Raw genomic sequence first — 65,565 nt, 5'->3', positions numbered from 1 at the left:
GAGTTCTCCGAGGCCAGAGAGGACATGGCCGCCCTGGAGAAGGATTACGAGGAGGTGGGAACCGACAGCATCGAAGGAGAGGGTGAAGAAGAGGGCGAAGAATATTAAATTTCGACCTGTTCTTTGGTGTAATTGGCCTATAAATATTCAGCTGTTTTGGTTCTCAAAAAAAGTGCTTCTGCAACACAACGTTTAATGTATGTTCAATTTTAATAAAGACCGCTAGATACATATTTTGTCTGTTTTTAATGATCTCATATGTGCGAAGTTTCTTACTGAAGTCTTACAATTTGAGCTGACATCAGGGTTAATTCACGGCGGCCATTTTGACAGGCCACATCAAGTAAAGCACAGGTGTTGGCACTTAAATAAATGATGCCCGGGCTTCTTCAGTTTCAGGGCGTGCGCCGATCTCCATGTCGCGCGCCGTCCTCGGTTTACGCGAACGGAACAGATGCCATTGTTCATGCGATCGCCGACAGCTGCGGCTCCTGCTGTTAAAACATCGTTTCTTATTTAGATTCATTCGTACGCCGTAAAATTTGATCTCTGCTGTGGAGAGGGCTGAGCGATGGTGGTCTCATTGAAAACTAAGCTGAAAAGCCTGGAGCAGCAGTCGGGTCACTGTGATGATAAAAGGTGTATCGGTTAAAGGCGCAAAGATTTGTCTTTTTTTGTGTATCATTTTCTTCACAAACCGATAATAAATCCTATTTAAAGGCGCCATATGTAAGAATGTGGCCAAAAACGGTTACTGCATTCAAATTCAAAACACCGAGGTCTTTTAGGTTTCGTTTTCTGACGTAACTGGCAACCCGTGGTCGCTCGGCAGCGGAGACTCTACTGACTGCGATGATTGGTAGACGGCGGTAGGTGGCGCCACATGCAAAAAAAAACATGATTTCAAAACATAAACATGATTTGCAGTCTGCAAAAGATTTTTTTTATGCAAATATTTGAGTTCAGTTTGTTATATGAACATTATTCCTGAGTCTCTGTGACATATTAGGAGGATTTTATGGCCAGTTGCTTTAGATTTATTACAATAATGCACCTTTAACTTTATGATCAATGGTATTTATGTTATTCTCAAATCTCTCCATGATTAAAAAAGTGTGGATTTGGGACTTTTAATTTGAAAACTGTACAGTAAATATGTCTGATTTAGAGTATGCTAGTGTTCAGAGATGTCCTGAACACAGCTTTTTCATTTTTATACAGAACTTTTAAAGAACTCTCTTTATATAGTTACTAGTATTCCAGTTATTAGGTCTCCCAATAAAAACTAAAATAAAAAATTGTTACATATTGTACTTTTTCTATTCAAAAATATTGTGTATATAACCTACAAAGGATTTTCATCAATATGAAATGCAAAAAGTGTTATGTACTGAGTTAATTTTAACATTTTTTACAAAACATTATGGAATTTTTTATTTCTATTTTACATCACAATAATAGTCAGTATGAACAGTACTTTACTGGAAATGTTATGTAACCAACATCATTTTATTTATATAAAAAAAAACTAATACAAAGTAAATATTCTCATCATGTCTCTTTATTAGTTAATGAATGAGTTAATTTATACATTTATTTATTTTTACAAATATACAAAACAGAACAGTTTGTGTATCTTTAAGGACCTTCCTCTCGCTCAGCGGTGTTTGCTAGTACCGTATTTACGCGACTACAGGCGCAGTATTAATCGAAACCGCGGCTCACTTGGCGAACAACAGCGGCTCACTTTTACCGTAGTGGAAGAAAAAAAAATCCTACGTGAGCCGACGTCGTAACCGAGGAGACGTTTTGTTTACTTCCGGGTTGTGTGAGTCGAAAACAAGACGAGGGGCAGCAGCGAGCAGCAGCAGTAGTAGCACGCCCACGACAGCGGCGAGCAAAGCGGATTAAAGTCCCGCGGCGATGGCAGGAGACACCGAGGACGAGATACCAGGTCATTAACGACATTAATGTCGTTATTTACGACTCGTTTTAAACGAATTAAACACCGTCAGTCAGCCATTTAATGTCGACGCTTCTGGGATTATAGCGTGGTGTTTGTTAGCTTCTGCTTTAGCATGTTTCCCCACATGATTTTAACTATACTTGTGCTGTTTTTGCTATTTATAATTAACTTTTATGCTCACTTGTGGGCTAAAAAACATTAGCAGGTGATTTAAGAAAATGTTACTACTAGAAATAAGCTAATTTTCAACTGTAAATATTAAATACCAACTTATTTTGAGGTTTTGATCAGATTAAAAGAATGACAATGTCATCCTGGACTCTGAGAAGCTATTTTCTCATGTTTTATGGACAATAATTGTGGATTAATAGTACTTTATTATGTGGATTAGTGCACTTTTCTGTCTCCTGTTCCTTTACAGAATCGGGAGCTGTTTTTACGTTTGGGAAGAGTAAGTTTGCCGACAACGTCCCCAGTAAATTCTGGCTTAAAAACGACGTGCCGTGTAAAATAGCCTGCGGAGACGAACACACGGCCTTAATAACAGGTAAGAGAGACGAGAGCTGGAGTGTAAAGAGTGTTCCAGGTTTTCACCGAGCATTCGGTCTGATCGTTGTCGCCCTTTCGCTCCCACAGAAAACGGCAAACTCTTCATGTTTGGCAGCAACAACTGGGGTCAACTGGGTCTGGGCTCCAAACTGACGGTGACCAAGCCGACGTGTGTCAAAGGTCAGGCTTTTAAATACAGTCGCTCCCTGTGTTCGTTATTGTCGTGTGTTGTGTGTCGTGTGTCGGAGTCGAGTGTTGCCACCAACAGATGCCCCTGAGAGAAGAGACGAGGCGAGGGGGAGTTCCTCAGAGGACGAGGCGCCTTCAGCCAGGACACTTTTTAACCACTGGTGAAAACCAGTTGATCTGAAATAGAAAGCTGGGCTTCATAATCTGTATTAATCTGACAAGAAATTCATGTCCTACAATATTATCTGAATGTTGATAACCAGAAGAGTTAAAACAAATAAATAAAATAAAAATTAGCTCTGGGTATGAATGGGATTATCTGAAGGAATAGTAATCTAATATGGAATATAGTAAAATCTACAATAAATAATTTTAGTTAATTAATATAATAGGATTTTTGTGTGAAGACATTTGTTGTATTGAAGATTATTTACTTATTTATTTATATTTATGACTGATTGAATGCAACCTGAGATAATACAAATCTATGATACAAGTCTTCCAGCCATAATCTGCTCTAATCTATAGATGCCGAGAGACAGAAGCAATAAGTAAAGTAAATGTATGATTATTCTTACGTTATTTACATAACGGATGTTAAACTCTACTCCCTACGTGTTTTATTTTTGTAAATCTCAAATCTCATTTGTATAATTTCAGCTCTGAAGTCGGAGAAAGTTCAACTGGTGGCCTGCGGCAGGAACCACACTCTCATCTGCACAGGTCAGTGTCCGACGTTTACTTCAGAAGAGTTTGAATAAAACCTTGCTGTCTATGCCTGTCTATGTTTTAATATGTAATAGCTAGACTGGATATGTATTACAGATATCTGTAATTCAATTCTTCCTCGTCAAAGAGAACATTTCAGATATCCACGATTACATTCTGGATATCTGGAATATAATTCTTACTAGGAGAAACTCCCATTTCAGATATCCTCAATCCAAGTGTTACTAGTCATAATAACATTTACGGTAATTGTAATGAAACCGCACTGAAGTAACGTCATTTGACATAATTTTGAATTACCTTGTGCATCGGAAGATTGGAATTGTGGATAGGGAGAATGTCATTGTGGATAGGGAGAATGTCATTGTGGATATCTGAAATTGAAAGCCCAATACACATGAATAGCAAAAGTAACGTCATTTTTCCTAGGAAGAATGACCTTGTGGATAGGAAGAATGACCTTGTGGATAGGAAGAATGTCATTGTGGATAGGAAGAATGTCATTGTGGATAGGAAGAATGACCTTGTGGATAGGAAGAATGACCTTGTGGATAGGAAGTATGTCATTGTGGATAGGAAGAATGACCTTGTGGATAGGAAGAATGACATTGTGGATAGGAAGAATGTCATTGTGGATAGGAAGAATGTCATTGTGGATCGGAAGAATGTCATTGTGGATAGGAAGAATGTCATTGTGGATAGGAAGAATGACCTTGTGGATAGGAAGAATGACCTTGTGGATAGGAAGAATGTCATTGTGGATAGGAAGAATGACCTTGTGGATAGGAAGTATGTCATTGTTGATAGGAAGTATGTCATTGTGGATAGGAAGTATGTCATTGTGGATAGGAAGAATGTCATTGTGGATCGGAAGAATGACCTTGTGGATAGGAAGAATGTCATTGTGGATAGGAAGTATGTCATTGTGGATAGGAAGAATGTCATTGTGGATAGGAAGAATGTAATTGTGGATCGGAAGAATGTCATTGTGGATCGGAAGAATGTCATTGTGGATATCTTAAATTGAAAACCCAATACACATGAATGGCAAAAGTGACATAATTTGTCCTAGGAAGAATGACATTGTGGATAGGAAGAATGTCATTGTGGATAGGAAGAATGTCATTGTGGATAGGAAGAATCGAATTACAGATATCTGTGATACATATTCAGTCCATCTATTAAATGTTAAAAACGGCTTGCCATAGCTGTCTCGTTGTTCACTCTTTTGTGTTTCCAGCTCAGGGAAAAGTCTTCTCGTCAGGCGGGAACAGCGAGGGTCAGCTGGGCCTCGGTCACTGCGACGAGAGGACGGCGTTCCATCGAGTCGACGCCCTCGATTCGCACGGGCCGATCAAAATGCTCGCCGCCGGTTCAAACACGTCTGCTGCTCTCACGGGTTTGTTGCGAATGACAGATTATTATCTTTTAAATATATTTCTTGTTGGTGATGGATCGTTTTCATGGACTGATCGACAGAGGCTGGTAAACTGTTCATGTGGGGCGACAACACCGAGGGCCAGATCGGTCTGGGCAAAGAGAGCCACGCGTCAGTGCCTCAGGAAATCATCGTGGGTCAGCCGGTCATCTGCGTGTCCTGTGGGTACTACCACTCTGCCTTAGTGACGGGTGAGTGACGGCCGTGACACACTCCAGATGATCTTTCAGCAACAGATTAACATGGATTATTTAAAAATAAACCAGAAATGATGCTGTTGGGAATCTTCAGAGTTGAGCTATGCAGTAAATAAAATAGTCTAATAGTCCTAGTTCTAGTCCTTGTATTTAGAAAAAAAAAGGCCTTTTATAAAGTGGCAATTTTGATCGATTTTGAGTTTAATCTTAAAATATACACACAAAAATTAAAAGGTTGATTACAAGTTCTATAAGGATGTAAAGAAGAGTTGCTTAAGAACCCGCTAGAGCCATAAAAAAGGTGACCTTTTCCAGGAAATACGAGGAAAATAACAATGCAACTAAGCCAACCCTTTACACAAATATACATATTTGTGGATTATTATATTTAAAACAATTTAAGTAATTTCTTTGTAAAGTTCTAAAACACACATAACTTATAATGTGCAATACGAGTTTTTCTCCAAGAAGATGAAGGAGAATTGTTTAAAAACCATCCAGAGCGTTGAAAAATGTCTTTCTCCAGGAAGAATATTACAAATTAAAGCAATGGTCAAAATGACTCAGTATTTAGCAACACTGACTTAACTTAATGTTAATGTTAATTTTCAAGTTATACATAAACATGTGTACATTAAAAATTAAGTTGCACGTCAAGGTGCATCATGTGGTTATTACGGTAATTTCACTTGTGTTGTTGTAGGAAGCCAGCGAATCAGAATCTTTGTCACCAGAGAGGGAAAAGTACAGTTTCCAGTTTTTAGACATTCAATGGCATTTTAAACATGTTTTGTATTGTTCAAATTTAAAATTTAAAATGCAAAATCTGGTGTTTGTGTACAACTATCATGTTTTTTTTGCTTTAAATGCAGTTAATACATTTTTTAGCATGAAGTAAATAAGATAAGACAGTTATTCTATACTCGCAGGACATTTTATGGCAATTTTAGGGTTAAAATAAGCAAAAAACATTTTGAGATTTAGGTATTTTGTATTTTGTGTTTGTTCTGAAACTATTTTTTCCTCTGTGTCACAGTCGACGGAGCTCTGTACACGTTTGGTGAGCGCGACAGCGGTAAACTGGGCCTGGGCACCGACCAGCTTCCCAAACACAGGGTCCCTCAGCTGGTGAAGAGCATCAAGGAGCCAGTGACACAGGTGGCCTGTGGTGGTGGGCACACAGTGGCACTTACAGGTAAACACGTCCATGATAATCTGTGGACCGTGGAATCTACGTTTAACTGTGTGTGTGTATATTCATGCGTTTTCCTCTCCCAGAGGACGGCGTGTACACGTTCGGCCTCGGTCAGTTCGGACAGCTCGGACACGGCACGTTTATCTTCGAGTCGCGGCTGCCGCGTCTGGCCGAACACTTCAGGAAGGGGCGGGTCTGTCATGTGACCTGTGGAGAGAATCACACCGCTGTCGTCACGGGTAAACGCTACACATGAAACCACCCCCCAGTCTTCAAGTTAAGATATGATAAGTTAAGTTGAGATAAGATAAAACAAGATATGATATATGATATGATATGATATGATGATATGATGATATGATATATGATATGATATATGATATGATATGATATGATGATATGATGATATGATATATGATATGATATATGATATGATATGATATGATATGATATGATATGATATGATATGATATGATATATGATATGATATGATATGATATGATATGATATGATATGATATATGATATGATATGATATGATATGATATGATATGATATGATATGATATGATATGATAAGTTAAGATAAGATAAGTTCAGGATAAAATAAGTCAAGTTCAGGATAAGATAAGTTAAGTTCAGGAGGATAAGATAAGTTCAGGATAAGATAAGTTCAGGATAAGATAAGTTAAGTTCAGAATAAGATAAGTTAAGTTCAGGATAAGATAAGTTAAGTTGACATTAGTTAAGATAAGGATAGGATAAGTTAAGATAAGATTAGTTAAGATAAGTTAAGTTCAGGATAAGATAAGTTAAGAAAAGTTTAGTTCAGGAGGATAAGTTAAGATTAAATTAGTTCAGGATATGATAAGTTTAGTTCAGGATAAGATAAGTTAAGTTCAGGATAAGTTAAGAGGATAAGTTAAATTAATTTGAGGATAAGATAAGTTAAGTTAAGGATAAGATAAGTTAAGATATGATAAGATAAGTTCAGTATAAGATAAGTTAAGTTCAGGATAAGTTAAGAAGATAAGATAAGTTAATTTAAGTTGAGGATAAGATAAGATACAATAAGTTAAGGATAAGATAAGTTAAGATACGATAAGATAAAATAAGATAAGATAAGTTCAGGATAAGATAAGTTAAGGTAAGTTAAGATAAGATCATCCTTTATTATTCCCACAATGGGGAAATTAACATTGTAGCAACATGATAAAAATAGAGCAGAATACACAGCTCACAAATGAAGTAACCAAAGCCTGAGTTTGACATTTACAGTGTAAACACAGCACATAAAAGGGTTCTGCTGTTTCTATGTGTTTCTTTACAGACGCAGGTTTGCTGTACACGTTTGGAGACGGCAGACACGGTAAACTGGGGCTGGGAGAAGAGAACTTTGCCAACCAGTTCAAACCAACTCTGTGTCCACGCTTCCTCAAGTACATCGTCCAGGAAGTAGGTGTTTTTCACTTTGAAATAGTTTGATGTAGGGGAAACAAAGGGTTTAAGTTCTTGTGCGTGTGTGTGTGTGTGTGCAGGCCGTGTGCGGCGGCTGTCACATGGTGGTGTTGGCTCGGCCCAGAGACCAGAGCTGTGCTGCTGTGAATCTGGAGGAGGACGACGCCACGGAGGATTTCCTGGAGAAGCCGTACGTGGAGCTGCTGGGAGACACGGGCGACTCGTCCACCCTGCAGAGGAGCCTCTCTGCACGGGTTCGCAGGAGGGAGAGGGTGAGGGCGCGGATGATTTATTCATAATTAAGAGGTTTAGTTTATCTGAGAAGTGAGTTGCCGATTCATTTATTGATTAATGAATAATCGATGAATTGTTGCAGCCTTAATATCCACTGAAAAAGACTGATAAATTAAACATTTATTTGGACTCATATTTGGTCAAAGACATAGTTCACTGCAAAATATTCCCACAAAAAATGCCTATAATAAAACCAAGAAGATATAACCACTATGAGGGGAAAATGACTTGTTTCAAGCAAAATTAAAATCAAGAAAATGGCACTTATAAAATAAACATATTGAAACAAGTCAAATGATCTTAAAGTATCTTCAGTCTTAACAATACGTCCAAAAATATGATGCAATTCGATAAATACACTGAATTCTTTGCAGAAATCAAACAGCACAGACAATAAATACCATTATATATTCAAAAAAAAGCATTAAAAACGTCAATATAAGTGCTCCTAGCTCCTCTCATTAATATGCGGATGACATAATTAACAACAGAACTGCATAAAATAATAAGACGAGTAAAAAACATATAATAATATCAATATAAACATAAATAACGTTCAGTTTTACTTGCTCAGTCGTGGAATGGCTGCTGGAATAAAAGCTTTATTAATGTATTTATTTATTTATTTAATTCATTAATCCATAAGCTAATGAATGAATTCGTGAATGAATGAATGAAATAATTAAATAAATACATGAATAAATAAATAAAATAATTAAATAAATACACTAATAAATAAATAGATACGTTAATTACTAAATAAATAAAATAAATAATAACAATAAAAAATAAATAAATACAATGCTGTTTTCCCTCAGGAGCGATCTCCAGATCAGTTCGGTGCCAAGTTCAACACGCTGCCCGCCATGACGCCCGGCTGCCTCCTCCCGCCGCTGCCCGTCTCGGGCCACACCACCGTGCCTCCCAGGCTTCTTCTGCCTGAGCCCGCTCACAGAAAGCTGCTCAACGGCTCACGCCGCCAGGGTAACTACGTCTACTCCGCAATATCGCCGTCAAACCGCGGACGGCGAGGTGCTGAACACGTTGTGCTTTTATTTTCTTCCGTCTCGTCAGCGCAGGCAGACGCCGACACGGACAGCGTCGCCGAGAGTGTGACCGACGCCGACAGCGTTAAAGGCTTTGGAGAAACCACGGATTTCCTCAACATGGTGAGGATGAGGATGAGGAGGAGGAGGAGGATGAGGATGAGGACGCTGTTCTAAATCTGATGATTGACAGAACTTTCTGTCCAGATGGAAAGAATCTCACTGTGTTTTTCCTCTTCACAGACACATGTGATGAAGATGGACCCCGGCGATAAAACACTAACTCTGTCTCCAGTTCAGAAGGTAACTTATACTACATTATTCCCTAGTAAAGCTGTCTCTTGTTATTATTTTTCATGAATTTGTATATATATATATATTTTTTTTTTAGATAAATATTATTTAGTACATTGGCCTCAAACTCAAAATGCCCAGGGGGCCAGTGAACTTCTAGTCTGGTCAGGAGGGGGCGTATGATTTTAAAAAAAAAAGTTAAATCTCAAAATGTAATTTTTTTTCTCAAAATTTTTATTTTTTCTCTCAAAATTCTATTTTTTCTAAAAAATGTTTCTCTCAAATGTGTTATTTTTTTCAAAAAAAATTCTCTCAAAATTGTATTTTTTTCAAAAAAAATTCTCTCAAAATTGTATTTTTTTCCAAAAAAATTCTCTCAAAATTGTATTTTTTTCAAAAAAAATTCTCTCAAAATTGTATTTTTTTCTGAATTATTTTTCCCTCAAAAAAAATGTTCTCAAATTTTTTTTCTCCAACATTTTTTTTCTCAAATTTGTTTTCCCTCAAAATGTTTTTCTCAAAAAAAGTTTCCTCAATTTTTTTTTTTCTCAAAATTTTTTTTTTCTAATTTTTTTTCTCACATTTTTTTTCTCAATATTTTTTTCCTCAAAATGTTTTTTTCTCAAACTTTTTTTTTTCCTTCAAAATGTTATTTTTTTTCTCAAAATGTTTCCTTCTTTCTCAAAATGTGTTATATTAATAGAAAAAAATTGCTTTTCCTTCACAAATAAGGAAATTCCTAAGTGACCCCAAACTTTTCAACAGTAATATATGTTTTCTCATCTCAGACTGCTCCGATTCTGCCTTTTTTCCTTCTATGTTATCTCATAGAAGTCTGATATGATGTCTCCTAAGTTGTCTGCATGTCTTTTCCCTCCTCTTCTAATGCATGCCTCTTCTTTCATCCTACCTTTTGCTGTCTTGTGCCGCGGCGTAGAGGAAGGGTAAGCACAATAAAACCACTGTAGGCCGCAGGGACGAGCAAATAAAGCGGAGAAGCCGCTCAAAGGAGAGCAGTTTCTCTTCTGCGGCGACGCCGTCTCCTCGCCGCGGTGCGTCACAGAGACAAAAGACAACAAAGCAGAACAAAGAGAATCTGCTGGTGAAGCATGAAAGGAGAGCAACTCAGATCAAACCTCAGAGCGCAGGCGAAATCGGGAAGGCGGCGTCGAAGCAGCGTTCCAGCCCAGTTCAGGCTAAAAACTCCAAACAGAGCCATGTAACTAAAAAGACATCGTCAGGTGTGTCTGCGGGGGTGACGCTGAAGAAAGTTCAGGCTCAGCCTCTTAAAAACAAACCTGTGGTCATGCAGAGTCAGCACAGCGGCTTTCATCTCAGTGACGCCTTGGATGAAGAAAGCACGGGAAGTTCTCGACAGGGTTCAAAGGTCAAGAGCGCTTCTCAATCTGAGAAGGACACTGGTTTGTTAAAGAAGTCTAAAAATGAGAAGAATAAGTCAAAAAAGGAGTCTAAGGTCGTAGAGAAAGAGCCGTTCGATGCGAGTGTGCTCGCTGGAGCGGCCTCGCTCGCCGCCGCCGCCGCCGCCGGGTCGGTGCTGGTGCACGAGGTCGCGTCCAGAGGTCGCGTGGACTCGACCTTGTCTTCTTCTGAGGACACGAGAGACGGCGAGAGGAAAACGAAGAGCGACGAGTCGGGATCCTTCGCCGCTGGCGTGAGCAACCGATCGGCGGTCAGCATCAACATCACGCCGGCCCGAGAGAGTGAGGAGGAGGACGAGGAGGAGGACGAGGAGGAGGACGAGGAGGAGGACGAGGAGGAGGACGAGGAGGAGGCGGACTCTGCAACTCTCAAACAGGAGGATGAAGACGAGGAAGAACAGAGAACGAGTGCAGACGTAAGCGAGGAGGAGGAAGAGGAAGAGGAGGAGGAGGCGAACTCTGCGGCTCTCAAACAGGAGGATGAAGACGTGGAAGAGCAGAGTGCAGACGTAAGCGAAGAGGAGGAGGAAGAAGACGAGGAGGCGAACTCCGCGGCTCTCAAACGGAGGGATGAAGACGAGGAAGAGCAGAGAACGAGTGCAGACGTAAGCGAAGAGGAGGAGGAGGAGGAGGAAGAGGAGGAGAGCCAGAATGAAAAGGCCGAAACGAGTGGAGACGACGAGGGAAGCGAGGACGAGGAGGACGAGGACGAAGAGGAGGAGAGCGCTGCTGCGGAGGAGGAGGAGGAGGAAGGAAGTGAGGCAACAACAGGAAGTGGAAGTGAATATGAGACGGACGAGAAAGAGAGCAAAGGGGGGGATGTAGAAGAGGAAGAGGAAGAGGAGGAGGAGGAAGAGAAGGAGGACCGGTCAAGTCATGAGACAGACAGCAAGGAAGGAGAGACAGATAATGAGGAGGAGGAGGAGGAGGAGGATGAAGGTGAGGATGATTTGGAAAGTGAGGAAGAGGAGGATGAATCCGTAAAGTCCTCAGAGGACAAAGAGGAGAGCGAGAGTGACACGGAGGACAGTGCTGAGGAGGAGGAGGAGGAGAAGAGTGAAGAGGAGGAGGAGGAAAGTGAGGACGAGAATGAAAGTGAGGGCGAAGATGAAGAGGAAGAAGAAGAGGAGGAGGAACAAAGCAGCGAGGAAGAAGACGAGAAAGAAGATGAGGAGGAAGATGAAGATGATGATGATGAGGAGGAAGATAATGATGAGGAGGAAGAAGAAGAACAGGAGGAGGAAGAAGACAAGGATGAAGAGGAGGAAGAAGAAGAAGAGGAGGAGGAAGAGGTGACAAAAGTCAAGAGTGCTAAACCAAGGTCAGGGGTCAAAGGTCAAGCTGCAGGAGAGTCAGAGGAGTTTTGGGGCGATGTTTTACCTCAGTACCTCAACCTGAAATAATCACAACGCCTCCTCCTCATTATTCTAAAATGTTAATTAACTCATGGAGTTCCCAGAATGCAATGTTTCTACATGGTTCTTAAAAAGGTTCAATTTGCAAGGAAAAGGAAAGAAGTTTTACAATCAGTTTATTTAAGGACAATATATAAAGAAATATCTTAAGGCCTTTATTGTAGTTTTGTTAGTGTGTGTGTGCGTGCGTGCGTCACGGTTACAGCTGATTGGTCCACAAAATTCTTTAAATACAGCGGAAAAGTCTAAACAATTATTGATCATATTTATTTTTACCTTTTTAGTTTTAGTTTTTGTTATATAATATTTAGAAACCTGCTTCACGTCGTTTTCTCGGCTGCTTTTCTGTGTCTTTGTTTTTAAATTTGTTTGGATGCATTTTTGTCTTTGTTTTACATTTTTTTTGTCACTTTCTTTGCCCGTTTTCTTTCTTTGTCTTGTGTCTTTTTTGTAATAAATATCTCCAGTTTATTTCCTTTTGTGTGTGTGGATTTTGTCGTTTCCCATGATTCATAGCGGGGGAACAAACAGAAATGGATGAAACATAATATACTTTAATCATTTTCTGACATCATTCATTGTGTGTTTTCTTTTCTTTGCTCTTCAACAGCTGAATCAGAACAAATCAGGATTTCTATTTAGAACAATGCACCTGAAAAAGTCAAGTTTTGTCAATTTACAAACAAAAACTATTGGAATTGTGAGCGCTAATCAGGTTTTGAGTTTTTAAAATAGTATTATTGTCTTTTAAACTCATCTCTAACCATGTATTTGTGATACTTTGATGATAATTATGATATATAATTTTCAGTTCAGCGTCTTCTTGCCTGTTTAGGTTAAAGCAGGTGGGTTTTTGTTGTTGACTTTTCCCAGTCATGTGATCGTGTCTGTTCATAATCCCATCTGTAATCCCTCCCCCCCAACATTCCCTGCTGTAATCCAGAGTAGAACAGCGCTGCGTGTCGTCCAAGTTTATCCTCGAATAATCCAAGCCATTTAAAATGTTCTTTATTTTTCCCCTCTTTCCTTGTGTCTCCTTTCCTCCCTTCATAGTTATTCTAACGTGATACATAGCAAACAATCCAGCCTGTATAGATTATATTAGATTAAATCTAGTCGAAGTACATCTGAACATCACTAAATTCTACTTTTTATCATTCACCTCGCTACGATGCATCCATCTTGTCCCGTATCCTCTGTTTCTTAGGATTTGACAAAGTGGAGTAAACCTGTGGAGGAAGAGGAGGAGGAGGATGAAGAAGACGATGTTGATGACGAGGAAGAGGAGGAGGAAGAAGAAGAGGAGAACGAGACGCAGGAAGAACCGTCCTCGCAAAGTTTGGAGGATTTGACAGCGACACCGGCTGAGGAGACTGAGCAGCAGCAGCATCAGCAGCAGCAGCAGCAGCATCAGCATCATCATCCTGTGAGTTTACAGACATCACATACTGAGTCTTTATTTTTAACCGCTGAATCTAACGTGTTTGTTTTTTCCAGAAGCCTGAAGAACTCAAAGATGAATCGGTGCCTGATGGAGAGCAAAAAGGTGAGTATAGGGAGTTTTTGGAAACCAAAGAGGATACAGAGACAACCAAAAAAAAAAAAAAACAAGGTTTAAAGGTGAAGTAAGTAGTTTATAGTGCCATCTAGAGGAGAGGCTAAAAAATTTACAACAAAGAACTGCTCCTCTGCTCACCCCCCTCCATTCCCTGAGCGCTACGGTGTCCTCAGTCGGTCAAATGTCGTCCTCGTCGTCTTTCTCCGTGTCAGCAGATGAGGTTCGTGAGACGAGGGAGAGGGCGGAGCTACCGCGGCCGTAGCAGACGAAGCGGAGAGAGAGAGGAGGCGGGACTTCCGCTACGAGTAAAGCGACGCTTGATTCGTTCTCTCGCGTTTGTCCTTACAGGCTCCCGTAGAAACATGGCGTCTCGCTGCTAACAGTGGCTATGCAACCGCGGCCCGCGACCGTGTTATTTTAACATGACTTTTTGAAACACTACGAAAATGAATCAAAAACTATTATACAGCGACTAGACAATGCAGGAGCACATAATATGTATAAAAAAGTGGATTTTGGGTCATATAAACCCATAAATACTACACAGTGTCCCTTTAATTTACAAAGAATGAAGCTAAATGTCTGTTTTCCGCAGCAGCTCACGTCACTGAGAAGAAGCCCGAGGCGCCCGGAGAAGAGAGGTCGACGAGTGACGACGCCAAACCGACCAATGGGACGGCAGAGAGCAACTCAAAGAGCCAATCGGGCTCCAACAAGAAGGTAGAACAAGTGTCTGTGCAGCTGCTATTGGCACAAGTGTCTTTAGGAATTGGCTGCTAATGGCTAGTACTCAGGGGAAAAATGAAGGTTCAGCAGGAGAAAGAAAGATTAAAGAAGATCAACGTTTCAGGTGCTCATCATTCAGGGTTCCCGCGGATCCTTGAAATCCTTAAAAGTTTGTAAATTTGCCCTAAATTGACATGGGGGTCATTGGAAGTGCTTGAAATTTACGGTTACTACACTCAAATTCAAAACACCGAGGTCTTTTAGGTTTCGTTTTCCGACGTAACTGGCAACCCGTGGTTGCTCGGGCAGCTGAGACTCTACTGACTGCAATGATTGGTAGACGGCGGTAGGTGGCGCCACATGCAAAAAAAACATGATTTCAAAACATAAACATGATTTGCAGTCTGCAAAATATATTTCTTTAATGCAAATATTTTGTCTGTAAACATTATTCCTGAGTCTCTGTGACATATTAGGAGGATTTTATGGCCAGTTGCTTTAGATTTATCACATAATGCACCTTTAAATTGATGTCTAGGTAAATGTTTCCCTTGTTTTTAACCACTCCATCTACGTTGACGTAAGATCGCGTGCAGCACAATGAGCGTGTAAAGCCGAGCAAAGAGAGTGAGCGAATGGCGACGACGACGTGATGTCTGGGGAAATGCAAAATCCCAAAAATCTCTGTTTCGCCGAAGACAAACGACGAAAAAAGATTGACTTTGAGGACAACGTCACGTGTCCAGATGCAGATCAATAAAAGTGGACGCCATGGGCAAAGCGGCTCTTCCGAGTCGCCCTCCCGTCTTGAGCCGTGTCAGCACATTCGGTCTTTGAATTTGAGGGGAATCGGTCCTTGAAAGGTCCTTGAATTTGATGTCAAACAAGGTGTGGGAACCCTGGTGATTGCATGTTAAAAACTAAGATTTGGTGGAGGGTCTTCAGGGTCTTTAGGGTGTGTTTATGTCATCTTCTCCACGGCAAATTTAAAGTTCCATTCCTCCACTTTTCTTTAAGTGTGTTAATCCACAGCGCTCTAACTCCAGTCTGTCCTCCTCCTCCTCCTCCTCTCAGCTCTCCATCTTCAGACGACTGTCCTCCTCCAGGTCGAAGCAGGCCAACGGCAGGGACCAAGCCCCGGCCGAGGCCACCGTCAGTGGGAATAACGCAGGTGTCCAGGGACAAGCTCCGTCCTCTGCTGCTGCTGGAAGCAGCAACGCCGGAGCGACAAACCGAGGCGAAGCACAGCCCAAATCTCTGCCGTCTGGAGCCAGAGGGCCTCGCTCCGGTGCCTGCGCGGTGCTGTGACTCCAGATCCAGATCCAGATCCGGTCTAAAAACTCTCAGGTGACGTCGGTTACTTTTGCAAAAATGTCAGACCAAAGTGTGAAACCTTCATCAGCAGCTACTTTGGTTTTTTCCGCTGTGCTTCCAAATCCTTGAATCCTCTTGAATCAGAGAGGTGTGGAAATCCATGGTTTAAGCCCGAGGGGACCAGTGTAACTGCTCCGAGTCGAAAATCGGACAATTTCGTCGTGCCGGGTTTTGCGAGTGCAGCTTTAAAAATCTGACAACCACTAAACTGTAACCACTATCTGTTCACAAGTGACCTCCAGCTGAGCCTCTCATCCACCAGTATGACCTGTGTGTGTGTGTGTGTGTTTTAAACTGCGTGATAAGATGTTAATATTCTTTATTTATTATTGTGAAACCTGTCCTCGAGCACATTTGCACTTTTTCGATTGTGACGATGTACGCATCGTTTATTTTTACTACCGACGTGATAATCTCATTTTACTCCTCTGACTCCTGTTTTTTAACACTTTTGAATTTATTTTGTGATATAAAGTAAAGACTTTTGATAGAAAACCGAGCAGGTGTCATTGTTTTTTGTGAGGCTACGCGTCGTGAGTCATGACTCAGCACTTTTTTTTACTCAAGAAAGTAAATTCAAAATGTAAAAAAAAAAGTAATAACTTGACTGAAGGAATAGACTATATTTAAAATGTTTAGTCCAGTTCTGCTTCACTTGGTATACCCTCAATTAACATAAATGGATTTAAAAATAATAAGCCACAATTTCTACTGACGTTAATCTTTTTTATTGTTATTTTTATTTTTTAAATAAAATAAATTCTAGCACAAATAAAAGATACGCAACCTAACGACAGATATTTGTTTTGTACAGAAGCAGATTAGTATGTGAAAAGTTTTAGGAAACAAATAAGAAAAAAAAGTCAGAATTGTGACTCTTTTTCTCAGAATTTTGTCTTTTTTTAAATTTATTTTTAAATGTTGTTTCCATAAAGGAGCCATTTAATAAATGTGTGCTGTCTAATCTGGATTAATGAACCTCAATTACTGCTATGCCAATTAAAAAATAAAGTAAGAAGAATCAACAGTAGGGGGCGGTAATGCAACGCAAGGTTGCCTCAAGAAGAGGAAGCAGAAGAAGAAGGAGGAGGAGCAGTTTGAACATTACGGTAAGCTGTCAATTCATTAGCTGTGGCTAGCAGCAGGACGTGTTTGGTCCATGGAGAAAGATTAACTGACATATGATATGTGTTTTCATTTAACTCATCACCAATTAATGTGTTTGGCCATTTAAAACAACAACAACAAAAACCGTTGCGTCCATGAGAACCTTCTAGAACGTTAGCTAGAACATCAAACGTTAGCTAGTTCTTTTCAAAACTAGCTAGCCAGTTACGGCCGTAAAACCAGTTATAATAAATAATTGTGTACTAATTTGCTGTTAACATACTTTACTTTATATTGTGAACTTGTTCGCAGTAGTTTGTCATCTTTAAAACGTGAGACCGAGCTGTTTTATGACTGCGGTCAAACTCGCTAACGCAGAATTTTAACGCCCCCCTTATGTAGGCTTTTACGGTAAAACAAAAACTTGACTTCCAATGGCTGATTTTTAAAGGACATTAATATCCGGTTTTCAAAATAAAACGCTGTCAACGAGTGCACGTTTGAAAGCACATTTTTGAATTGGGAAAACTAATAAAAATCAGCATCAGTTGTGTTCAGCACTTTGATATCCAATAGCCTACTGTCAATCGGCTATTTTTACTGTACAGTTTTAGAGAAATTTCAAGTTAAAAGTCCCATAGTTGCACTTTTTAATCAAAAAAATGGTCCACTTTGACTGACTAGGCTGTGTCCAGGACTTTTATGACTACTATCATACTGTGAATCAGAAATTTTTACTGTACGCTTTCTGAGGAATTTCGAGTTAAATGACTTTTAAGTAATATTTTATGAGTATGAGCAAGTTTGCCAACACGTAGTTATTTATTGTGGCTGTTGTTTCTTAGTTGTATCTGAATGTCCTCAATGAGCAGCCCACATGACCTTCAGTGCTGATGTGGATGGTGTTGTTGGAGCAGATCTTCATCCCAGATCTTCAGCCACCAGAGGAACCTCCCTAACCCACAGGAAGATGGCATTTCTCCTGATTCCTCATGAATGGAAAGACCCTCCTGATCCTGCACTGACATCTCCAACTCATGTTCTGCAATGGTGAGTACATCGGTTTAAATCAGGGAACGTGTGATGTCTCCTTACAGACACTAGATGGCGGCAAAGTACAAGCTCATCTCCAGGTGAATCACTTCCTGTGAGAAAAGAGCCAAGTTATGTAATATCTTCAAAATGTATGTTCACATTCATGGTGATTTACCCATGTAGACTCCATTGTTCAGGGACTTAATATGTTTTTAGTCAGTTTTCATGCACCTCCAGTGAACAGGAAGTGTTATTTCTCACGCGTCACATGTTTTATGCATAGTTTTATTTTGAAATGAATGAAATGGATGAACAAGTTTTAGTCCACGCAGCGTTTAATCTCTCTGAGGAAGAGGAGGAGCGGGCAGGAACTATTTGCATCACGTTTGTATATTTCACTTTTGATAAATCATCCATTTTACCCCAATTAATCAAAGTCTAATATCTCTGAAATACTGATGATCTGGTCAGGAAAATAAATTGTGCAAGCGCTGCACTTCTGTGACCTTTGTGCGTCGGAAAGAGGGAAGCGTTGCTGAATATAAACTTTCCCAATCAATGTGCAACTGAAAACATCGATAACGTTTGACAGTGAGATCTAATTAAGAGAGAGAGAGAGAGAGAGAGAGGAAGTCTGGACGCTAATTGGACGTCTCGTGAAGCATTTTGATCCCCGGACGAGACGTTTGTTATCGCCGAGGCCGAGCAGAAGCGTGTCAAAGCGCACGTACGCACCGGAGAGCGCACGGCCACGTCCCGCCGTCTTTAAACCCGATCTGTGCTTTGATAGAGGAGAGTGACGAGATCCTGAGAAGGAAAAGATGAGAGGGAGAGGTGACCTCTGACATGGTAGCTCCTCCCCCCTCCTCTCTACAACCTGCAAACACGCTGGGAACAACAACAGGGGATTCTGGGAAAGACGGGAGGAGGGCTTTCTCTTAATATAAACACCATGAGTGTGTTTGAGTGTAAGACGGAGAGAGGAGTCCACTCTTTTATCAATAATACGACGAGATTTAACTTCAGGCTTTTGTTGTCGTGCAGGTTGTGGCATTTGTTTTAAGATTTAGTGTCAACAAAACACGTCTCATCTTGTCCTACTGTTTATTTTGCAGTTGTATAGTTGATGATGGTATAGAATAGACACAGAAATGTACAATTTGATTGTCTTTTTCATGGCACAGTCGTCGGTTTTTATGCGTTTCCTTGCCCTTTTTGCTGCCCGTGCATGTTTTGGCAGGATATATTCTGTCAAATATGTCAAATTCATGTTATAAGACAGTCTAAAACGGATGTCAAGAAAGTAAAAATGAGCCTAATTTCTAGGAAATTGTTCTTATTTTGGCTGGCGAGCTGTCCAGTACGTTCTAATTTTGCCTAAAGGTAACTGTTTTGCATTGGAAATTAATCTAATTTCAAGTTAATAGATATTACAGCTTACTTTAAGCTTTAATTACCAGTAGAAAGCTAAACAAAATGTGGTCTACACTGCAAAAATTGATTTTCAAGAAATTAAAACAAGCCTAATTTCTAGGAAATTCTTCTTATTTTGCCTAAAAAGTTAAAGTTTTGCACGACAAAATAGTCAGATTCCGAGAAAAAATATAGATATTACAGCTTACTTTAAGCTTAAATTACCAGTAGCAAGCTAATCCCAACTGCTGCTGGTTTCTATGTTTAAAATGTGGGTTGAATACTGTACTGAAATTCACCATCACAGACTGGTGTGTGTACAAAATATATCAGAAATGCTAAGCTATACATTCTTAAAATCAGCTTCCTCAAGAAAAGGAAGAGCGATTTCATGTTAGCGTTTATTACGTGACAGAATATCTTGTCTCGCTCAGTAAATCTCAATCTCCCACTTCCACAGACAAATTCCTCCTCTTGTTTACATTTCATCAAAAGTGACTCTTCGCTGTTAAGACGTCGGAGCTGCGGCCAGTGTTTTTACGCTGGTGCTCTGCACTCTTAATGAAAGTTTAATATCGCGTGCGTAAACTCAAGCACCTGCATTTTCTGCCCCGCTTCACTCGTTCGCCTTTAAGTTCAGGCTCGGCGTTGTCTTTGTCGTGATAATGAGACGCAGATGTTGTGTTGTGGATACATTTTTTTTGCTTTTTGCTATTTTTCACCATCAGAAACAGATGTGGAAGGAAAAAGTCTGCCCCGTGCAGCTGACGCAGAGCAGAGGGACAGTCAAACGGCTCTTTATGTTTTTATGCAGTAGCTGGACTTTTTTATTTGTTGTCTCAGTGGTTTAATCTGTAAACAACATCTTAGAAAAGGTGTGTTTAACTCTTTCTTGAGTTTTGTCTTTGTGGCTGTTAAATCTTTAGGTTTCTGGCTTTTATTAGTTTTGAGCATTGATTTTAAATCTTTTGTATTTGGGTAGAAGGTGTGTGTGTGATGTGTCAGAAATCAGGTGATGAAGACTGGAGTTGATGAGGAAGTTATGAAAACATCGCAAATGGGAAAGTGCATATATTTAGGATTAGTTACTTACTTATATAGGATTAGGGCCAAGTCATAATTCTTTCTTTCTAATTTTCTCAGAATAAGGGAATTAAATTATTCTTAATCACAGAATTTTGTAAAAAAAACAAAGTATCGGACTTCAGGATTGTGAGAAAAAAAAGTAAAAATTCTGAGATTAAAGTAAAAAAAAGTTTCATTTCGTGTTTTGTTTTGTTTTGTTTTGTTTTGTTTTTAGTTTGAAAATGGTTTGAAAATAGTTTGTATGATAAAGTACGGAAGAGGATAAGGGACACAAGAATATTTTTTTGAAAACAAAATTTAAAAAAGAGCAGGAATTCTGGGGAAAATTCTGAGATTAAAGTCAGAATTCTGAGATTTAAAACACTTCTTTCAAAGAATTCTGTGAAAAATCTTTGACAGAAAGTCAGAATTCTCACTCTTTTTTTTTTACCAGAATTCTTAAAGTTTGTTTTCAAAAATATTCTTGTGTCCCTATTCCTCTTCCGTATTTTAACAAACAAACTTTTTTTTATTATCCATCAACAGTAGGGGTGGGGTCACCAAGATACGATTTTATCCCGATTTTTAAGTCACAATGCGATATTATCACCAGTGTTTGCAAAATCTTATATTGCGATAATCGCACGCAACAGCTCGAGTGAGAGTGAGCATTTGGCACCATCTAGTGGACTGAAACACGAATTGATTTATTTCCTTTGTTTATGCTAATCCACACAATGGAAAACAAAATAGATCAAATATAATGTCACCATGTAACATATTCAGCGATATTTCACTATTGGATTAGACTTCAGACACTGTAAATTTGAAAAAAAGATGACTTGTATCACCTGTAGGTTGCGCTGTTGTGAACAGAACCAGTGACCTGCTGATGCTGATGATGATGATGATGACAGTTGACGTTTAATGCCACTTCTGTCAAGTGTTGACGTCATGTAAAGAGCTTTAGAGACAGATATACATGTAAATCGCATATGATCACACACACACACACACACACACACACATGGCAGATGTGGGATGCCTTCACGATACTAGGTCGCCGCTGGCAACCATCTGCCGTGCATGCTGACCCGTTACTGCACTTCACTTCTTCTCTCTCGCTCTGTAACGCTTTCACTTCAACCTGTTTTTGCTTCTGTTCTCACTCCATCTCACAGTTCCCTTCAATTTCCTTCGACGTGTGGCAGTTTTGGAGAGTGTCGTGGTTTGTGTGTGTGTGTGTTTTCGTGTGTTTTCGTGTGTTTGTGTGTGTGTGTGTGGCCCACAGGCAGCGTGTGTTGTTCAACCTCACCCCCCCCAAACACTTGTCAATCATGGCGATCACGAACGCAAATACTCTCACACAGCTGCTCATTATCTCGCCCAGTGCAGTTAGTTGACCTTAATTAACTGATGTCTCTAATTAGTGGCAGGTTACTTAACAAGTGTGTGCGTGTGTGTGTGTGTGTGTGAGAGACACTGCCACAAAATAAGGTCCTATGGTGATGTCCCTGTCCATGTACTATAAATCATTTAGACATAGACGTAGTTTAAAGGTTAGTAGTTTAGGTGATACGTAGACCGTTAGTGGTCAGACTTTCAGAAAATTGATCAAAATGGAAGCATTTTACCAGTAAAAGTTGATTTATTTAATTTACTTGGTCCATGTCCTCTGTATTAAGGCAGTCATGATTCAGAGGCTGCAGGAATGGCGAACATTTACAGCTGAATTGGGGTTTTTTGACGTCCAAAGCAGCAGCAAATGATTAAAAATACAACAAACATTTTTCAGTAGTAAAGTAAACATCATATGCATTCATACAGTCACATCCATCATAATTAACTCTAATAAAAACATTATTAATGCGAGAATTAAAACCTTGCAGAATCTCAGCGCTCAAAAATAACACCTTCAGTGAATCATGTCTTCACTTCCTGTTTGTCATATTGTCACATGTCCATATGGATCCATGCAAATGAGATCATAAACATGAGTCAGTTATTGATGAGGACATATTAAAGGGTCCGTCCAAATTGGCAAACAGAAACTGTGTTGATGAAAGCGCAAAGTGTTATTGTCGTTATTTATCTTGTAAGGACAAGTTAGTTTATGAGGACATAGAAATAAGGCATATTCTTGCTCCTTAAACATGACACCTAAATATCACTTAACTGTAACGCAATTCTAACCCTAAAACCAGGCTTTAACTCCAGTAAAAGCCCTTTAAAACAAGATCTTAACTCCAGAAAAAGCCATTTAAAACCAGGCTTTAACTCCAGAAAAAGCCATTTAAAACCAGGCCTTAACTCCAGAAAAAGTCCTTTAAACCCGGGCTTTAACTCCAGAAAAAGCCCTTTAAAACCGGGCTTTAACTCCAGAAAAAGCCCTTTAAAACAAGGCCTTAACTCCAGAAAAAGCCCTTTAAAACCAGGCCTTAACTCCAGAAAAAACCCTTGTGGTGAAGACCAGACAAAAATGTCCTTTCAAAGAGAGATTTGTCTTCACAGTTCACTACAGACATGATTTCATTACCAGTCCTGGCGACACATGACGGCAAACGCACACACACGCAGTACACACAGTACACACTGATCTCAGTGTACATTTAAGAGTGTGTGTGTGTTCAGCATTTAAGTGTGTGTGTGCAGGACAGGAGAGCCAGACAGACGAGGAGGAGGAGGAGGAGAGGATCTGATAATAGTTTCCTTTTCTTTGCTCCTCTCGAAAGAAAACACTTCTTTCTCGTGATCCGATCGCCATGGTTACCTCGACACCTGTCACATGCAGCCACTGTCTAAAATTAGTAACTTTTTCAACTGCAGTCTGGTGGGAAGGTGAAAAGCTTCATCGTCTCCTCTTCCTCTTCCTCTTCCTCCCGCAGCAGCAGCAGCAGCTGTTTCTCTCTGGCATTTTGACGATCTTGTAAAAAGAGTGCGCGTGGTTACTTATGACAACTTGACAGTATTATTCACATCCTCTGACTTTGCTGCTGCTGCTGCTGCCGGGAACGGAGAGAACCCGAGTGAGAACTCCGTCCCTTTGAACTCGGCCCCGACGCAGCGCTGAGAAACACAGCTGCTGGCGACGCGTCTTACGTTCTTTATTCCAATTAAAAAGAGGTCAACGCGACATGAATCGGGGATATTTCTGCCATTTACTGTAATATCTACTGACGTGATGCTGAGACTGTGGGATAGAAGTGGATGATGCGTTCATTTAGAATAAGAGGTGATTGTGTTGCTTTGTGCTACAGTGAGTCATCGTGAGGTAGTTTTTGACTTTGTGTGTTGGTTTGATTTGTCTTTTGTGAATAGATTTGAAACTGTGAATGGGAAGATTTGTGACTGGGAAGTGACTGACGTGAGTTAAACTCTGACAAATCTCTCTTAATCCCAGATTTGTGAGTCAAAGTTGCTTCTTTTCACGATCACTATTTTCACTATTAAACAGTGTGAGAGTTCACTGTAACTGCACTGCTGATATATGTGATACACGGGCCTGATTTTAAAGCTTTTACTTTGAAATCTCAAAATTAAACATATAAACGTAACATGCAGTACACATAACCTGTAAAGATGCATTAAAAATCAAAATATGATGTGTGTATTTGAGGAAGGAAGAAGATGTGTGAAAATGTTCTTGTCTTGTTGGTTAAATTAGGGCTAAAGGAATTCTGGGTAATGTAGGAAAGGTATAGGTAGAGTATAAAGGGCCATACTGAAGAAAAAAAGACAACAAAGTTGTAATATTGCGAGAATAATCTAATATTATGAGGCTTAAAAGTGGTAATATTGACTGAAGATCTCTTTGTGATTTAAACTCTCTCTTAAATCTCTCTTAATCCCAGATTGTGAGCTAAAGTTGCTTCTTTACTGTCACTATTTTCACTCTAAAACAGTGTGAGAGAGTTCAGCAAAAAAGACAGTCACTGTAACTGCACTGCTGATATTTGATATTTATTTATTGAGTTGTGATATACAGTGCACAGGTTTAAAAAATACACACAAAATAAGTAATAATAAAAAGGGCTAAAAGAAATAATCCTGGTGACCTTATTTTAAAGCTTTTCTTATAATCTCAAAATTAAACGATATAAATTTAACATGCAGGGAGAAGATGTGTCAAGGTTCGAAATTAGGGTTAGAAGAATTCTGGTTAATGTAGGAAAGCTATATGTAGACTATAAAGGGCCATACTGAAGAAAAAAAGACAATAAAGTTGTAATATTGCGAGAATAATCTCATATTATGAGGCTTAAAAGTGGCAATATTAAGACGTTTTTTCTCTTTTTTAGTTATATTTGCCTCCGTCCACGAGATAATTCCAATTAACTGCTCCGCCGTACGTCTTCAGAAATCGTTATGTCATAAAGCGCTGGCTCTCTGAAGACTTCTCTATCAGTCTAATTGTTTCTTGAGAAACTGTAAAACCTCCTTGAACGGCAAGAGACTCCGTTTCTTGACGCTAATGTGACGACAGATTCTCAAAGTCTTCCTTTAGTGTTGCCCTAATCCTCCGTCATAAAAAGAGTTATGGAAAGTGGGATTATTTTATAATACATTTCCATGCATTACATGTGCATGTGTGTTTTTCATCCCTCCCACACACGCGGCATCTTTTATGCAACATATTTTTATGAGTGTGCCGTTATTTCACCGCCGTATCTTATTGCCAGTTTCACGAGGAGCTGAGCCTCCCTGGTTCACACAGAGGCGCATTTTTTGATCTATTAATTACCCGATGGTTAGATTGTTGCGTAACAACGAGGCTAAAACACGTGTCGCGGCGGCCGCGCTACATTTAACTGAGGCACTTTGTGTGATTCAGCGCGCACACACACACACACACACACACACACACACACACGGATCACTCAGTGGCACAGTGTCAGAGGCGGGAATCAAGCGTTGCGTCATGTGATTCCAGAGCACATGTGCACTCGATCGAGTAAACATCCCATATTATTCACGCACGGGATTTGCATGTACCGTGATTATGTGTGTGTGTGTGTGTGTGTGTGTGTGTGTGTGTGTGTGTGTGTGTGTGTGTGCATCCAACTCTGACTGGCAGATTGCTTGCGATGAAATGTCAGCAGCTGACACTATATGACACGCTGTCCTGCAGCTTTGTGTCTCTGAATCATTGCACGCTTTCATCGTGTGTGTGTGTGTGTGTGTGTGTGTGTTGTGAAGATGTTGACAGACTGATGGAGGAAAGCTGCAGAGACAGCGCAAGTGGCAAAAATCTGTTTTGTTTTTTTTTCTCATCAAACACTCCCTCCTCTCAGAGTCGTCCGTTCACTCCGCGCAACGACAAACGCAGCCGTTTGTTAGAGTGTCCGGCAAATCCCGACTGTGTGATCGCACCGCTTTTGTGAAACAGCTGATCCGCGGCAGCCGCTAATCCATAAATGTACTGGATTAGCTGTGGAAAGAAACATTTGTGAAATAAACAACAGCACTCGGAGAGCACGGACTGGACGTCTATATACACACATGACACTTGTTAAATAGGACTAAACCACGTTGAAACTTATAATGAAAACTTAGATTACAGTAGATTACCTATGTCTACATACTGAAAACAAGATACAAACATCAAACCAATAAAAACTGTGTCAAAATGTGGCTCAATATTGTGTCATTAATTTGGCGGTCTTTAAAAGCAGATGCAGACATAAAAGCATCCAGTTTCTGTGTTTTTTCCTAAGGTGTACCAGTTATTAATTGATTATTAATCGATTACTAAATTAATCCTCCACTATTTTAAGAAAATTGGTTCCAGGTTGTTTTTTTTTCTTTATTATTAACTTTTTCCGATTTTCCAGCTTCTTAAATGTGAATATTTTCTGGTTTCTTTGCTCCATGCACTCTGAAGAGTAAGGGTTCCAAGAGGGTTATTCTACAAGGGCTGAGGTTCTACCTGGAACCATTTGCTTCTGAAAAACCCTTTCCTTAAGAAAGGATTTTTCAAGGGTTCTTGGTAACACTAATGGTTCCAGTAAGAACCATTTTGATCCAGAGAACCCTTTAAAACCCCTTTCCTGAATAAAGGGTTTTAAAAGGGTTCTTGGTGGAACCCTCCAAAAGGGTTCATAAAGGTTCCACCTGGAGCCAAAAAAGGTTCTCCTATGAGGACAAGCTGGTTCTACTTACCAATTTAATTTCTTAGTGTACACTTTTATTAATAAGGGTTCCAAAGGTGTTCTTCTACAAGGGCTGAGGTTCTACCTGGAACCATTTGCTTCTGCAAGGGTTCTTGGTCACACTGATGGTTTCAGTAAGAACCATTTTGATCCAGAGAACCCTTTAAAACCCCTTTTCTGAATAAATGGTCCCACCTGGAACCAAAAAGGGTTCTCCTATGAGGACAAGCCAAAGAACCTTATATGGTTCTACATAGCACTTTTATTTCTAAGAGTGTATAACAAAGAAATCATTAAATCTGAACCATTTTCTGGACCAAACCAAAGTAGTCAATTAGTCGAGAGAATAATCGACAGATGACTCGATTATGAAAATAATCATTAGTTGCAGCTCTACTCCAAAGCAAGACTTTATTCTTGTGGACGTGTGAAGACTGTGTGTTGAACCTGGTGCAGTATCAGTCTTAGAATGTCCTAAAATGAGTGTAAACCAATGAATACTAAGCATTTCCTTGATTTTTTTGTGATATCAGTTGATGGATTCTTCCCAAAAATTCATTGGGGACATAAATGGGTGACAGGAAGTTGCTCGAAGAAGGACAAACGTACACATGTGTTGTGTGCACACCCCTAAAGCATTTAAAGTGTTGGAGTTTGTCATAGTTGGACGGTTGGACAGACGGATAGAGACATTAGGGCTGGACAGCAGGCGGAGCGAGGACAGACAGAACAGGCTGAAGGAGAGGACGGGGATGGCAGAGACATGAAGGAGGACAGCTGCACCAGAGCAAAATATCTGTGTCCGTGACGTAGATTCATCTAAATATGAGCTGCGCTGAATGTTCTTTTGGAAGCATTGTGGATGTGGGATTAAATCTGTCTAGGTTTGTAGATTATGGCCCGAGGAGGAAATGATTTGCTTTTTGGTTGGTGATCCACATTCCGGATTTTGGTTTTATACCAACTGTGAGAATACGAGTGGATTGTCTGGTGCTTCCTGTAGTCCATGTTAACCTCAGTGTAAAATAATACCATTGTTCTCATTGCTTCTACCAAAAAAAAATGCTTATTATTATCATTTATATTGAAAAAATGTACATATTCACACGTGAAAAAAATAAGAACTTTTGTGCCATAGACGCTGTGGATGCTGGACGTCCTTAAAATCAAGCATTCTTGATGAATGAGTGATATGAAAGGATCTAAATTAGCTTTTACCCCATTAGGTAACGCTTTCTTTTACAGTCCCCTAATTACCTGGTATTTAGCTGGTAAATTCATGGTAACACTAAAGTGTTGCTAGGTAATTACCAAGGGTAATAAGATAAGTAAATACAGTGAAACCGTCAAAATACTGGGTAATGCACGGTAATGTACTCGGTAAGTAAAGTAAAACTGTACTGTAAAAGAAAGCCAAGCTTGTTTCCATGTAATTACACACATTTTTAGGGTTAGGTTTGTTAGATTACCCCTTGGGTAAATAGCTAGTAATTAGGGGACTGTAGGTACCTGCTTATTACCAGTTTATAACCCAATAATACACTTACATTTACCATAGTTTTGCCATAGTTTAGCTGTACATACCTTCTTATTAACAGCAGTAATAACACGCTATAATTTACTATATAGTTACCAGGTAAATGCCCAGTATTTTGGCAACAGTTTCACTGTATTTACTTTCTTATTACCATTGGTAATTACCTAGTAACACTTTGGTGTTACCATGAATTTACCAGGTAAATACCTGGTAATTAGGGGACTGTAAAAGAAAGCGTTACCTATATCTTAGTGAGGACCCTCACGCCTTCTCTAGCCCCTTTACCCTAACCCTAACCATCACGACCGAGTGCCTAATCCTAATCCTAACCCTAAAAAAGCACTTTAAAGACAAAACGTGCTCACAAAGACAGGTTTGCAAAGACATTTTTTGACCTCATATCATAACAATAACAAATGAATCTGCGTGTGCATCTGCAGGAATGGCTATCTTTGCAGATGGGGGTGTGGGTTGTTGTCATGGCAACTAAGTGATGGGGTTAAAATAGCACGTGTGGTTTTTTTTCTTGTTTTTTTTTTTTTTTTGCACTTGAACCCGTCTCTCGGGTGGAGTGTGTTACAGTGTCAACGGTGACTCTGCGTGTGTGTCTCTGGAATGAAAGGATAAGGAAAGTAAGAGAGGATCGGGACATTCTGTGCTTCAGTCGGACAGTTATTGATTTTATTATTTCAATTTTTAAACAATCCAATCCTGCTGACCCGCCGTGTGCCCTATCTCCTCTCTCTGTGTGCGTGACTCCACTGAAAACATCCGTCAGGGCGCTGCCCTCTTTCCTCTTTCCATGTCTCTGTCTCCACCATCATTAAGAAGCTGAGATCTGTCCCCCAGGCCTCCAGAGAGCCAGAGAGGAATCTGCTCTCCACTGTGTAGTTTTTTTGCGCTTGTGTCCATGCATAATGTGTGCCATTCTACATTTTTCATTCTCTCTCGTCGGAGATGTTTCCCGACATCGGCTGTGAGAGGAGGCTGTGAATTTAAATAATCCAGGTTTCTCTGCAGCAGCAGCAGCAGCAGCAGCAACAAGCTCCAATGAGGAGGATCTGAAAGTGTTCTAGTTTGTATTGTAGCATCATAGATCCTCTAGAGGCCCCCAGTGCAAATCCATCTCCAAATGTGTGTGTGTGTGTGTGTGTGTGTGTGTGTAAGAATCCATCTGCTCTTTGCTTGTTAAGATCAACCCCCAAGGGCGTCTTCAGCACAAATCCTCTCCTTCTTGTTCTCTTTTACCAGAGAAGCAGAAGCTCCTGCTTCACTCTGTGATTCTGCTTCTGCTTCCTTAAAGGCTGCTTTTTTTCTCCCCCCCCCCCCCTCCACATTTTTGGATTTAAATAAAATTCCACATCAAAGCAGCCAAACATGATGATTGACTTTAAAGGCCACATTATACTTCTCCGACTGCGTATGCGTTATCCGTCTGCGTCACCACGGAGACGCCTCGAGCATTTATACTTCTGCGTCGTGGTGACGGACACTCGCTGCAATTTCCCGCCCGATCAGTAGGGGTCGCTGCGCAAGGTTGTTGTGCTTCTGGCTACAGTGAGCAATGGCGTCCGAGAAAGAAAGAGAGAGAAAGACTGTTGTTGTTGAAAAAGTGGCCGTTTCTCACTTTTCTGTGTCACGGAACGCAGTTTTAAGATAATTTGAGGCGAGAAATTGGCCATTTAGAGTCTAAACATGTGCTGTGTGTGTTAAGATATGACGTATTTATAGTTCGGCAGCGGCGTTATCGGCGGGGATCAGCTCCGCCTCTGTCAGGACGCCCGGAGCGCACTGTGAGCCGGCACAGAGCAGCTTAGCTCAGCCTGTCCTGAGGACCAATCGCAGCTCTTGCCGTCTCCGTAGTCCCTTGACGGAGTGACGGACACTTAAAAAATATTTCGTGCACCCGGAGACGACGCAGAGGCTCTTCGACAGGTTCTGCGTCGACGCAGAGGACTCTGCGTAGCTACGCAGAGCACTTTACGCAGGAGTATAAATTGGGCTTAAGCCGGGGACCATGGATGCGTCTTCTTCACTTCACTTCCCCCACACACTGTACAAATTGAAGCCAAATATTCGAGTATATAGAAAAAGTAGATGTATCTTGTGAGTTTTTAGCTTATGACATTGTCCAGGGTTTATGTAGCAATGTAGCAGCCAACCACCAGGGGGCAATATGTGTGTGTTTTGGCTTCACTTTTGGAAGAACTGTCATATTCCAGTCTTTCAATGACATTCCTTGCTATCAGGATACTGTACGTCACCTTAAAATATGAAAACATCAACAAACTAACTAACGTATGACTTGCTACTAATCCTGTCTGGTGTTTAAGGAGGATTTTTGTTCTATTTTTACAATTGACAGTGAGGAGAAAATGTTCCATGACTCCGGGAACAAACCGACCCAGACGTAATTGCAGTCTGCGTCGCTAAAATCACAGTTGGGTCGTTCCAGGAATTACATTTCCCCGCGCCTCGCGTGCGTGTTGATCGCGTCGACGAGAAACGTCGCAGTTATTCGCAAATTAGACTGGAAGCAAAGGTCGGAACACGGAAAAGGTCGCCGCTCAAACTTAAATGACACGTCACGCTATGTGCAGTTATGTGCCCCGTGTTTGTCATGAAGAGGTATGAAGACTTAAATCTAGCTTGGGTCCTCTGTGTTATTTAGAGTTTACAGATGCAGCTGCACACACTGCACCTCCTCTGCACACACACACACACACACACACAGCGTCATGCTAAGAGTGCAGACAGGACAGCTCTCCCCTCTCGTGCACGAGACCTTGTTGCTAAGCAACACTGGCCTATGTCAAAGTGTCCCTGCGTGAAAGATCAGGCACTGGGAATGCAGGGTGCGTGTGTACTTGTATTTGTGTCTTTGTGGGGGACATTGTGTCAACTTTTAAGGGTTTTAGTGTTAGGGTTCGGATTTAGTGGTGATTTTTAAGGTTAGGCGAAGGGGCTAGATAATGCATCAGGGCAAATGGATCATTTCCTGAATTTCAAAAATTCATTAAAATTATTCCTTAAGAGGTTTGCAAATATTTTCAACATATCCTTATTTAGGGCATTGCTGACTATTATGATGGTAAATTTCAAGTCATTCCGAGATACTTTTTGTTTTTGAGAAGAAAGTCAGCTCACTGTCAAAGTGCATCAGGGCAAATGGATCATTTCCTGAATTTCAAAAATTCATTAAAATTATTCCTTAAGAGGTTTGCAAATATTTTGAACAGATCCTTGTTCAGGGCGATGTAGGCTATTATGATGGTAAATTTCAAGTCATTCTGAGATACTTTTTGTTTTTGAGAAAAAAGTCAGCTCACTGTCAAAGTGCATCAGGGCAAATGGATAATTCCACGAATTTCAAATATTCCTTAAAATTATTCCTTAAGATGTTTGCAAATATTTTGAACAGATCCTTGTTCAGGGCGATGCCGACTATTATGATGGTAAATTTCAAGTCATTCCGAGATACTTTTTGTTTTTGAGAAAAAAGTCAGCTCACTGTCAAAGTACATCAGGGCAAATTGATCATTTACTGAATTTCAAAAATTCATTAAAATTATTCCTTAAGAGGTTTGCAAATATTTTCATCGGATCCTTGTTCAGGGCCATGCCGACTATTATGATGGTAAATTTCATGTCATTCCGAGATACTTTTTGTTTTTGAGAAAAAAAGTCAGCTCACTGTCAAAGTGCATCAGGGCAAATGGATCATTTCCTGAATTTTTCAAAAATTCATCAAAATTATTCCTTAAGAGCTTTGCAAATATTTTCAACGGATCCTTATTCAGGGCGATGACGACTATTATGATGCTAATTCTCAAGTCATTACGAGATACTTTTTGTTTTTTTTGGCTGATGAGCCCCTGTCTGCCTGGTGCAGCATGATAAATCAGTGAAAATAAAAATTCCTCCAAAAAATTTGAAAATCAAGGATGCACACCATCGGGTCATGCTCAACTCATATCTAAAGTCTTAGGGCAATCTGACTCAACGAGAGTCAACGAGATATGCCTGTCACAGACAGACGCAACTTGCTTTATAGATAGATTTTATTATGACTTCTATTTTTTTATTTACAGAATCATTTTGCATCACAAATTCATTTATTTATATTGAACATTTATTGTTCCATATCAAAACAGCCACTTTTATTTTGACATTCTATTCAATACTGTAACGAAAACCATTACTTTGATATAATTATGGGATATTGTGATGTGATGTTCAGCTGATTTCGTCCATTCTGACGTTACAGTTATTGTAGAAGTGAGGAAATTTTGGCTGGTCCTCACATCTTCGTTTAAATGCCAGAACATCCACGCAAACACACACAGATCAAATACTAAGAGGTTGTTCTAGCCCTGAGTGAAAGAGATGAAACCATTTTCCATTACGGCTCGTTTCCTGATTCATTCTACTTGTCTTAAGCCATTTGTTAAACTCCTGCCAGATGGAAGGTGGCGGAGACGTGAAAGGATAATAACGTGCAGATGAAACTGTAGCTACAGATATGACCTCGTGTCAGTCTGATGAGTGCGGAGAGCGATTGGAACTCCTGCACAGGAAACACTTGTTACTGATGTATTTTAATGAAAATCAAAGAACGGGTCTGTAAGAGGTGAGACATGAAATGAAATGAAATGAAATGAAATGAAATGAAATCGCAGTGCGGCCATCGATCGATGCCTGAAACAATGTACATTTTTTTCCTCATCCTCCCTTCATCTCTCTTTCTCATTCCTCTAATTGCAGCAGTAATCCTTCACCAGATTAGAGGAATATATATACGTGCGTGTGCGGTCTGAATGATCCATGCGCAGATTTCTCAGAGATTGAGATTACTGTCGTCGTCGCATGGGTTAAAAGCAAAAGGATCCAAATCCAATGTGACTCACCCTGCCTGTACATAATGTAATGTAATCCAGCAGCTGATCATTTGCTCCATGGTTGATTGTCCTATTCTGACAGTTTAGTCGCGTCCTCTTGCCTATTTAAATTTCAATTTCCCCACTTTGGGACTCACATTTTTTGTGTTTTTTGTTCTTCTACCCGTGAAGATGAAATGATCTGAATTAATTATCGTCGCTGGATTTCGAAAGCTTTATTTTTAACATTTTGTTCAAGCTTTTTTGTGTGAATCTTCAGCTGAATATAATGGCATTAAGCTCTTCAGCGCCTCGTGCTCTCAAACAGACCTGGACGAGTGCTCTTATAATAATGTTTGACCCATTTACATGTGTTACTCACTTCATTTAGTAGGAAGTATGTCAAACATAGGATGAAAAGGGGGATATTGGAGCGAACAATTCCATTTTTGTTGAGGAAAACCAACCTGTGCCGTGCTGTGCCGTGGCGTGCCGTGCCGTGCTGTGCCGGAACCATAGTGGGGGAAAAAAATACTTTTCTTTTTGTTCAAGTTTTACAAAAACAACAAAAACCTTTCACAATAAGAGTGAGTGAAATAATAAAAGGATACGATGTAATCTCATCTCTTTTGGTGCTTTCATTGTCATGACGTTGCTTTTGTACGGGAACCGCCGTTGGTGTAGACGTGTTCAACACAGTGTGAGGAAGAATCACAGGTGTGTGTGTGTGTGTGTGTGTGTGTGTGTGTGCGTGTGCATGTGCGTGTGTGTGTTACTTCTGCCACAACTTAACACATAAACCAGTGAACTATAGTGGACGACAGGCGCCCAGTGGGATTTGAACCCTTAATCTTGCCATTGTTAATACCTCGTTCCACCCACTGAGCAGAACCTGGCTCTGATTTAGCTGTGTGTGTGCACGCGTGTGTGTGTGTGTGTGTGTGTGTGTGTGTGTGTGTGTGTGTGTGTGTGTGTGTGTGTGTGTGTGTGTGTGTGCGTGTCTGTGTGTGCGTTATCTCAGCCCACTGCACACATCATGCAACACCACATTGCTCATTCAAGGTGAATCATGTGTTCCAGTGTAGACACAAAAATTCAAGTTAAACTGACAGTTCTGAAGCAGCATCTGTACGATGTGACAGGCGATGTGTGTGTGTGTGTGGGGGGGGGGGGGGTAAAGTAAGTAAGAAAGACATTTCTCTGATCCGTTAATTTGCTTCAGTTTATTTTTAGCCACAAACTGGCCTCTTTCTCTGCCTTCATGGTGATTTCAGGGCTTTTTTCGATGCACTGCACTTTGAGCATGGTGCTCTGTATGTGTGTTCTTGTTCGTGCGTCTTTGCGAGGACCAAACAAACCTAAACTCAAATAAACCACAGGAAGTGGGAATATGTTGTGAAGGTGACGATAATCACACCCTAAAATGGCTGTTTATGCATGGTTTTAAGGTTAGGATTAGGTTTGGGCTCAGGGTTAAGGGATAAGGTTTACACATTTAGATGGTATTCAGACAGAATTGGATGACAGGAAATGCAAGAAAATACAATATTTAAAGAGCCTATATTATATTATACCCTATTACCCCAAGGTAAACTAGTTCCTGATGCCCTAATGAACATGTCTGTGTCATGCTTTAGTCAAAATATCATAAGGATGAAGCACAATAGCAGTTCAATAACTCTGCCAAAACAGCCCTTTTCAGAATGCTCGGTTTTGAGCCTGGCCATTTACATGTGAATGAGACCCAGGTAAACACACACCCACTGCTTCCAGGGGAGTGTCGATCTAACTTGCTATCCACAGCCATACTGTCGCCACTTATCACCTATTGTCATGCACCGTCGTCACAACCCCCGCTCCATACACCCCATAGTAATGTCCCTTTACCCGTTGTTACAGAGTGACAACGATTTTGGCTTCTCGCGATCATAAAAACATTAGAATGGAAGAAAAACGATTAATGCGCCGCGTGGCGTGTATGTGAATTCGTATGCTAGAAAAACACCTTGAATGCACCAGTGTTACTGCAGCTGCAAGTGACGTGTGTAGATCAATAATGAGGAGAGAACGTGGAAACACGACAGAAAGGCAGCCTTTGGTTGAGAAGAAATGTAGGACAACATCTACATCTTTCTGCAGTGCTTTCAAACGCGTGCTCTTCATATTATTGATCCACACATGTCACTCGCTAACTGCAGGACTGTAACTGGTGCGTTCAAGGTGTTTTTCTAGCATAGGAATTTACACACACGATCAACAACAAAGGGCTTGGGAAGCTTGTGAACATTTTTTTCATAAATAAAATATATCCACTGGACACACAAGTCCTCTGAGGCTGGAAGATTGTGTAAAACACTGTGCTCCGCTGTGCAGCCACTCTTCCTCCCTCGCCTGCACTCTCGTATTTCACAGGGACAAGGAGGAGCTCCGGTGGAGCTGTGAAGTACTCTTCCTGGCGGGGTGCCAACATTCACGGTGAAATGTGTTGCTATGTCGTCATTCCGAGGGAGGTTTAAACATCAAACATGTTTTATCGCCTATACTTACACTAAGTGGAACCACTAAAACATGACTGAGTTTGTTTTTTCACATTTTGGGGACTGGTATGGCCCCAAAATATCAGTACTACAATGATTAAAAAGTTGATTTTGCACAATATGGGCCCTTTAAGGGATAAGGTTTACACATTTAGATGGTATTCAGACAGAATTGGATGACAGGAAATGCAAGAAAATACAATATTTAAGCATTGTAGTACATTCTATAGCTGTGTTTCTCAAACTGTTTTTATACCAAGTACCTCCTTTTCCTCACATATACCTCACACACTAGTGAAATTAGATGATGGAGTGAGAGATGAGGTGAATTTCTAATTATTTGTTTCATTTTCCACACAATTCCTCAGCTCCACTCGATCACATACCCTGGTATATAGAGTAGAACGGTATTTCCTCCAAGTACGACCAGTGGTACATGTACCACAGTTTAGAGAACCATGGATATACAGTGATTTATGCCAGATTTGTGTCATTTTGGCTTTCGGCGTGACATATTTCTGTTCTTTTACTTGAAAGATAAACACTGAAAAACGCAGTTAAGTGGAATTTAAATCACTTTTTTTCTTTTATGCTGAGCAGCACCTGGTGGATTGTGTCCAGTGGGAGGTGGTGTTGCTGTGGGAGGGTTAAAGCTGCGTGTCGCTTATGTCAGAGACAGAGCAGCGTCTGTGTCCGTGTTACTGTTACAGTCTGCCATTCAAGGCTGTTGGTAGTGCAAATATTGGTGTTGTCACGTGTGTTATTCATGTGTGTGTGTGTGTGTGTGCGGTGAAGGCTCGTCATTTGCTTTCATCACAGTTTATGGAAATCATCAAAGACTCTGTCTCTCTCTGCTCTCCCATGATCCTGTTCTTCACTGTCCAGTGTGTGTGTGTGTGCGTGTGTGTGCGTGCATGTGTGTGTGTGCACATTGGTAGTTTTCCATGAGGGAAGGTCATGAGGGTCCCAGGGGGGAGAGTCTCCACAGACGGGGAGGAGCCAGAAAAGGAATTCTGTGTGGGTGTGTGTGTGTGTGTGTGTCAGGATGCTTATGATAATGACCAGGAAGAGGGAACGTTACGGGGGAGGGTACAGGTGCGTGGGTGTGAGTGTGTGTGTGTGAAACCATGTTGCGCAACAGCAGAAGCGGAAAACTCCAAAGTACAAGTGGGGGCTGTGTGTGTGTGTGTGTGTGTGAAGTTGTATTTATAGCTTTGTGAGGACATTTTGACCTTGTGGGGTCCATTTTGTCTGGGCCCCACGACTTTAAAGTGCTTTTTCAGGGAGTTAAGACCTTGTTTCATAGTTAGGGTTAGAATTGGGCTAAGGTTATAGTTAGGGTTATGGTTAGTTGTGGTGGTTAAGGTAAGGGCAGAACCTAATTTCTGAGGAACTGGCAGAAGACAATACAGTGTCTTAAGAAGGACATCTACACAAACTTGTGTGTACTTATATTTATATCTCTGTGAGTTCTTAAAAAAACATACAATTCTGTCTTTGTGAGGACATTTTTCAGCTTTTTGGGCGGTTAAGACCTGGTTTTAGGGTTAAGGTTTGGCACTCAATTGTGATGGTTAAGGTTAGAATAAAGGGCTATGGAATGTATGAAGTTACCTCTTAAGGACTTGGTCTGACGTGAACACTGACCTTGTCAGGACCAGTAGTCCTCATGGAGACCAACACCTGGTCATATGGTTTTGGTTAGTCATTCATTGGTTATACGTTAAGGTTATAAGTAATGTTTTGTCGAGGTTGTGCAAATGAATGGACGTCAGTGCAGTGTCGTACGAAGAATAGCTATACAAACTTGTGTGTGTACTCGTATTTATATCTTTGTGAGGTCCATAAAAAAGGTACAAACCTATCTTTCTGACCTTTTTGTCTGGGCCTCGCAACTTTAAAGCACTGTCTCTGGGTTAAGTCCTGGTTTTAGGGTCGCGGTTAGGCACTTAGTTGTGGGTAATGAGCTGAGATGTGTCTTCACAAGTATATAAAACATCTTTAGGACCTTTTCTGGCATGAACACGGACCCATAGACCTCATTGAGAACAAAACCACCTGGTCCTGATGATGCAGAAAGTTATTTCTGAGGAACTAGTAATGTTAGGGACTTAGATTTAAATTGTAGTTTGATTCTGGTTCTGGTTAAGGTTAGAAATAATGTTTTATTTAGGCTGTGCAAATGAACGGAAGTCAATGCAGTGTCTTCAGCAGAATAGCTGCATATACTGCGTGTGTGTGTGTGTGTGTGTGCAGGAAATGAAGTGCTGATGTCACATGTAAAAGCTGAAACGCACACACAGAACTGGCTGCTCCATAACTTTGCTATCAGAGGAAGCAGAAAAAGTTCGAATGAAAAACAAATGGGGCTGTGGAGAGACAGAAGGAGGGCGAGAGAAAGAGATAAGGACACTAGAAGGAGAAAGTGAGGCAGACATAGATAGACACAGATACAGAGACAGAGAAATCTTTTGTTTTGAGATTCCGGTGTCCTTTACAAGGACAAGCAGACATGCCACTAACGTCATGTGAGGAAACTCCTCCTCCTCCTCCTCCTCCTCCTCCTCCTCTTCTGTCTCTTCAACTCCTCCCTCGCCAACTTCCTCTTGTCTGTCCTCTGACTCTCTCCTTTGCCGTCAGCTGTGGGGAAAGAGAAAGCAAGGAAGCGGCTGCATGGAACAATCATGATTCAACAGCTTAAACATGTTTTTGTAAAGATTTCTCTCTCTGCCGTGTGTTTTATGTCCAGTTTTTCTGCTGCTTACTTGGCACAAATTTGACAAAAATCATAAAATGGACGCACATTTAAACTACACTGATTGCAAAACCATTACAGTGCGATAATATATAGTAAACTTAAGTATAAAAGTGTGGATATTTCACCCTCGTCTCTGTTGTTTGAAGAGTTACCGCTAACCGAATGACCTTTGACCCAGTTGCTTCCCCCACAGAGAGACAGGGCCTCAGTGACGGGCAAGAAGTGACACCACTGTTCAGTTATGTCGTCGCGTGTCACAGTTTTTAGTTGTCACAGACAAGTTTAGGACATTCCTGCATATATAGTTTCCATCCTGCTTGCAAAAACAGGCAGCCGGGTTGACTTGAGAGTTTCACATTGTCTCTAAAAACTCGCTCGTCAATCGCTAACAAGTTTATTTGGCAGCGGCCTAAACAGCCGCAGCCATTCTCACCTTCAGGCAAAAACCATTCTCTAAACAATTACTGAAATTCAGCTTTGAGGTGAGAATTATACGTCATTTACTTTGCTAAATGAAGGCGTAGCAGCAGCAGCAGTGTTTACAAGTCTTAATGACAGTGTACACGACAAAAGTGGACGGCAGAAAGACTCAGGCCTGCGCTGTGGAGGCTGAGGGAAGATTTCTCAGCACGGTGAAGCAACACATTTGTTGTATCACAAGTTCATGACTTCCCAACTTGCAATATTTGAATGCTATTTCAACACATTCACACACAGAGTGTGTGCAGCGTGATTGATTTGTTTATCACAGAATGTTGAATACTGGCACACACTAGCCAGCCAGTTTATACAGCACTACACAGCTATACAGATAGGGTTGATTTATTCATTTTTGTATTTTTATTTTGTGTTTATATCTTTTCACAACGTAAAAAAAAACCTATAACTAAAGTTCTAAAGTAGGGCTTTAAGTCTCCAGTGTGAATATTCTAGAAAATGGTTTGATTTCCGCACAAGAGTTTGATGAAATGACAACTAAGCTAAGCTATGACTAAAGCTAAGCTACCGCTGTGGCTAATGCACATTTCTAAGATGGCTGCCTCCATAAAAACACTGCTATGTTTACGTTAACAACACTTCTAGCGGTTTTGCTTCACAGTTAACCCGTTGTACACATATTACTGGACACAAAATACCATGTAGGTCGTTGTTATCGACTGGTGTTGCTAACAGTGGCTAGCCCAAAGTACGTGTGCATTTCCGACTAAGCTATAGCTGTGGCTAATGCTTCCCCCGCCCGAGTTACATTTCTAAGATAGCTGCCTCCATAAAAACACCACATTATTGACCGTTAAAAACACTTCTAACGTATTTGCTTCACAGTTAACCCGTCGTACACATATTACTGTACACAAAATACCATGTAGGTCGTTGTTATTGACTGGTGTTGCTAACAGTGGCTAGCCCGAGGTACGTGCGCATTTTGACTAAGCTACAGCTGTGGCTAATGCTCCCCCCCCCCCCCCCCCAGAATTATATTTCTAAGATGGCCGCCTCCATAAAAACACTGCTATGTTTTCTGTTAATAACACCTCTAGCGTATTTGCTTCACAGTTAATCTGTCATACACAAAATATTACTGTTTAATTTTTATGTTGCTGCACTGTTTGTGTGCACAAAATACCATGGTGATCGTTGTTATCGACTGGTGTTGCTAACAGTGGCTAGCCCGAGATAAGTGTGCATTTCCGACTTCTCAACTTGAACGAGGACTGCCCCCCAGAATAATCATTAAAAAATTAAAAATGAGGGAAAAAAACACACCTATTGGAAGCTTTGTCTTGTCAAAATAAAATCAAAGCCTGTATGGCTGAACCATGCATGGCTGAAAGGACGGACACAGGAAAAGCTTATCAAATATTATCTCAGGTAAGAAGACCAAAGTTTGGACCATGGTAATTAAATGTTATTCAGTTGAAGTTTAATAAATTCATCAAATGCTGCCATGTTCTCCTGGACAGAATCAGAATAAGTTACTTCTCATGTTGTAGTTCCCACCGTTGACCAGCAGGCTGCGGGGTTTGTGTGTATCCTGATTTAGCGAACGTTCACTGAATTCAATTAGAATTTTAAAAAACATCCCACTCATTATTCTCCTTTGCTGGCCATCTTGCTGTGCGTGTTATGTCAGCAGACTTGTTTGCATCCACACTGAGTTTTTTACACATTACAGTGATGCATGCATGAGTGCAGAGTGAGTGGAGACAGTGGCTCTATTGTTGCTGCTGCCTACAGAGCCTCTTTATCCTCTCTCAGTCGCTCTCTCTCTCTCATTTTCTGTGCCACTGTGCGCCTCTACTGCACACGGATGAAGAATAAAAGAGTATAAAGTCACTTCTTTATTTGTGTATCTGGTGATTTGTTATTCAGGATTGTATCCACGTCTGTGCGGGCATTTGTTCAGGATGAGTCTCCCTGTGGAGGGGCATCATGCCTATCCCTTGGCAAAGAAACTCACTGTTTATTTCCAGGGTTATAATTAACATTGGCAGCCGAGTCTGTTTCTATCCACAACAGGAGGAGCCTCAGTATGAAGATAAAGATGAATGCAGAAATAGCAAAAGGACACACAAAGAGCACACAGTGTGACTTTAATGAAAGTGATCTTTGGAAGACTCCTGATATTAAAGATGGCCGTGCAGGAATCGTACTGTACATTCTACATCTTCTACTACATTTAAAAGAGAGGTTTCAAATAATTTTTTTTTTTTCGAGCTTAGGCTGTGACCTGTAATTAGAATAATGCCGATCATCACAGTATCATCATCACAAAACAAATTATCTTTCTTCCGCTCTTACAGCGACACAGTTAATCCTCACTAAGATTAGAAGGAATGTGTAAGATCTGTGTGTGTGAGTGTACTTGTATCTGTTACCTCTTTAGGACCTTCTCTGGTCGTCCTCACAGAGACCAAAACCTGGTCCTAATGAAGCAGAACCTCATTTCTGAAGTATAGGACTAAGATTTGAATTGCGTTTTGGTTACAGTTATTCATTTTACTTGAGGGATAATGCTTTGTTTATACTGTCCAAATGAATGTAATGTAATGCAGTGTCCTAAGAAGAATAGCTGCACAAACCCGTGTGTGTGTGTGTGTGTCGGGTCTGAATAAATGATGCATAGATCTCTCACTGAGATTATTCTAATCCTCGTCTTCACCGCAGAGGTTGAAAGAGCAGGATCTAAGTCTAGTTTATTTAAACAAGCCCAACGTTTATTCAAACATGTAACATGTTCCAGCAGCTCAGAGAAGCGAGTCACTGATTATTTCTGTCATGACAGAAATGTATTACCAATCCATCACTGGTTTTCCTCCAGGTGAGCGCAGAGCTTTTGTCACATACAAAGTTTGGAGCCAATCGGTCAATATATGGCAAGGCTACAGGGCACTTCCTGGCCAGAAATTTGCCTAAAAATTCCGATGGTTGCCATGGCCCCGTCCTTTTGAATCTGCGAGACCTTTGTGATAACTAACAGATGTTTTTATGCTACGATTAACGTGCTCAGACAAATTTGTTTATTTTACGAAAAGTGCAAAATCGCCAAGATGGACTTCCTGTTCCTGTTTCCACCAAGTTACGTGGAATTTACCGAGCCATTTTGCACCACTTTTTTTTTTTTTACATATTACCCTTATTTTATAAAATGTTCCACCAGTTCTGATTTGCGCGCCAATTTTCATCCATTTTCACAAAGTTTAGTGCCTAAAAAATCCAATAATTTGGGGAGAAACAAAAGGTCAAGGAATTCCAATCGGTTCTCTCACACCATTGTGTGAGTGCTGGATTGATTGGTTAGATGGGTCTCTGAGCAGTGAGTGGAGGGATAAAGTTGCATTTTCGTCCAATCTCTTTGCTCTAAGATCAAAGCATGTGTTCATTTTTGGCTTTTGCCCGCTCAGGTTTGGTTTTGTCGACCACAGACCAGATGTGCGAGAGGTTAAAACCCCGAAACCAGACGCCCCACAATCGTTTCTGTCGTGACTTTCGTTAAGCTTTCGGTCATCCTGAAGGAATTAATTTGGCTCCGCTAATAAGCATATGTGTCATCAGATTAGCTGTGGAAATGACATTAGCTGAAGGAACCGTCCGTGGAGGATGAGAAGGTCATGGGACCGAGCCGCACCTGCTGTGCCGAGGAAGCTTGTTTCCACATTTCCTGAACATGTTTAGTGTTCTGAATCAGTGTCTTCTCTTCATATAAACTTTATATCTTGACAGAAACGGAGCTGCACAGTATCTTGGCTCTTTTACAGATGATGGAAAATAGCTTTTACATCACATCTGACCTCGGCCTGTGGTAGATTAAATAAGAGAGGCAGCTGAAGATAAAGAGAGGAAACTTTGGTTTGACTTTTCTGTCTTTGTTATCAATCAGCCTGGGAAGATCCGCCTGTTTTCTCTTTCTCTGTCTTCACTTTTATCTCCAGGACCTTGACACGATATACTGTATATCCCAGTAAATCAAACACAGGATCAAGAACAAAGTGTATCCTGTATCATAACTGGTTTTGTTCGTTCATTGTGTGTTTTATTGGTTGGATGCTGTGTTTGATTCTTGCCGTCTGACACAAGAATCAACGGAACAATGCCGAACTGTAGATCAGCTATTTAAAAATCCATAAAACCTGCGTTAATCTCCAACATTTAGCAAGGAAATCTCAATATTTAACCAAGTGCAAGAACTTTATAATGGAAAACTGCCATCAGAGTTGTGTTGGTGGGGGTTATGTGGATGTACATTGAGGAAAGAAAAACCTTTAATAACAACAAAGAAAAATATAGCTTAGGTAAAGTTGTGTTTCTGTGTGGATAAGGCCCCGAGTCGCACTTTTTCTCCTTCAGTTGTAAAGGTATTTAAATGTTTTGAAATCTTCCTTTTGTTCCTCCGAAGCCAGCTGCGCCCACAAAATATTAAACATTAACGACAGAAGAAGAAGAAGAAAAAAAAACTCCTCTTTTTATTCTTTATCTTCAAGCTCGAGACGAACACCTACGTTGGGAATTTCAAGCAGGTGTGTGAAGTCGCCTTTCAGGAGTTGCAGAAAACGTGTTTTGGTTTCTCCGACCATGAAGCTCAGTAGTTTTCCATCCGCATGCGTACACTCTTTGCTGTTCGCTGTGTGTTGGTGTGTGTGTGTGTGTGCTTGAAACACACTGAAGAAGCGCTAGTAGTGGCATTAGCACGGCTAGTGATTGAAGATTGTGTCTAGCAATAACATTAATGTGCGTCAGAGAGAAAGAAGCCGTCGTGGGAAATGTACGTCTCACAGTTAACAGCAAAACTGTTCGTGTAAAAAATCTTGAATAGGGGGTTGTTAATGGTCGAGTAAAGCGTGTGTCGTTCAGCAGGTCTGTATGTCATGTATATTTATATATATATGAGGCTGCCTCTGCAGCACTGTGAGGACTCTCTGCTTTCCAAATTAGCCGCAATCTCGACTCCTCAGCTTGACACAACCACTGCACTCAGAAGAGGGAGGAGTGCGTCCTAGTTATGAACGCTGTAGTGTTTCATAAGAGGCAAAGAGGAAAGAAGTGTGAAGTGACGGGGTAATTTTCCCGTGAATTAAAGGCACGTTTTTCAAATCTGACTTGATTTCACAAACGTGGGGAGACGCACACGACGAACCTCGGAACCAATTTGTCTATATTTTAATTCTGAGGAAGCACAGGCTACTACAGAGACCACATCAAATGATTTCAGAGAGGACATTCCAGGGAGCTGAGGTTCTGCTCACGCCCCAATCACTTCGGTCGTAAATACCAAACATATTTACTACTTCAGCAATCGGGAAGACTCTGATGCATCAAATGACACTATTGCGTCCGTTAATCCCTCACACTACGGGATAATTTGGCCAGATAATCTGCTCAAATCGTCCTAAAAAATCGGGCCAGATTGGGAGCGAAATCTGGCCAATTATCCTCTAGCGTGGGAAGTGAATTTTGAGCTTACACAAAATAAGCTCCCTTCCCAGGAAACCTTAAACGCATGATTGATTACTGTCTATATTTGAGGGTTAAAGCATTGAGTTTTTTGGCTCAGGTCCTCTTTGCCACCATGGTCTATGTATGAAGACGCCGCACCAGTCAGCTCACGCATGAGCAATATAATATCAACCTGAGAGGAGCAGTCTTTCTTGGTGAGGAGGAGGGGGGGGGGGTAAAAAAATCCACCAAAGTGTGAATAAAGTAAAACTCAAGAGAGTGTAAAATGGATTGACTTATTACTGTAGCAGCTTCAGTCACAGGTTTAGTAGTTAGTTGAAGTCTTGTGACGGCTGCTGGCCGAGACAAAAGCTCCTAGTGTTTGTAGTGCGGCTCCTCTGAAGGAGGAGGAGGGACAATTTGACGGTGGCTGTCACATGGACGCGAGCGTTCAGTGTCAACTTTGCAACTCCGAAACTGGACGTCAACCAGTCGGCGCACAGGCTGTGCTTGTGAATTGGAATATTCCACCGTGACAATGTAGTTTGACCACTCCTTGTTTCAGATCGTTTATTTATTGACGTGATAGATTAGCATTGTCCTCTGACTCGTTTTTTATGCTTTTCGATTAGCGATAGTACCTGGTGTACCTGGTGCTTTTTATTTATTACCTTCTTTGGAGAGGTTCCAAGTGAGCCGATACAGAGTGGGCCACTGATTGGTCAGAGAGCCAGAGAGGTCGTCACTGGGAGCGACGTCCGACACAAGAATCAAACCAAACGATGCCGAACTGTAGATCAGTTAAAAAGACTTACAAATCCTGAAAAACGTACGTTAAAGCGGAACTAGACCGGAAGTTCCTATTAACGCTGTTTTTTTGGTGTGTATCTGCGTCATTACCTTGTTTACGAAGCCCTGAAGTTTCGAAAACAAACAGTTCAGCTACTGCTGAGAACGCTGTGTTTTATTGTAATCTCGGGGCTCAGCGAGATCTCTGAAAATCCCGTAATAGTTACGTAAACAGCGGTTCTCCTCAACAGCCGATCGTCCTGCTCCGGGCACTTGTCCGGGCACATCCGGTTGCGTACATTGAACCGCAGAAGAAGAATAACGTCCGTTGTGGCGGGGAGTCGTGAAGAAGCTATTTATAAACACTGTTAAAACAATGTTTTGATTATGAGGAGCATTGCATCCACCGTTCCAGAGGGGGAGCTGCGCTTCTGAGAGCTGGTGTGCTGAATAGTACTGGCCAATCACAAGACAGTCTGTCTTCTGGGGGTCAGAGTTCACTCTGAAACATCGCGGCTGACGAACAGCGTCAGAAAAGAGGATTTCTATCGGCTCGTTTACAGCAACTAGGAGGTTTTTGACCATAAAAACAAGCTAATGTGTGTTAGTAGACCTCCATAACTAACATTTATGTGCTAAAGGACCACTCTATGTGACCTTTAATCCTTTAGGTATCTGGTGTATTTGGCGGATTCACAACCCGTTTAGCCATATTTCAGTTTCATGCTAGCCTGCTAGTGCTTCATGGGCCTGCTCCCATCTACTTTAAATGCTCTCCTAAAGGCTTCTGTTTCCCCTCGACTGCTCAGGTTCGTCGAAGGATTGTCATCTTGTCATCAACACCCCCCGCATGAGACAACCCAGACTCTTTTCATGTGTCGTTCCACGCTGGTGGAATGACCTACAGGGGGAGCGTCCCTGTCTATCTTCAAGAAGCTCTTCCAAGAGCATCTTTTGTCCTAGCACTTACCCTTCCCCCCCTATCTCCTATGCACTTGGATCCACTTCTACACTCTTACCCTCTATCAGTCCACTGGTCCTATCTAGTGGAGTTCTACTTCTATGGAGCGTCTGCTAAAGCCAAGCTCCTTTGATATATATTGGATATCAGCAAGAAGTCCAATATCGTGCATCCCTGGTTTTTACCCTCTTCCTCACTCTGCCGCTCTCCTCCTCTTCTTTTAATTACTTCCCCTGGGTTAATGTACACATTTAAAGTTTAGTTTGGTTTGATTATTAAACATTTTAAAATGAGTCTTAAGCCTTGGTCCAAAGTCCGTGACCGTTAAGAGTCCCACAAGGGCGACTGAGACTGAAGAGTGAAACATTTACCCGGAGCCCGGTTTTTTTATGGACGCTGAAACCCGCCAAATTATCATTTACTAAATTTGGTTCTGTTTCTTTGAGGATTTATGAGAAATGTGAAAGTGTTTTTTTCTTCAAATTTAGCCGACAATGCAACAAAGGGGACAAAAGAAAGCACCACATTACAGAAGAAAATCACATAGTTGTGCGTAGAGGTTTGGAATTGCCCGTCTTTGCTTGTGTATCATCACATTTTGGTCAGAAAAGGCCTTTTTTCTCACTCATATGCCTGTTTAACAACAATTAGCTCACATCACAGAGTGTGTTTAGCCTAAAAACACTACGCCGTCACCCATTTGTACTCCGTACTACAGGGACAGACGCGCTAAAGGCTATGTTTTATGTCCTCAGTCCATACACTGTTTATGTATGACCGAAACAATGTTTGGGGGTAAACAAGAGCCTATACAACCTTAATTACACATCTGAACCCCGTCGCAGTCACGTGACGAACTCTCAGGGTGCCACTTAGGCGTAATCACACTTTTGGTGTTTCGCTTTTACTGATGCACGGCTGAAACCGCTCCTGCGTGGGAGGTCGATTTCCCAAAGACTTAAGCGTGCTCAAGTAGAAACGCTGCCAATGAAAGTGTAAACAGAATTTCTCACGGTGTGCATGCATGTGTGTGTGTTTCTGCATGTGTGAATGTGCAGGGCGTGGTCACATGTGCTTATCAGCAGCTGCATAATCCAGATTCACATCTTGCGGCTGCAGTGTTTTGAAGCACATGGTTAGTTAGTTTGAGGCCCAGTGAATTTTCACTTACTTCACCACAGACCAGTTTCTTTCACTGCGGTGAGACTGAAACCGTTATTTGGGCTGGATTAACAGCAGCTAGAGGAATAATAGAGTTTTCCTTTTATCTTCAGTTGAACTGTGCCCTTTAGATCCATTTCATGAGCAAATGTAATTCATTACACTGCTGTATCTTCTTCTTCTTTGGCCAGCTGTGTGGAGATAAAACACACTCCAAATGAGGTGCACAGCTTTGCCCTTATTCTCTTTTATTTCTACTATTTCTGCTCCTTTTCATCTATGCATCAGCATGCCCCCTCCTCCTCCTCCTCCTCCTCCTCTTCCCTGCATGCTCTGGTGACTATAAACAGTTGAAAGTTTACTACAAACACATCCCATCACCCAGTCAGTCCACACACACACACACACACACACACACACACACACAAGGACAACCCCTCCCCTCCTTCCTGCAGGTTTCAGTGAGCAGGAAAAGGGCACTCCCTGGTTTCATGAGGGACCTCAGGGTCATGAATTGTCCTTTGGCTGCAGCAAAGGTGGCCGCCATTGACGTTGAGGAGATGCTTAACACTGGGCTTATGCAAAAAAAAAAAACACGTCTTGATGTTGCAGCAATATGGGGTTTGAAATCTGCTCGATGGCCGTGATTAACATCAGATAAACCGCCGCCTTATTGGAACACTAAGGTGGGGCCTCTGATAGTGAGCACAAACCTGTTCCGCTCACCTAATTAGACGTGCATTTACATCCATGTCAGTAGCAGCTCAGTGTTTAGCCACGAAACCCAAAAGCTTGAAGAGACTCCGCATAAATATAGATTTTTCTGTGTTTGATTAACGTACATAAACACACGACTGAACGGTAGAAGCAGGAAACACAGTCGTGTTATCTGAGGTGAAAGTTCTTCAATATTCAATCAATATCTCCGTGTGTGTGTGTGTTTTCATAGGATACACTGATCCCAGACAGAGAGCGAAAGCTGGATGTTGACTGGATTCCTCTCTCGTGTTATCTCGACGTTTGGAGGAAGAGTTTTTGCCCAACCTGTTTTTTTGTTCCTTTTCCACAAGCCCTCGCGGGAAAAAACTCACCGAGTCCTAATCTTCCTCCCAAGCTCGTTCACACATTGTTATTCAAACGTCTGGCTTTTGGGCAAACAGTCACCTGCAGAACTGGACTTTCACCTTTTTTTTTTTAATCTCTTATTTGTGAGCTGTTCACTAATCCTTTATCCTCATTTGTTTGTGTCTATTTAAAAATTCACACAAGCATTTCATTTGACTTCTGTGTTCAAACCACCTGTTTGCAAGAGACGAGGCAAAAGAGTGGAGAGAGAGAAACGGAGGAGGAGGAGGAGGAGGAGGAGGAGGAGGAGGACGGTGAGAACAAACAGGGAAGTTGAGAGTCGTTCACTCCTCCTCCTCCTTTCCCTCACACTCCTCCCCCACCATTACCACCAAAGCACTACTTTTACTCACCCGTCCAGTTTCAGCCCCCTCCCACCCCCCCCACCCCCCCTCTCGGCCACAGCCCCTCCCCTCGTGGCAGGTGAGACAGCCCTGTCTATAAAGGTGGTGTAACGTGAGGCAGCCTATCTTCTCTGCTCTGAGGAGTGAGGGAGACACAGGAAGACACCAGGCTGAAAGAGTGAGAGTGAGAGAGAGAGAGAGGCGGAGTAGGAAAGTTTGCAACTTTTTTTAAAAAACAAAATTGGATTGATAGTCCTCACACTTGAATTGCAACCATGGGGCTGGGAGTAAGTATTGGCACTTTTACACATGTTTTGTCTTGTTCATAAGAGTCCTTACATTGAGTTTAACTTAGACTGCTTGTGTTATTTTGAAGCCGGAGACCAGGTTTTGGTCTCAGGCAGTTGGTGAAAAGCCTGACAGCTGCGGATTGCCTCAAGTACTTTGCACTGTAGTTTCGAAATCTGCCGCACATGTGCTCATTTCCCCCTGCCTTACTTTGGACAGTTGAAAGGATCTGTGAGCTCATTATATTTGTCAAATTGTTGGGGGGGGGGGTGTGTGTTTTTTTTATTAGTTCTTCACAAATGTCGCTGTTTAACCTCTGACGGGATGTTAGAAGAAGCAACTTTGACAGTTTTGTTTCTGAAAGAGGAAGCTGCAAGGGGGCAATCAATCTTAGCACATGTGCACCGTCTTATTCAGGAACTCACTTCTCCGTTCTTAACTTTCCTTCACTTCAGAGAGGCAAAGATGAGTACAAGCTGGCGCCGACGTCGGACAAGAAGAACAGCAAGAAAGCCAGGAAAGCCAAGGAGAAGAGGGATATGGACGAGCTGAAGAAAGAAGTCGACTTGGTGAGTAAAGCAAGGAGCCGAGCGGGAAGGAATATCTGTTAAACAAAAGGACCGTCTGGTTTTTTTTTTTTTTTTACAACCACACCATTGTTTTTGTCTTAATGACAGCCTTGTTCCCGCTCTGTTAATGCTGTTATGTCTGGCAGTGATACAGTAAAAGAGTGGCCTCAAGCTCTGCTCTGACCTCACGGCGTGTCACATGAGATCTACCGTAGCTGCTCTGCGTTGCATTCGAGATTGCTGCATTCGGCCGTCGCACGTCATTACGGCGTTTCACAGCTACACTTAAACGGCTAAATCACACTTATCTCGTTTGGCTCGCGGCACCGAAATTTGAGGTTCTTTTAATCGCCGCGTCGTTACGGTTACAGGTCCCGCCCGCCAGAATAGATTTTTTTGGGTTTGGGTTTTAATTGCCGGGGTCGGTTTCGTTCGTCTCGAAGCCACAATCACGCAGAGAGAAAGCCTCCGTCTCGTCTGGATGCGCAGACTGTTTGCAGAGCTGTAAAAAAAAAAGTTGCACACGTAAGAATGTTTTGGCCCGGCTTTGAAATGTCACATGTCGACGAGCGGGTGGACTGTTTTCCACTGGCGTCAGCTGTTGTTCTCCGTCTCTCGCTCTCTGGCTCGCTGAGGTCATTTCCCAAGGTCAGCGAGGCCCTCGCGTGAATCCTCATCCCCAAGTCGTCGAAAAAAAGGGCTGATGAATGACTCTGTACTGGCTCTAGTCTGCATACAAATGCACACTTTATAGACAGAAATGTGTTTCTTAAACAACTTAAAAAGTTAAATACTTCACAATAACGTCTCTTGCTTTTGTATTTAACTACAAACTCCATTTAAGAATGGCTTTTAAAGAAAACAGTGCCTACTAAACCAGTATAGGAATGTGTCCTTGACAAGGTCAGGTCACAAGGAAGCACATTCGGCTGATCCTCTTAAAACACCGATAAGACATTTAAGGAACACGCAATGTTAAAATATCTATCAGATCATTTTGTAAATGTATTTATTTGACTATTTATATGACTTCATCAAGGTCACGCTATACTCAGACTTTTTTATTCCTTAATCGCAGCTGTGCTTTTCCTCGAGTTGTTTTTAAAAAAACATTATAGTAACATTAGAATTAGAGTTATTTTCTTAATAAATGAGTGACCTCAACAGCGTGTGTTCAAAGTCACTCTGCAGGTCAGCGAGTGCTCCAAAGTTATTAGGTAATAAAACTCCCATCTCGGTGACATATTAATGATTATTGTCGTGCAGGTGTCTTAACTAGATGCCAAAGTCCTGCCTCCGCTGAAGGACATCTCAATGCCATAGCAACCGTGTCACCTTTGCCCCGCCCCCCTCCCTTCACACAGCAGATCGTTGGCCGCAATTAACAGCGCGCACTTCTGTCTTAATCGTCGCTGCGTTGTATTTCTTCACAGAGGCTTAAAGAAGTCGAACTCTGGGAACACAAATAGAGCAACAGTCATTCACCGTCACGCATCCATAATCCACAGGTTTCACATTTCAACTGCAGTTTAAAGGATAACAGTAGTCAGAGTAGAAGGCGGCTCTCTCTATGGACACGTTAATGATTATTGTGCCGTCATACTTGTATCATCATCGCCCTATTACCCGAGGTATCAAAGTCCACTTCGAGACAATGGAAGCAATTTCCATAGCGACGTAGAAACGACGTGTCAAAGTTCAACAGGAACGTCGTTAAATTTGATTTATTTGACATTTACGGCTGACGATCGGGTGAACACAGTTCCTCTATATGCTCCGCAATAGTTTGGAGCATATGATGACACTTTTATTATGCACGGCACATTCGGTACAGAACACTATTCTTGCAAAACTGGGCAGCGACTGACCGGAAAGCAGAGGGAGTCGCTTCCCTCACAGTCATAGCTCAGGACTTACTGTATACGGTCACATGGCTGTTGCGCAATCGGATGATTTCATGGGAGAAAATTCAACTTAAATAAGGTCAGAGTGAACTTGTACTTCAGACGACGGGACGCTGTCTAAACCGATGTTCTTTTATCCCTTCGTTCCTTCTAAATTATAGTCAACAGTGATGTTATTCATCATAACACAGGCCAAACTGATGTTTTCCCTTTTCCACCCCATGTAATTATAATAATAATGGCAATGCAAATCGGCTAAGCACAAGCTAAGCTAATTAATTGTGGAATAATTGCTGAGGAAAAACCCCATTAAATGTCGTAGAAATAGAAATGGCTGATGTGTTCGGGTTATTATTTCTATAAAGCGCGAGTGTATAATACAAAGTCATAGAAAGGTGGGAGTCGGATCAGATATTATGTCAGATCTTCCAAATAATGACTGTTCATTCACTCGCTGTAGGCGTTATTCAGAAAACTCGGCGTAGGCACACGTGGATGTGTCAGATTCTCCGCGGTTCGCTGGCATGTTCCCCCGCTCTTTAGTTTTTACAAAAACAAAAACACACACAGATACGTGCACTTTAGCTGCGTGAAAAATTCACTGTTCGCCGCCGATGCGCTAAATCCACATTCACAGCATTTTTTTGGAAATGTCGCGCACATACGACACCGCTGTTGGGAGTAAACATCGGCGTAGCAGATGCAGTTGGGTGACAATGATGCTCCTGAATGGACTGTTTGCTCACAGCAAACTGAGATCATGTCATCCTTCCCCGCTTCTATTCAATCATCGCTGCTAGACCAGGACTGGTTTTATATGACTCCTCTAATGTGTAATGTATGAACCTGCATGTATGCATAATCCTGTTTTAATCCTCAGCCGTATTAAAATACATTAATCGTTCTCTCTCTTTCTCTCTCCATAGGATGATCACAAGTTAACCTTGGACGAACTCCACAGGAAGTACGGAACCGATCTCTCCAGGGTGAGTAAATCTGAACGTGTTTGTTTTTTTCCCGGGGCTCACAGTGATAGTAACTCAGTGGAGTTGCAGCTGCTGGTCATTGGCTTCATGATGACAGATGAGACCAAAAAAAAAGGCCCAGATGAAGATATCACAGCACAGACTGAGGTCAAAACTGCAAAAACGTGTGTTTATCTCGCACTTAATTGTCACATCTTAAAGGTCTAGTGTGTAACGTCTGGAGAAAGTTTATTATAAGTGTGTAACACACAATTAACTTTTGTTTTCGTGGCCTTTGAAGAAGCTTGTAATTTAGACAAGGGCCTCTTGAACGTCCAATTTGTAGTCGGAGCTCAGATTTCCAACTAGCAAACTCTGAGCAACTTCACCAACCCCCCGACATGGCATTTCACGATGGCTGCCACCGTAGGAACACTGCTTCTTTTACTGTTACGAGCACTTCCATTGCATTTGCTTCACAGTAAATCAGTCGTACACTTGGTACTGTTTAGATTTTTAACGCAAACGTAAGGTATGTTTGCGCTTCTGTCACTCACCATTTCTGAGTTCCGATGTAAATGGAACGCAACGTTTTGTCCACACGTCAAATGTTTTGAGCTAAACTGAGGTTTTATATCAAGCTCAGGCCCTGCATTGCTTGATATGTTTAGACTAGGCCATGGTGGACGCCATTGGGCAAAGCAGCTCTTACAAGTTGCCGCCCCACCTTAAGCCTTGAATTGGTGCTGAAAAAGTCCTTGAAAAGTCCTTGAATTATATGTCAACCGAGGTTTACACAACCCAGTACAACCCCACACTGGCCAAATGCTTCACTGCTGCTAATTATCTGCTGAAATCTGATCTGTCAGAGTTTGGGTCCAAAACAAAGACTTGATTCACACAGGGACATAGTGAGGACATAGTGAGGACATAGTGAGGACATACGAACCAAACCGACAGGTTTACTGATATTTCTCCAAAGAACCCCACAGTCGTGATTTCCTATTCATTCACTTGTACTTTCAACGTGACCTCGATCTTGTCGATGCGCACACAGCTCACTGATACCAATGCTTACAACCTGACCACCCTGTCTCTTTATTATCGCCCTCCTCATGTCACCAGCTTTGTTTTCCACACACACATCACAGTGTGTAAGATAACGTGAGTTCTTTTTTTTTTTTTGTCCTTCAACCAAACTCCTTGTCGAGGATGTAACGGTGTACATGTCTCCACTTTAGCAGGAAGGAAACATGATGAAGGACATGTTTCCTTCCATTGAACAAGGACAAAGGCATCTTTAAAGACAAATGTGCAACGTAAAACTGGAATTACAGGTTATTCCAAGGAAGGTCTTGCTAAGTTTACACAAACACGATATGAATCAGCCATGGCGGTATTTGGTGTCTCCTCTATTTTTTACGTTTTTCTTCCACAGTCTTGGCTGGTGTGCGGAAGCATTATATCTGGAGCCAGAATACACAGTTAACCCATTATCTGTGTCTCTTTTTAGGGTCTTTCATCCACCAGAGCTAAAGAGATCCTGGACAGAGATGGTCCTAACTCCCTCACACCTCCTCCCACCACACCAGAGTGGGTCAAGTTCTGTAGACAGGTAAGAAACTTGCCTCTTGTCACATGTAGCAAAAACTGAACCGATTCTGAACTTGTGGAACTTGAATGTTCTTCCATTTTTGTTTCCAGTTGTTTGGTGGTTTCTCGATGCTGCTGTGGATCGGTGCCATCCTCTGCTTCCTTGCCTACGGTATCCAGGCTGCTTCAGAAGATGAGCCTGCCAATGACAATGTGAAGAGGCCTTTGTTTGGACACGTGTGATGTGTAAATGCTGCCCGCCGCTATTGAATGAAACTCACAATCCCTCCTCTTTTTCATCCCGTAGTTGTACCTGGGCGTTGTGCTTTCTGCTGTCGTCATCATCACTGGCTGCTTCTCCTACTATCAGGAGGCCAAGAGCTCCAAGATCATGGATTCCTTCAAGAACCTGGTCCCACAGGTGAGGTTTTTTGTGGAAAAGGCAACATTCTTTTTCTCCCTTCACATCTTGTTATTGCAAAAACATAATCAATGTATTTTCCATTCGGTCATCGTAGCAAGCCCTCGTCGTCCGAGAGGGTGAGAAGAAGAGCATCAACGCTGAGGAGGTGGTGGCTGGAGATTTGGTGGAGGTCAAAGGTGGAGACAGGATCCCTGCTGATTTGAGAATCATCTCCGCTCATGGCTGCAAGGTCTGTACCTCAAAGACTTCATGGACACATGGACAAAATTAATTAATTAAATAAACATATAAGTTATTGTGTATTGTTTGTTTGTTTGTTTGCCTTCAGGTGGACAACTCCTCCCTGACCGGTGAATCAGAGCCACAGACTCGTACTCCCGACTTCTCCAACGACAACCCACTGGAAACTAGGAACATTGCTTTCTTCTCTACCAACTGCGTTGAAGGTAAACAACTAGTCGAAATCTATTTATTTAAATGTTTAATTAAAGTAGTTAGCACTAAGTGTGGAGTTTTTATTCCTGCCTCTGACTCCCTTCAGGCACTGCCAGAGGAATCGTCATCAACACTGGAGACCGTACCGTCATGGGTCGTATCGCCACTTTGGCTTCCAGTCTGGAGGGCGGCAAAACTCCCATTGCCAAAGAAATTGAGCACTTTATCCACATCATCACTGGTGTCGCTGTCTTCCTCGGTGTGTCTTTCTTCATCCTCTCACTCATCCTTGGGTATGGGTGGCTGGAGGCCGTCATCTTCCTCATTGGTATCATTGTCGCCAACGTGCCAGAAGGTCTCCTGGCTACCGTCACTGTGAGTTGCGGTTGTTCCGATGTATTTAATGTCCAGTCGTGGATTCAAAAGATGACTCAGCTCTTAGCTAACCAAAGAAATCCCCCTGTTTCTAGGTGTGTCTGACCCTGACCGCTAAGCGTATGGCGAAGAAGAACTGCCTGGTGAAGAACTTGGAAGCCGTGGAGACGCTGGGCTCCACCTCCACCATCTGCTCGGACAAAACCGGCACCCTGACCCAGAACAGGATGACCGTGGCCCACATGTGGTTCGACAACCAGATCCACGAGGCCGACACCACGGAGAACCAGAGCGGCGCCTCCTTCGACAGAAGCTCTGCCACGTGGGCTTCCCTGGCCAGAATCGCCGGACTTTGCAACCGCGCCGTCTTCCTGGCTGACCAGAGCAGCGTCCCCATCCTGAAGGTAAACACTTCTTCATCTTGTCCTTACCTTTTTTGAACTTATGTTCATCTTTAGCTTTAGAATATAATGTATTATCTGTGTACATAAATTACAGTAACGGAAATTGCTGTTGCACCAAACTCCATTCATTAGTTTTGATATTTTAACAATTTTCTTGCTGAATGTTGGATGTAAACACTAGTATCTAAGTCTGACTTTTAATAATGGTATTTTTAACTGATCTATACAATTCGGCATGACTTATTCGGTCATTTAGGGAGCGGGTTGCAGCATCAAAGTGATTCTGATGTTACATGGCGTTGCTTTAACAAAAGGGTTTAAACCATTCCCTCGTGGCTCGCGGTTGAAGGCCAACGGGATTGAACTTGATACTGTTGCTAGATGAAAAAATGAAATGCAGTGGCTGTGTGGGAGGCGTCGTTGGCATCGCGATGACTCGGCGGGGAACCTTTTGAGTCCTGCGAAAATACAAATGCAGCCAAAGCTGCTCAACAAATCTTTATGAAGAACACTTTGGATAATGAAAGGGTTTTGCTGAACGATACGGCTGCTGCTACAGCAAAAGGTGGCCCAACAGACCCATCGATTGATTTCTTACTGACTGCTGGCAAACGTATTCCTTTCTCAAAGAAAGTGTGTGATGTGGCAGCGGGGGGGGGGATGAAATGAATGTGGTAATGCTGAGGTTTTATTGCAAAATAGCTCAGCAGATATTGACTGTTTATGACGGTGTATTTTATAGTTTTTCCTGATTGATCCAAATCATTTACCCACTCTTTCCTTCTTCAGAGAGTATTTATGAGGGATAGCGAAATGCTGTTTGAATATTTGATGGTATTATATGTTGAGCTTAGAGATGCATTCAAGAAACCTAGCAAATTTCATCAAAACACACATGAAGTCCACTCACGGAATGATTGTTGCTGCTGCCACCTTGTGCTCATAGATGCACCACAAATTAGACTAGATTAAAATATTTGTTTTGTCTCTTTTAATATATTAGGAATAGACTCCGTAAGTTCGTCCATGATCATTTGTGTCAGTGACAAAGCATCAGTGATAGAGGGAGTTGTCTTTCAACTGTAAGGTTAATGTTCGAGTCCCAGTTCCTCTAGACGGGAAAAGACACTTAATAACCTTTTTGTCAATCTTAAATCCACAGAGAGACGTCGCCGGTGACGCCTCAGAAGCAGCTTTACTGAAGTGCATTGAACTGTGCTGTGGATCCGTTCTGGGAATGAGGGACAAATACCACAAGGTTGCTGAGATTCCCTTCAACTCCACCAACAAGTACCAGGTAAACGATCCACACAGTTTCAGGTGCAGGTTAACACCTCGTCTGTTTAGTTTATGTCGTCATTTACCCGACCTCACGATGTCCTATCCGTGTATCCACAGCTTTCCGTCCATAAGAACACGACTCCCGGCGAGACCAAGCACCTGCTGGTGATGAAGGGAGCCCCAGAGAGGATTCTGGACCGCTGCTCCACCATCGTGTTGCAGGGCAAAGAGCAGACTCTGGACGACGAGATGAAAGACGCTTTCCAGAACGCTTATGTTGAGTTGGGAGGACTTGGAGAGAGAGTACTGGGTACAGCATAGCTCCTGATATCTTTTATATAAAACCTTGAAAACAAACTGTATAAATGGTGAAGTCCTAACTTCCTGGATTTTCTCATGTGCTTTAGGTTTCTGCCATTTCAACCTGCCCGATGATCAGTTCCCAGAGGGCTTTGCTTTCGACACCGATGAGGTGAACTTCCCCACCGAGAACCTGTGCTTCGTTGGCCTCATGGCCATGATTGACCCTCCTCGTGCTGCCGTGCCTGACGCCGTCGGAAAATGCAGGAGCGCTGGAATCAAGGTGTGAAACTGTCAGGTTACCCCTTTCAAGGTTTAAAAATGCTCAAGACAAATCGCTCATGGTTCTTTCCTCATTTTTCTTTAGGTTATCATGGTCACTGGTGACCATCCAATCACAGCTAAAGCTATTGCCAAGGGTGTGGGTATCATTTCTGAAGGTAACGAGACTGTTGAGGACATCGCCAGCCGTCTGAACGTTCCAGTCACAGAGGTCAACCCCAGGTTTGTGATTTCTTACTCAGGATGATTCAGCTGGATTCACATGGTTCCTTGAAATCCTTGAAAGTCTGTGAATTTGATGCCCTGCATCGCTTGATGTACGTAGACTAGTCCTACGACGTGAGATTCCATGCGGAACAATGAGCGTGTAAAGTTAGATCCCAAAGAAAATCCCATCTGAAGCTGTGTCTGCACATTTGGTCCTTGAATTTGAGAGGAATTGGTCCTGGAAAGGCCTTGAAAAGGTGTGTCAACTAAGGTGTGGGAACCCCGATTCAAGTCGGATAAGAAACGCTCCTGTAAATGTGGCACAGCTGTCGATTTTCGTCCAATGCCAGAATTAATAAAGTTGAATTAAATGTCCTGCAGCCCACTGAGCCAAAAAGGCTTTTATCATTAAATCGCTGCAGGTAAATAAATCTTCTCGTGTGTCTGAGACGGTGACTTCACTGTTCTTACATCAGAGAAGTCGATCCTTTTGTTCAAATCGCAGTCAAAACACCTCCAACCAAATACATGCAAAATACTGTAGTTCTCATGTACAGGACGGCGTCTTAACTCTGCTCTCGTGTCCTCTGCAGGGACGCCAAAGCGTGCGTCGTCCACGGCAACGATCTGAAAGACATGACCGCAGAGAACCTGGACGACTTGCTCAAATACCACACTGAAATTGTCTTCGCCAGAACCTCGCCTCAGCAGAAGCTGATCATCGTGGAGGGTTGTCAGAGACAGGTATTTACAGACTTAAGAGATGTACTGAATAGAATATATTCTCCGACCGACGTGCATCACACCTAAACACCTTTTGTCTCTCTCTCTGCAGGGCGCCATCGTGGCCGTGACGGGCGACGGAGTCAACGACTCTCCCGCTCTGAAGAAGGCCGACATCGGCGTCGCCATGGGAATCGCCGGATCTGACGTCTCCAAACAGGCAGCTGACATGATCCTGCTGGACGACAACTTTGCCTCCATCGTCACCGGCGTTGAAGAAGGTAAGAACTTCGTCACACCTGTGCCGCGCTTTCTCGTCCTCATGTTCCTCAGAGCTGAATCTAGCGAGTGAAGCAACTGACTCCTCAGGAAAGTGTTTAAAATGATGTTTGTTTAGCAGTGGAATTCTTATACACTACCGTTCAAAAGTTTGGGGTCACCTATACAATTTCTGTTGTGTTTTCCATTAAAAGTCACGCTTTTGTTCATCAAAAGAGTTGCAAAATGAATAGGAAATATAGTCAAGACATTGAAAAGATTAGAAATAATGATTTTTATTCAAAATAAAGGACCAAAAAAGTTTTCAGCAGTGCTAACATCATTGCACGAGGGTTTTCAAGGGTTTTCTAATCATCCAATAGCCTTGTAATGCCATTAGCAAACACAATGTACCATTAGAACACTGGAAATGGGCCTCTATACACCTATGTACATATTCCATTTGCAGCTAGAATAGTCGTTAACCACATTAACAATGTATAGAGTGTATTTATGATTCATTTAATGTTATATTCATTGAAAAAAAGTGCTTTTCCTTCAAAAATAAGGACATTTCTAAGTGACCCCAAACTTTTGAACGGTAGTGTATTCTTTCTGTAAGAATGCTACAATTTTACTTTGATCTAAATGTAGACGTTAATGTTATGTGACCAAACCGAGCCGTAGTTACTGACGGTCGCGTCGCCCCCTAGTGGCCAAATCCTGGGCTTCACTTTTAAAAAACAACAAGGCCACGTGTTCTGTTTCCGTTTAACGGCGATAATCACTGTGCAAACGCCTCTGTGCGTCGTCAGGTCGCCTGATCTTCGACAACTTGAAGAAGTCCATCGCCTACACGCTGACCAGCAACATCCCCGAGATCTCGCCCTTCCTCCTCTTCATCATCGCCAACATCCCACTGCCGCTGGGAACCGTCACCATCCTCTGTATCGACCTGGGAACTGACATGGTGAGCGTCTCTCATCGGCGTCCTTCCTTCCTTCACGCAACGCGGAGGCTGTCGTCCGTGAGAGAGTTTATAACTTGTTTTTAATCCTTACGTCGTGTCCTCCAGGTTCCCGCCATCTCCCTGGCTTACGAAGCAGCCGAGAGCGACATCATGAAGAGACAGCCCCGAAACCCCAAAACAGACAAACTAGTAAACGAGAGGCTCATCAGCATCGCCTACGGACAGATCGGTACGCACACGTAATTTGTACGTTATTTAGCACTTTTATTTTATTGAATTGAATAATGAAAACACTCTTCTTCTTCTTCTTCTTCTTCTGTGGTAGGTATGATGCAGGCCACAGCTGGGTTCTTCACCTACTTTGTCATCCTGGCCGAAAACGGCTTCCTCCCCATGGACCTTATAGGCATCAGAGTGCACTGGGACGACAAATATATGAACGACCTGGAGGACAGTTACGGACAGCAGTGGGTCAGTACTTTTTTTTTATTTTTTTTTTAAATCGATGAATTAATCGCAGGAAGAGAAGCTTGTGCTGAATTGTTTTTTTCTGTATTTCCCCTCCTCCTCCTCCTCCTCCTCCTCCTCCTCCTCCTCCTCCTCAGACGTACGAGCGCAGAAAGATCATAGAGTTCACCTGTCACACGGCGTTCTTCGCCAGCATCGTGGTCGTGCAGTGGGCCGATCTGATCATCTGTAAAACGAGAAGGAACTCCATCATACAGCAAGGAATGAAGTACGTAAACACCCGGACACACGTACGAAAACCTTCTAATTAAAAGACAGTGTCGTTATGATTATTTATACTTTTTTTAAAATCTTTTCCAGGAATCGTATCCTCATCTTTGGGCTGTTTGAGGAGACAGCTCTGGCTGCGTTCCTGTCATACTGCCCAGGCATGGACGTTGCACTCAGAATGTACCCACTCAAGTGAGTAAAACACACATTATTATTATTATTTGTCATTCTTAAAATGTTAAAAACAACATTTTACTTCTTTCTCTGGAGACTTTTTTGTCAAATTGGTTCATTTACTGTTATTTTTTTACTGTTTATTATGTACTTTATATTTTATAAGACTCTTTACTCTTAAAAAAGCAGGAAACACACGACTGATATCTCACTGTTATTATTTTACCTATTCTACTGTATATTTTCATTCATTCCTGACATTTAGGACCGTCTTTACACTCTTTTGGTCTCGTTTACTTTTCTTTTCTCAGTTTCTGAACCTCTGAGTCACAGTTTTGTTTTGCTTTTATTTTGACATTTTTGACAAAGTGGTCTTCTCTATGATTAGAAATGTTAAGTTGTGCACTTCTGGAGTTTTTGAAACCAACTCATTTCCACCCGTCTTCTGAATTAATTCGAGCAGTTAGACCTCGAAAATGCACTCTTAGTGAACATAATGGCTTAAACCCTACGAGTGTTTTTTTCACTCAGCCTCTCAAACAGACCTGCAAGAGTGCTCTTGTGTGTACTTTTTTTTGTCACATTGCCCTCTTGTGATTCTCTGTCTTTCCATTCACACTTTTTTTTACTTTTTTTTTTCCAGGCCTTGTTGGTGGTTCTGTGCCTTCCCTTACTCCCTCCTCATCTTCCTCTACGATGAAGCCAGAAGATACGTACTCAGACGCAACCCAGGCGGTAAATAAGTCTTCTATGTTCTTCTGTGTGCGTCAAACCAGTGAACTATGGCGGATGGTGGGTTTTGAACCCTCAATTTTGCCATCGTTAATGCCTGTCTGTCACATGTGAGCCCCCGCGACACAGATCAGTGAACGTCTCATCGCCTATCGGTGCTGAATAATGTCTTACAGTCAGAAAACCATTAAAACTTATACAGTTTTTGTTATTTTTACACATTTTATCAAACAAAAAGAAAAAAAAAAACCCTCTCTCTTTTAAGTGATAGTTCGGAATTTTGAACATAAGACCTATTTTCCAACTCAGCCGGAGTGATGGAGACGTCTGGAGACGTTTTCAAGAAATTTCATTCCGTTCTTCTCGTTGCCGAGTTCGCTGATGCTATGGCTAGCGCAAGTCAATGATACAAGTTAGCGTGGCATTAAAAACACTCATACCGACTCCACAGTGCACCCGAGGCAAATCGATTGTAACGGCAGACTATCGATGTACATATCTGTGTTGATAGAATGTTTGAAATAAAACCAACCTTGCAATTTGAAGGATTTATGTCTCAGCAGCATCAGCGCGTCAGGGACTACTTTCTCAGCACTATACTTCCGGCAGCGGAATCAGTCTGCCGCTGCCGGAAGTATAGTGCTGAGAAAGTAGTCCCTCAAAAATGCATGAGATGCGACGTTAGTTTTGTTTCAAATATTATTCTATCAACACAGATATGTACATCGATAGTCTGCCGTTACAATTGATTTGCCTCTGGTGCACTGTGGAGTCGGTATGAGTGTTTTTAATGCCATGCTAACTTGTATCATTGACTTGCGTTAGCCATAGCATCAGCGAACTAGGCTACTAGAAGAACTGAATGAAATTTCTTGAAAATGTCTCCAGACGTCTCCATCACACCGGCTGAGTTGGAAAATAGGTCTTATGTCCAAAATTTCCGAACTATCCCTTTAATGTGTCCTAAAATGTGTCATTTTTGGCCTTAAAATATGAAAACCAGGACTATTTTTTCCAGCCCTTCTTTGCCACAGCGTGGAAGGCCCTAAAAATAACCCGTAGCTGCCGGGTCAAGCAAAAAGACGTCAAATCACATTATTCAAGCTTCACACAGTGACCCCCCCCCTCCCCCGTTACAGTGTTACTGCATTCTTTTCACATTTCATGATATGGGACACAGCGCATAGATGGACGCGAGGTCCCGCTGGCGTTCGCTTTCATCCAGGAAACGACTCGTTCACGCTCGCTAATCTGGTCTTATTTCTTGGAATCTGTGTCGAGAAACCGTGTGGTGTTCATTTTTTAGATGCACCTGTGATAGATTTTCATTCTGTCTCCTTTTGTTTTGTTTGTTTTTAGGTTGGGTTGAACAGGAGACGTACTACTGAGTCCGCACCATCGCGGAGGGAGAGCATCTGTATGTACTGCTGTGTTACATGTGTCTGTCCACACGTTGTCGTCAGACCCCGCAAAACAACACGAAACGTCGATAAGTTAATATCTTAATGTATTTCACTCACAAATAAAAACATATCTGTGCCATTGGACGTAAAAAAAAAAAAGGCTGCTTTGTAGTTTCTTCCTAAGAGGTCAGAGTTTAGCCGAAGTACGAGGAGGGTTATTTCCTGTCGTTGATTAATCCGTTAATACCCTAATTATGTGTGGCGTATTTGACCCGTTTGACCTTTATCTGGATCACCATAAGGATGTGTGTGTTTGTATATATATATGTGTGTGTGTGTCCATGATGTCAAGAGGCTATAGTGTTTGCCGTGTGGATCGCTCTGTTGACCGCCAATGCAAAGAGGACACTCAGTGGAAATGAACTGGAGCTCCACTCCAGTGCTATCTACTCCGTGTTTACCCCTCTCATTATGGTTTCCCCCTCACCACCTCTCATGTATGTGTGTGTGTGTGTGTGTGTGTGTGTTTCCCCATCAGTGGCAGCTTTAAACACACACACACACACACACACACACCAGTAAACCCCAGTAAAAGAAGAATATTGGCTGTTAAATCTCCTTTTTTGTGACGATTTCCTTCAGGTTTTTCTCTCCCTCCCTCCAAAAACATGTAGAAAAAGAAACGGGGACACGGAATAATTGACGTTTAATTCATCGTCTTACTGTGCCGCACGTTGGATTTGTTATTTCTTTTTTTGCTGCGTATGAGTTTCTCCCACAAGCAGATTGAAGCAATTCAGATGAATTGAGATAGAGATAGAGAAAGGAAGGAGTTATCATGCCTTTTCGTTCACAAGCAGGGCCTCCTGAACGTGCCTGTTGCTATGGCAACTCATTGAGAGAGAGAGAGAGAGAGAGAGAGAGAGAGAGAGCTCTACCCCCCCTTCTCCCTCTCTCACTAACATCTAAATAAAATCTCGGCTATTTATAGAACAACGGTGGCAACATGCAAGCGACACCGATCGCACATGAATGGACACGCAACAGAAATACTCCGCACACGTGATGCACCGTTGCTACTCTTTATTTTCTATTGTGTCGTTCTCAATAGACCAAAATAGATGGTAGATAGAGGTGTGTGTGTGTGTGTGTGTGTATAAAGAGCTCAAGATGAACTCCTCACAGTGAAAATCTGCCAATCTATCCCAGGTTTATCTTGTCAGCCGGTGCCGAGTGAGCGCTCTTCAGGCCGCTCTCTAGATAACGTCTATTAGAAGAGCCGCTACAGACAGTGAGTGACAGTAAAGAGCTATCGAAGATACAATAGAGGTGGGGTTGTTGTTATTTACTGGGATTAAAAGTGTGTGTTTGTACAGGGGGGGAAAGCATCCATGAGCATGACTCATGGAAGTGACTGAAAGTCGCCCCTTTGCCGTGCGAGAAAGTGGCTGAATGAAGCTCTGACTCCAGGATTACTGAATAAATCTCTCATTTGTGCTGCGGGATGAAAAGGGCTTTAAGAGCTTGTTGATATATTTCAAACATACATCCCTTTATAGAGCAAACACTGTACTCTGACATGTCCGAAAAGGAGTAGGAGTATAATATTTTGCAATATACGGACACAAACACAAATATGACGCTGTAACTGCACATACTTTGCATTCTTGTCCCATGATCGGGGGTTGGAAGGAAAGTTTCCTGCAAGGGGGGGGGGGGGGGGGGGGGGTTAAAGGGTCAACACTGGAGCGTTCCATTGTAAGTTCATTTGCAGGGGGAGGGGGGGGCCCCCCCAGTGCAATACTTGATTTCATTGTGTCTCGCAGCGATGTGAAAACACGTGGCTGACGTGACAGCTCGCTGGTTTCTGCTTATACGGTAGCGTCGCCGTTAAATGTTGCAGCTCTGTATTTGGAAGCGGAACGAAGTGAAGTGAAGTTGGACGTTCCTCCGCTATCACACACACACACACACACACACACACACACACACACACACACACACACACACACACACACACACACACACACCGACACCAGCACAACGCTGTCAAAGCTGCGGGGGGGAAAGGAGGTGTCTGTGAACCCAGCTGTGAAGTGTGTGTGTGTGTGTGCGTGTGTGTGTGTGTGTGTGTGTGTGTGTGTGTGTGTGTGTGTGTGTGTGTGTGTGTGTTTTCCACGAAGAGAAGTGAGGCTGGAGATTTTAACATTTCTTGGAACGAGTCACACCTCACTGTCATATATACATGGCCAGAGGGGGCAGTGTGGTTCTGAAGACACTTGTCGCATTATTTTCCATGGCCTATAACATAGTGCATCTCTGTGGTTAGAGCCTAATGACACCTGCGGTTTTTACGTGATGCGATTGATGAAATAAACGATAGTAAGGACGACGACAAACATTAATGCCAAGAAGAAGAAATTGTCGCATTCACTCGATAAAAATCAGCGCTGAGGAGGAACCCATTGAAAAAGTGAGACTAGTCCTTTAAAAATATTACTTTTAGCCCAAATATTATATTATATTATATTATATGGAGGACGAGACCTGACATATAAATAAATAAATAAATAAATACATGCATAAATAAATACAGAAATGTAGAAATAAATGATTTATGCATTTATTTCTGTATTTATTTATGCATTTATTTAGTTATTGCTGTATTTATTTATTTAGATATTTATTCCTGTATTTATGTATTTATTTTTGCATTCATTTAGGTATTTACGTATGCATTTATTCTTGTATTTATTTATTTATTTATGTATCTATTTATTTATTTATTGCTGTATTTGTTTATTTGTTCGTGAATTCATTTATTTATTTATTTCTGTATTTATTTATTGATTTATTGATGCACTTACTCCTGTATTTATTTATTGT

At 41.7% G+C, this 65,565-nt stretch overlaps 3 protein-coding genes across 3 annotated transcripts in view; all 3 read left to right on the top strand.

Annotated features, from left to right (window-relative positions):
* LOC310943053 (tubulin alpha-1A chain-like) overlaps positions 1-108 on the top strand; it is a gene marked incomplete at its 3' end in the record, with an annotated part of 2,257 nt that extends 2,149 nt beyond the window's left edge. Inside the window, exon 3 of the mRNA XM_083908549.1 lies at positions 1-108. This exon is cut by the window's left edge and continues 873 nt beyond it. Coding sequence (XP_083764675.1) covers positions 1-108 — 108 coding nt within the window.
* Positions 109-1,879: 1,771 nt separating this feature from the next.
* rpgrb (retinitis pigmentosa GTPase regulator b) lies at positions 1,880-12,195 on the top strand (the record flags this gene model as incomplete). Its single annotated transcript, XM_083908711.1, has 16 exons — positions 1,880-1,954; positions 2,388-2,513; positions 2,603-2,695; positions 3,365-3,427; positions 4,674-4,832; positions 4,913-5,062; positions 6,105-6,263; positions 6,347-6,502; positions 7,592-7,716; positions 7,800-7,991; positions 8,832-8,997; positions 9,088-9,182; positions 9,303-9,362; positions 10,291-11,074; positions 11,180-11,479; positions 11,597-12,195. The coding sequence occupies exons 1-16, from the start codon at positions 1,924-1,926 to the stop codon at positions 12,193-12,195; spliced, it is 3,258 nt and encodes a 1,085-aa protein (XP_083764837.1). The 5' UTR covers positions 1,880-1,923.
* A 36,600-nt stretch (positions 12,196-48,795) lies between these two features.
* LOC310943104 (sodium/potassium-transporting ATPase subunit alpha-1) lies at positions 48,796-62,819 on the top strand. Its single transcript, XM_083908618.1, has 23 exons — positions 48,796-48,941; positions 49,398-49,511; positions 52,342-52,401; positions 53,894-53,995; positions 54,085-54,186; positions 54,281-54,394; positions 54,492-54,626; positions 54,726-54,843; positions 54,939-55,207; positions 55,303-55,611; positions 56,774-56,908; positions 57,010-57,202; positions 57,300-57,475; positions 57,560-57,696; positions 58,275-58,425; positions 58,517-58,685; positions 59,478-59,632; positions 59,738-59,861; positions 59,958-60,103; positions 60,238-60,368; positions 60,461-60,562; positions 61,188-61,279; positions 62,636-62,819. Exons 1-23 carry the CDS (start codon positions 48,930-48,932, stop codon positions 62,662-62,664), a joined length of 3,075 nt encoding a protein of 1,024 aa, XP_083764744.1. The 5' UTR covers positions 48,796-48,929; the 3' UTR covers positions 62,665-62,819.
* The last annotated feature ends 2,746 nt before the right edge of the window (positions 62,820-65,565 follow it).

Source organism: Microchirus variegatus, assembly GCF_963457635.1.
Source record: "Microchirus variegatus genome assembly, chromosome: 22".
Classification (NCBI taxonomy): Eukaryota; Metazoa; Chordata; class Actinopteri; order Pleuronectiformes; family Soleidae; genus Microchirus; species Microchirus variegatus.
This window is presented reverse-complemented; position numbering and strand designations above follow the sequence as displayed.

Bases quoted from the DNA above. Each gene is read 5' to 3' on its own strand.
- LOC310943104 (XM_083908618.1), top strand. The intron at 49,512-52,341 runs GTGAGTAAAGCA...CTCTCTCCATAG, and splicing joins TGAAGAAAGAAGTCGACTTG to GATGATCACAAGTTAACCTT. The intron at 52,402-53,893 runs GTGAGTAAATCT...GTCTCTTTTTAG, and splicing joins ACGGAACCGATCTCTCCAGG to GGTCTTTCATCCACCAGAGC.